This window comes from Hetaerina americana, unplaced genomic scaffold (assembly GCF_022747635.1).
Source record: "Hetaerina americana unplaced genomic scaffold, ioHetAmer1.1.p SCAF_16, whole genome shotgun sequence".
Lineage (NCBI taxonomy): Eukaryota > Metazoa > Arthropoda > Insecta > Odonata > Calopterygidae > Hetaerina > Hetaerina americana.
In genome coordinates, this window is record NW_027286719.1 from 3,153,145 (window position 1) to 3,225,233 (window position 72,089).

At 39.0% G+C, this 72,089-nt stretch overlaps 2 protein-coding genes across 2 annotated transcripts; one reads left to right on the top strand and one right to left on the bottom strand.

Moving 5' to 3' along the window:
- The first annotated feature begins 8,722 nt into the window (after positions 1-8,722).
- Positions 8,723-43,631, top strand: LOC139687059 (carboxypeptidase B-like). Its single transcript, XM_071584163.1, has 5 exons — positions 8,723-8,816; positions 33,936-34,127; positions 38,920-39,296; positions 43,116-43,299; positions 43,456-43,631. Exons 1-5 carry the CDS (start codon positions 8,723-8,725, stop codon positions 43,629-43,631), a joined length of 1,023 nt encoding a protein of 340 aa, XP_071440264.1.
- An 18,811-nt stretch (positions 43,632-62,442) lies between these two features.
- LOC139687060 (trichohyalin-like) lies at positions 62,443-69,364 on the bottom strand. Its single transcript, XM_071584164.1, has 3 exons — positions 63,317-69,364; positions 63,158-63,234; positions 62,443-62,868 (listed from the first exon to the last, which is right to left on the bottom strand). The coding sequence occupies exons 1-3, from the start codon at positions 69,362-69,364 to the stop codon at positions 62,790-62,792; spliced, it is 6,204 nt and encodes a 2,067-aa protein (XP_071440265.1). The 3' UTR covers positions 62,443-62,789.
- Positions 69,365-72,089: the final 2,725 nt, after the last annotated feature.

The following is a 72,089-nucleotide window of genomic DNA, read 5'->3' on the forward strand; positions in this document are numbered from 1 at the left end:
GCCATGAGCAGGCAAAGGGGGGGGGGTACTGTAGAGAAAAATTGGAATAAAGCCAAATAGGAATATTGACAGTTCCAAATAATATTGTAAAAACATGAAAGAGGAGAAAGTCATCAATTATTGATATAGATGATTAGAAAGATAGAAATGAGAAGTGAACGAAAAAATATAAAGCAGAGTTTACTAGGAGAAAGTATAAAGTATAGAATATTTAATTGAGTTTGGAAATAGGAATTATTTAGAAATTAAAGTCACTAATAAGGGCGACCCCTTTTATTTGCAGCTTTACAAGAGGTTACCAGATCACAGATGGCCATTGACGCTTGAATGGCTGCTTCTGGTTCCTCTGCCCTGGTACTCTTATCCACCCGGCCCTGCAATGAAAACAAGTGAAGACCGGTCCATACAGTCAAGACAAATAAACACCCTAGCTGCTACAGGAAAAAAAGACGAAAGACCTATGATGGATGAGAGTGAAAGGGAGTGGAAAGTTTTCAAAGGAAGGGTACATTTTTGCACTATGCAGGAAAGTTAAAACCTTGTTAGGAAGAAAGAAGGGAAAATCTATGCAAACAATCAAAGATATGTCAGGAAGTCAATTAATGGACTTGGGAATGATCAAGAGAAATGGAATATATACATTTGTGGTCTGTGCAATAAATGCGGAAACTGACACAATCTGGCAGCCATGCCAGATTGCCCTGCCCACTAACGATGCCAGTAGCCTGAGACCATACGAGCCATCTATGCTAGGGAGTAGGTCAAGCTGTCCGTTTGGTTCCAGTTATGTTAGTTTCTGCTATCCTTGTTTTATCGAAAATGGAAATTGAAGAAATCCCGGAGCAAGGAATCAACATAAAATTTTTTGGTAACGGTGGCGGTAAATGTCATCAAGAAATTAAAACATCAAGAGCTATTACGGTGATAATGCTCTGAAGAAAACATCGATTTTAATTAGATTAGGCGTTTTCAAGATGGCCGGCAAGACGTCAGGGATTTTGCTGGGCCTGGACGACCTTCAACCACCTTGGATGGAGATAACATTGTTCGTATGCAGTCCCTTTTCCTTATCCATCGACGAAAAACAATTGAATGATAGCTGATTAACTGATCCTAGGAAAATCAGCAATGCACACTGTTTCACATGATCGATGGGTCCTTCACCAGGGCAATCCACCTGCACATTTAGCATTGATTGCTCGCAAGTTTCTGGCAAAAATTGAAACACCATCCTTGATCATCATCCTAATTCTCATGATATCGGTCACTGTGACTTTTTCCCATTTTCAAGATGAAGAAATATGATGAAGAGATATAAATGGAAAAATCAGGACACAATAAAGCAAGAAACAACAAAAAAACTAAAAAGCCTAACTGCGGAGGACTTCCAAAGGTGCTTTAAATAGCAGAAAAGAAGATAGAATAAGTACATGGTAATGAATGGAGAGTAATTTAAAGGGGTCAAAATCAATGTAGACTAAATTTTGCAAAATAAAGTTTTAATGGCCTCAGTTCGTGTATTTATTGAACAAACCTTGTATGTAAATGTGTGTGTGTGTGTATATATATAACTCTTGAAATGGCATTCATTTACATCTGTATGGCCTATCAGCATCCGGGCCTCAATGTCGTTCACTGATGGGAGTGGCCTAAAATTGTTACTTTGTGGAAGCGATGCATATCGGAGGGTGGACACTGTGTTTTTTTACATGAGTTTTGGCGTACGTGGCCTTTGTTTCGACTTGCGAAGTCTTGATCAATACTTTGTAGTTGAAGCCTGGGTCTCGTATGCTGCAATAGTTGCGGTGAGCATGTTGTTCTATTTTCCGATTTTGTGTCAATTCCACCTCCTCCCTCTCCCTCCTTGCCTATCTCCGCTTCCCTCTAGCCTCTCCTCTCCCTTTCCTCTCCCCAACCATTCCTCTCACCCCTCCTCCACCTCCCGTTCTCCCCTTCCCCTGGCCCCCTTCCCTTTCTCTCGCACCCCTCACCTCTATAATTCCAGCAGTCATTACTTCTATATCTTCAGATGAAGACGGATTGTTTCCGTCGAAATATCAAGAAACGTGTGAGTGTTCTTCTTCTTTTGTGTTTCTATATTGTGTGTTACTGCGTATTGTACTTTTTATACATATATATACATATATATATATATATATATATATATATATATATATATATATATATATATATATATATATATATATATATATATATATATATATATATATATATTACACAATAATATACAATATATAAATATTTACCATACATATATTGTACCAGATCTTCCTGGGAAACCATAACTGGCACAGGTAAAGGAACTTGCCCCCCTACCCTGATGTGTAAATTTCACACGCCGTCGGGCTTAGTATTGGGTGAACTCTACCATCACCTACCAAACCAACCTTTGGGTTGATTACTTACAAGTATTTATAGTTATGGTTATATATCTATATATATATATTTTATGTATATGTATATACTACCTTGATCAAAAAGTTCCCGGAATAACCACCGTGTGGCGCTCCCATCGTTCCGATTTGAGTTCTGTTTTTTTTGTTAAATTGGTACATCTGTTGTTGATATTCCCTTTTAATCTTAGTGCCATAACTTGACATTTGCAAAAGTTACGTAGCCAAGAGTACATCTATCTCTGTGTGTGTTGGCGATTTTTTACAATTGCAGAAATGGATTTAAATTTGCAACAACGAACTTGTATTAAATTTTGCGTAAAAAACGGATTTAGTGGCGCACGGACGTTGGAAATGTTGGAAAAGTGTTTCGGCAACGATTCTCTAAAAAAAACGGTCGTTTACCAGTGGCACGAGCGGTTCAGAAGTGGTCGTGAGTCAATCGAAGATGATGAACGTAGTGGCAGACCATCGACATCGAAAGTCGGTGAAAAAATTGATAAAGTAAAAGAAATGTTGGTCAATAACCGCAAATTAACCATCAGAGAAATAGCGGAGGACTTGAACATTGCCTATGGATCCGCCCAAGACATTGTGGTTAATGATTTGGGTTTCCGTCGTGTAGCAGCAAAAAGACCTCAATTTCATGCAAAAAAGAGACCGTGTCGACGTCGCAAAAGACATGATTTGCGAGGCTGAATCCGATCCCACATTCATCAAAAGGATCATTACTGGAGACGAGACGTGGGTTTATGAGTACGACACGCAATCCAGACATCAGGCAAGTGAATGGCGTTCACCAAATGAGCCGAGACCAAAAAAACCACGTCGTTTTCAGTCAAAAAAGAAGGCAATGCTGACGGTTTTCATGGATTACAACGGTGTAGTGCATCATGAATTTTTGCCAGAAGGCCAGACAGTAAACAAAGAGTATTATTTGGGCGTTATGAGACGTTTGTGTGAAGCAATTCGCCGAAAGAGACCAGAAATGTGGGCAGAAAACACGTGGATTTTGCACCATGATAACGCACCGTCGCACAGTGCTATCATTATTCGTAATTTTTTGACGAAAAATGCAACAAATACCATCCAACAGCCACCGAATTCACCTGATTTGGCTCCCTGTGACTTCTTTCTGTTCAATCGAGTTAAAAAAACCATTACGGGGAACGCGTTTTAGCAGCCGAGAGGAGGTAATGGAAAAATCGCAGGAAGCACTGATGGACATACCGAAAACCGAATATAAAAAATGTTTCGAGGATTGGATCAAGCGCTGGCATAAGTGTGTTGCAGTCGATGGGGATTACTTTGAAGGGGACAATATAGATTTAGATGAATAAACTTGTATTTTTAATTTTCTGAATAAATTCCGGGAAATTTTTGATCAAGGTAGTATATATATATATATATTTTATGTATATATATATATATATATATATATTTTATGTATATGTATATATATATATATATATTTTATGTATATATATATATATATATATATATATTTTATGTATATGTATATATATATATATATATATATATATATATATATATATATATATATATATATATATACATATATATATATAGCTGCTCACCTAATTCCACTACTCAACACCATAATTTCATCTGTCCTATGTTCCATCCAACAAAAACATCAAACTCTCCTTAAAGCTGTCCAATTTGTATATTTCCTAATTCCAAGTAGGTCTCAAAATTTAACACTCCTACCCTTTCCCGCCACCTCCTCCTCAACCACCCCCACTCTTTCAATATAAGCCTGACCTCCACAGCATTGACAACCTTCCCCCTCCTCCCAAAGGCCCTCCGGTTTTTCCCAGATGCCAGCCACCACCGAACGATCCCAACACCCTCCCTCAGACAATGCCCATGACATTGTAAACCTTTCAAACACCAGCCTTTCTAGTAAAGCCCTATCCTTCTCCCTTACACCAAAAATAAACCACATAAACATACTCACTGATACCCTCAATTTCTGCTGAAAACTTAGATGGTGCCCCTTCTGGAAATCACAAAGTAAACCTTTCAGTAACTTAAACACCAATCCCGCACTTGACCAATTCCGCCCGGCTTCAACTCATGAGCCAAAACCCCTTCCTAGTAACCATCCCGTCAAAATTTTTATGTCTCCTTGTCGAAAAAGTTGCCAATCAATCCTTCAGAAAACATCTCAGGCCAAAAAATAACCTCTCCATGAACGAACGTCATGCCCTAAAAACCTTACAGTTCAATCCCAACATCGTTGTCACCTCTGCTGATAAGGGCTCCTCTGTTGTAATTCTAAACACCAATGATTATATTTTCAAAGCCCTCGCTCACTTGAACGATACATCCACCTATACCACTCTCATCAAAACCCCAACACAAACTTTCCAAACCAAAATTCGGTCTTTTCTCCTCAACTCAATTCCGGACCAGAGGAAGGCCTCGCCTCCCAAGACATATCCCTACATTCATCTTGAAATCCCAGAACACCCCAGTTTTATCTCCTCCCAAAAATACACCAACGCAACATCCCCTGTTGTCCTATAGTTTCCAGTTACAATTCTCCCACCGATAGTGTCTCCGCATTCCTTGACCACCACCTACAACCACTTGTACTCTCCTTGCCCTCCTTCATGAAAGACACATACCACTTCCTCAACCATCTAAATTCTGTCTCTATTCCCTCCACACCCAACCTACTTATGGCCACCATTGACGTTACCTCGCTTTATACCTCTATTCCCCATGCAGAAGGCTTATCCTCCCTCCGGCATGATCTTTCTTTATGCCCCCTACCCCAGGGCCCCTTGACTGGATTTCTCCTCAATCTTGCCACCTTTGTCCTGACTAAAAATGCATTCTCTTTCCAAAATTGTTACCTACAGACCAAAGGCACAGTGATGGGAACGAGGATGGCACCATCATATGCCAATCTCTTCATGGGCCATCTCGAAGAGACTTTCCTGTCACAGCATCCCTTCCAACATCTTTTCTAGGTATGCTACATAGATAACATTTTTATTCTCTGGACACATGGCTCTGAGTCTCTCAATAATTTCCTATCTGCCTTAAATTCATCTTTTACTGTTAAATTCACCTCTTCCATTTCAGACTCTACCATCACCTTTCTTGACACAGACATCTCACTTCAAAACAACAAATTCACCGCTTCAGTACACATCAAAGCCACTAACCATCAGCAATACCTACACCACACAAGCTGTCATCCTCAACACACCAAAAACTCGATTCCTAACTTTCTCATAATCTGTGGACATCGAATTTTCAACACCACAGCCATTCTCAACAAATACCTTGACAATCTTCATCTTGCACTCCTCAAACGCGGTTACCCAGAAAAGCTCCTACATAATAAAATCCACCGCTTCACCCGACCATACACACCACATAAAAACAAGCCCACATCTGACGCAGGACTCCACCTTTGCACCACCTATTTACCCGGATCACAGAGAGTGAAAACATTCCTCAAAGAACTGTTTCCAATTTTACATGACAATGACAAGACCTCACCCTTACTACCCCAATGCCCATCTATCGCATACAGACAACCCGCCAATCTCAAAAACCTTCTGAGATCCACCAACCCTTTGGCGCCCCCCCGCGACAAATATCCTAATATTTCTCCTACTTGCAACTGCCCCCAATGTAGAACTTGTCTACTTATTAGATCTACTCCCCTCTCCCTGCATCCCTTCATTGCCCCCTCACCTCATTCCCACACTAATTGCCTCTCAAAATACATTATTTATCTTTTGTCATGCAAACATTGCACTTCCTTTTACATAGGCAAATGCATTACCCCCTTATCCATTCGAATGAACAATCACTGGTACTCCTACAATTCTGCCTCACTCTCTTCTCTTCCTATCCCTTCACACGCCAATTCCCACAGCCTTTCATTCAACAAGTGTTTTGCTCTTAGCATCCCAGAATCCCCACCCGATTCAGCCACCAATATCGAGGTGAAAACTCGAGAATCCGCCTACATATTAGCTTACTGATCTTTCAAAATTCCCACCCTTAACCGCCATCTTTAATTTCCCTCCCAGCATTCCCTGCACCACCCCTCCCCTCCCCGACCATACCACTTTCCCCTATCCAGCATATTTTCAGTCTTCATTGAAGAAGGCCTCGGAGAGGGCTGAAAGCTGGAACAATTTATCGTATGAGTGTTCTTTTATATGTTGCTATTCTATTTGTGTTCTATTGTGCCGTCCCAGTATTATATATATATATATATATATATATATATATATATATACTTGATATGCCCCTTTGAACCCCTGTGGACACAACAAAGCAAGAAATGCTGAGAAAACTAAAAAGCCTAACTGCCAAGGACTTCCAAGGGTGCTTTATACAGTGGAAAAAAAGGTGGGGTAAATGCTTAGCAACAAATAGAGAGTACTTTCAAGGGGACAAAATCTATGTACACTAAAGTTTGCAAAATAATGTTTTGATGGCCTCAGTTCATGTTGTTATTGGACAGACCTCATATGTATGTGTATATGTATGTATATAACCTTGATTTAATATACATCAAGGTTACTTGATGGTGAGAGGAATGGGTATTAAGGCAATTGAAATAACCTAAGACCAAGGGTGTATACAATATTATTGCAGAAATATTTGAATGTTTAAAGAAATGTGGGAGGAAGACTTTTCATGGATGTACTCATAGGAATCATGAGGGACAAATTAGGCTGGAAGTCATCATCAGACCAGTATTATTCCAAAAAAAGGGAAGGGTGGGCAGGTATCAGGAAAAGATAAGAATAAATTTGATTTGCATGCAGCATTAGTGGGTCTCTGGGTTAACAATAAAAGATTGGACAGCAAGGCAAATAATTGCAAAGGAGGGGGATAGACGCAAGAGCAATATTCAGGCTGCTAATAGAGAGGAGGATAAAATACCCCCAGGACGTATTTGGCTTTTTAAGGATTTTGAAAAGGCAATTAATAGAGTAATGAGGGCAAAGTCATTGATGGGGTTGCAAAAAATAAGAAGAGAATAGAGTGATGGAAAATTTATCTACAGTGTTTACCTGCCACATTCTGGACAGGAGTGAGGGGTTGATGGAGAGACTTGATGGAATGTACTAGGAAGAGGAATTAGGCAGGAGTGTTTGTTACCACCTGTGCTGCTCAATGTACATGAAAAGAATTAGCATAGGAAGAACTGCATACTTTTTCACCACCTGCGCTGCTCAATGCACTCGTATTAGTCAAGGAAATTGCTTAGGAAGAACTGTAGATAGAAATAAAAGTCAGTGAGAAATATTCAAGTTAGGTTTTCAAATTATCAAACTTATTTTGACTGATAGCCAGGAGATTGTAAGCATTTCTGAGGGCATTGAAAAGTCAATGCAATAGTTGTGCTGTTAGAATAAATGTAAACAAATCAATTGGGTGAGTGATCAACCAATTCAAAGTTCAATTTTTGAATTTTCACCATGGAAACCATCAAAGTATATGCAGGCACATTATTCTGATGAAAATGCACTTTCAAATTCTCCAAATGTTGCTTTTTTTGCTATTTGTACCCTCAGGTTATCAAGAAATGGTGATAAATACTCTCCTCTTATGGCCATACCTTTTTGAAGATTGTCAATGAACAGAATCCCTTGAATATTGCCATCACCTTCCTGGTTGATGGAATCATCTTTATCTTTTTTGAGGCAGATTCATATTTTGTATCCCTCTGTTTTCACAGTTCTTTCATCTTAGGAGTGTGGTGGTGGATCCAAGTTATCAATCGACGTAAGAACTCTGGCTCAATCTGAATTGCCTTGCCTAAATTGCTCCAACAGGGTCTTCAAAATATTCTTTTGAATGCCTAATTGGTCCAAAGTGAGTAAATGCAGTACCCAACACACAGGTATCTTTCCTTGTCTCCCTTTACCAATAGATTTATAAAAACAATGATAATTATTTTGATAGTATTCATTGTCATCAACTCAATTAAAAATTTAATATCACAGGATGGAATCTTTTAATCATTATCTGTACTCAATCCACTTGTTTTCACATCTAGGAGATAATTTAGTTAATTTTAATCTTCCAAAATTAAATGAATCCTTTCAATCTAGCTAAAGCACAGATATATCTATTAACTGAAGTTTCATTCTTGAACAAGTTGACCTTTTATTGAGATGAAAAAGTTCAGGCTCTAATGCTAGGAAAGGTGACTCTGGGAATGAGAGATGTACAAATGTATGAGAATATTTCTCCTGCAGGGTCCTATACATATATACAAGAATGTTTCCTTCCCTTTAAGGATGTCCTGGTGCATCCAGAGTGAGCAGATGGAACATGATGTGTATGAAGACCTTCAGTTGTTCTACATTCTGGAAGTCACTGCCAAATGTCACAGTGACTGGAGTTGAAAGAAAAGAGATCGAGGATACCAGGCTAGTCAGTCACCATCATTCAACTTGGTTACACAAACTCATATATTATAACCACTGTGTTCTGTATCATTTTATGAATAAAACTTGTTTACATATAAAATGTTTGATTATTAGGCCCTAATCAACCCGTTGTCTTGCTAGAGTAGAAGGATAACCCTTCATTCTGGGTCCTAACATGATCATGTGCCAGAGAAAGTTTGAATTTTTATACGTGTGAATTGAGATTCACCACTGTTTAAAATGATACCTCTAGATAATGGGTCAAGGGGTTCAGTGCTAAATCTGAAAATGTTGCAAGGTCCACCGTTTTGCCCAGAAAAGCTCGCTTTGTGGTCCACTGCTTGAAGGAAGTTTGCAATGGCGGGAATAACAAATCATATCAACTTGTAAATTTTTTATTTTATGGTAAAATTCTATATTTACTTTTCTGATAATAATGAGGATTAAGTTATTTTTTGCAGAAATGGGTAATTGGGATTGGCATTGAAGGAGGCTTTTGAAATTCAATGCATTTATGTGAACTCCAATTAAATGAGTTATCTCCATTTTTCTGATGGGACTCTGAATATAGTTTGGAAATGCATTTTTAGTGGGAAGAGGCATTATTAAAGAGATATTTCAGTTCTAGTATGCATATGCAAGAGTTATACTATAGGCCCAAAAAGATATTTATTCTTGCATCGGTAGTTGTAAGAATTTGATAATAATAATAATACTTTATTTATTTTGAAAAATGGTACAACCATATTAAATGTCATCAATATAAATATTATTTAACATATAAACATAACTTCTTAAATGTGATGAAGATTGTAACAAAAGAGTTCATCAAATGAGTAAAGTGGATGAGCAAGTAACCAGGCGTATGCCATATTCTTGAGACTCTGGATACAGTCTGATTTCAACTGAGTAGGCAGATAGTTGTACAGACGTATGATCATATTAGGAAATGTGTTTTAAGTTAATGACAATCTACAATATGTAGTATTTAGATTTGATTTACCTCTTGGGGAGTAGTCATGGATGTTAGATCTTAATTGGTAAGTTTCTAGATTAACTGTCACATGAATCAGAGCCTCAAAGATATCTAAACTAAGTACAATCATGATTCCATACCTAATAAAAAAAGGTTTGCAGGAATCATGTGGTGGTATATTAGCAAGAGAGTGTATAGCTCTCTTTTGTAGAAGTAAAATTTGTTTAACATGTGGGGAATGACCCCATAACTCAAAACCATAATTCAAATGACATTGAATGAAGGCATGGTAAAGTGTTAAACGATACTCATTGGAAATGAGAAAGTTGTGCTTTCTTAACAGCTTTACTCAGTTTATTACAGGTCTGACTTATTCCTATTCTTAACCTTTCCTAATTCCTAATATTTTAACAGTGTCAACATCACTTATTTTTTATTTAAGACTGCACACAATGTGCTGAGTTTTGCTAGTATTTAAATGTAAATGACTAACATCAAACCATTCCTTAGCCTGTCTTTGCGTAGTGCTAGGTTGTACCTTTGCATCTTCAAGATGTTGACATTTTTGCACAAAAGTAATGTGATCAGCATATAAAACAGATGTAGGTTTCATATAACAGGGCAAATCATTAATCATGATGATGAAAACTATTGGGCCAAGCACAGAGCCCTGTGGTACACAGCATTTTAATTCAAGAGCTGTAGATCGACAACCATCAAGTTTAACCAATTAGTGGTGATCATCCAAATATGACTTCATTAGTTTCAGTGAAATTCCCTTAATACCATAATATTCTATCTTCGTTAGTAATATTGAATGATTAACACCGTCAAAAGCCTTACTAAGATCACATAGTGTCACAGAGACTGACTCCTTCTCTTCAAATGCATTAATGACATAGTTGGCAAAAACTGGGACAATGGAAGTGGGGCGATAGTTAGCTAAATCATCTTTATTACCTATCTTGTAGACAGGTACTGTTTTGGAATATTTTAGAGCTGTTGGAAAATCTCCTGTCTCAAAACATAATTTGACTAACATAGCTAATGGCTCTGCAATTAACACAATAATGTCCTTTATTAGGGAATTAGACAGACCATAAATATCCTTACAGTTGGATTTTTTAAATTTTTTAAGAGCTGATATAATACCAAATGGAGTAACAAAATTCCATAAAAAATTTAACTTATTCAAAGGAAGATTTTGCAGCAAATTGCCAATATTGGCAGAATCAAAGTTTTGAGAGAAAAAATTGTTTTTAACAGCTTTAAAAAAAAATTATTTACAGCATCTGGGATGAAAGGAAGATTTTCTTTTCCATTACCATGACAAACTTCTTCAATGATTGCTCTCCATGCTACCTTTTGTTTATTTTTTGCATTCAATATAAAATCCTTATGAGCTTTACTTTTCGCACACCTAACTGAATTATAATAATCTCTTTTTTGCTTCAAGTAAGTCTCTCTGTCATGCAGGTTTCCCTTGGTTTTGTAAGAGTGATAGTAACTAAGTAAATCATTTCAAAGAGCTAATAATTCCCCAGTATACCAGAGATTATTTTTATTTTTAGTGGGCATAGAGTTTAGTATTTTTTTCCGAAATCATTGTTCAAAAATGTCGAGGACATTACCAGAAAAACAAGTTTTCTCTACAGAGTGCAAATACCATTCCAAATCATTCAAGATAGAAGCAGTTGGAAACTCTCTAAACCTTCTCTTGTTATTGGCCTCATGATAATGGTTTTCCCTTTATTTGAGACAATTATTTGGGTTATTTGAGTATGTAACGTGAAGCTTATACCTTGATGGTCAGATAGGAGATAGTCAATGATACTTATACTGTACAGTTCAGGTACATAATTGGTAATTACATTATCTAGGCAGGCAGACAATCGAGTAGGCTGTTTGTTTGCCCAGTATAAGTTATAAGAAAGCAAAAGATTTTCAAGAACCTGACAATCGCAGGTTTCCAGTGTTATGCCAATGTTAAAATGTCCACAAATTATAATGTTGGCTTCCAGAGTCAAGAATAGGGATAGCACTAGTTCCAGCTGACTGCAGAAATGTTCAAATACACCATTAGGGGATCGATACACAGAAGCAATGATCAGATTCAGGTCCTTCAACATGATTGCAGATATTTTGAAGTGCAATTCCAGACAGAATTTGTCCAAGCCAATTACTTTGAAGGTCATACCTTTCAAGACATAAATACAGGTACCACCGTTTTTTGCCAAGGATCAGCAGTAGAATGATGCCAAGCTAAAATCACTAATGGTATACACATCAACTTCATTTGTTGTGATCCAATGTTTATTGAGACATAGCACATTGTAGCCACCATGCTCAACAACTGACTCCATCTCCGTCGTCTTACTTCGTAGACATCTCACATTTTGGCAAAATAAATTAATGCCACTACCTGGTCAGAAGGACTTAGGCTTTGATATTCCCGTTTGGAGGCCGGAAATACGCTTCTCTAACGAACACTTTTCTGTTGTGTTGTCGTTGTGGCCCCTTGTTGCTGAGGTGGATGCCGACGCATCACAAGTTTTCAAATCGGAGTTCCGATTTATCACGGCAGCTGAAACTTCTGGAATATTCTCTCTCTCTTCATGAGTGGGGGTCAGTTTCCGTGGTTTTGCGGGGTAAAATTTCCCCACTTTCACCTCAACTAGCCAAATATCTTCTTTAAGAAGATGATCTCTAAGGCTAATTTGCGCACTGAGTTTAAAAGAACTATATACTTCACCAACTCTTAAACTTTCACATTTGAATTCATTCCCAGGAAAAATTCCGGAAAGATGCTTCACAATGTCATTAGGCGTCGCATTGGACTGGACACGACCAACGTAGAAGAGTCTTGCGAGGAACTCCCACAAAGTTGCACGTAACAGCAGGCTGCTTACAACTTCCGAACACCGCATTTCGTTTACGTTTGTTTGAATGAGGTAAACGAGGAGTTTTGCGGGATATCCAATTTTTATACCGGTCATATCATGGTCAATCTAGGTAAATAGTTTATCGTATGCCATGGATAATTGACAATGAAATACATTTAATTGAAGCCTCTTTGTCAAGTGTTCGTTAGCTTAGCCTTATAAGTTCTCCAAGCATGATAATTTATACTCATGTTGCCAATACTACGTTGCCAATTTTGTTTCTTAGCAACTGGGCTATAAAACTGGCAACTTAAGGATAATTACTGATGAGTAGCCCATTCGTTAAAAGTTAGCATGCATCACAAAAAATTTTGAAAACATATTCACTTGATTGATGTTATTTTCGCTGTGGTGGTTAATTTCCACTTACTTAATGTCATATTTATTTTCATGTAGGGCATTGCTAATTCCTTGTTTTGAAAAATACATTATGATGCCAACTTTTAAATTTCCGTAAGGATCTTTTCGATTACAAACACTAAAAATCGATGTCCGTTTCAATCGTAATCTCGGAATGACGCCATAAAATGATGTCTTTACAACCATTCTTTCGTATTGAAGCGGCAGCTTTAGAGGAAGCTTTGACCATTTAGCAGCACATGAACGTAAATGTTTGACTCATATCTTCATTTACTAAATCTCCCTTCTTATCCCTCTACTCTCAAATCATCTTCTCAGTAGGGTGTGGACCAAAACGACTTTCAGCGGCCTAATTTCCGTGTTCTGAAGCGTGATTCACAAATTCAAGTTTCAACCCAAAACTATATATTAAAGCTCTCATAAGGCCTTATGATTAAAATGCCTGTAGAACTTAGTTGGGAATCACTTACAGAGCTACCATAAATATAGTTTGAAATTTCCTGTAAAACTCGAAGTAGGTCTCTTTAGCGATAACATAGAAAATTGTTAATAGCTTAATGGTACAATGGTTGTGGAACCCATGCCAACATAAGTGCACATGTTCAGTTTTAATCAGAGAGATCTGTGATTATTTTTTACGACAAACCACCTGAAATCAGAACTGTACCTGACCATGCTAGGGATAAAAGTTACTCTTGCTATTTATTGTGAAGCTTCTAGTTTGTTTTTTAATATCTGGAATTAATTGACCTTGTAGCAGCAGTTTTTCTTATTTGATTACTATAATTATTCCTATGCAGGAAGCTATATTTGCAAAATTTAGTCTCCATCCCTCTATGTGAGTAAAGAACTGTTTAATAATAGTTATATAGATAAAAACGTAATTACAATTTGATAATAATGCAGTACTTCAAGGATGGTTTGTAGATCAAATCTTATCCTATGAATCTGGCAATCAGTAGAGTTAGAGTTAAAGTAAAAAGAAACTGAAATATAATTATACTTCCTTTTAAATTTACTTTTTTATTCAATCAATATTGAATCAGTGACTTAGGTCACAAGTTTTAGCACCACATTTTCTTAACTTTCATTGCATAAGAATCTCATAGTACACCAACAGTTGGCATCATTGTCAAATGCATCAATCGAAAATAATATTATGGTCACGTGTGAACACAAACAATAGCAGTGTAATATCATTGGCCGTTCATAACACTCTTAGCCAATCAGCAGTCGCCGTACACGAATGGTGTTTTTAATTAATTAACGAATGCCACATCAAGGCTGTTACTACGCGAACATTTATCAGTCACACTACGTTGACCGCTAGTAGTTGGTTTGTAAACGTAAACAACTTGTCATGAGAAAACGAGTGATGGAACCGCCGGGAAGTTCAGTGCCCGTTGGCGCAGCAAATAGATCTAATTGTCTAGGTAAGTGAGATTTTAGTTCAAATAAAAGCTGATTGTGAAAACCTTTAAATGATCATCATTGAAGGGCTCATGTGAACTTTTGGCATCTGGTTCGAATCAAATTTTCAACACAATTTCCTTTAACCACCAGTATAAAAACTCGAAAGTAAATAATTTAATTTCACATTCTTTGATATCGAGGAAAGTTGTTTATTAAAGCATATTTGAGATGTAAACTTGAAAAATTAAGTATGCCAGTTGTATCAATTAAGCGACCTGTGCTGGCGGGAGTATTGAGAATTCCTCCGGGTAGGTTCACTCAAGCCAGATAGATCAAAGGTTAGGAGTCAGACGAAAGGAAGTCCACGCAGCGTCGGTTCCTCAGTGAGGCGGCTGCTGAGGCGTTTGACTCCAGTGTGGCGGCCATTGAACGATAGTGTCACGTTAAAAACACTATTTACGAAGCCAACGGGAAACCACCTCAGTTATTATTCCCAAGATTAAAATAAATGGACACTACAGAGAAAATGAGTCCTAGCAAATACAGGACTCAGTCTAATTGGCCGTGCGCAATGCCCTACTAATCTTCCACGTTCATTTCACGGAATCCTCGCAAAGAAATACCACCAGCAGCGCCACAGAAGACACAGCGGAAGATCTAATGAGTTGGAATAGGGAGCTGAAGTGTTAGGGTAATTTTGAATAAAGGAAAATGACAGGATAAAGAGCGAGAGATGGAATAAGGGACAATAGATATTTTAGGTCAATGCGAGGTGAGATGGAAGTATAATGGGAATAACTGGAGTGATATTATTATTATTAGGTAATCTACCGGTTAAGGTAGGTTTTTGGATGGACACAGCTCCTAAATAAATATTTTGTGACTCCTAACAAAACACAAAATCCATCATCCTACTTTATATCAGGTCCCTCTTCATCTCTGAGTACTTTCTTCCTCCCTTCATCCTGCCCAACATCCCTATCCGTTCCTTCCCTTGCCTCATTTGCTTAACATTCACCCCTCAATTACAGTCTTCAAAATCCCACTGCCGGTCAATACCCCCTTCATCCACTTTTCCTGCTTCCATAGGACTGGAGTGATAGTTAGAGAGTAATATAAAGTGGAGGGGACGAGAGCCACCGATGGGTTGCCATGATATTGAATAAAAAGGTAAAGAAAAGCACACCAAGCAAGAAAAAAAAGCCAACATAGATCAAGCAATTGGACAAAATATTACTAGCAGGGGTGAATGCAGTATTGATGAACTTGGTCAATGTTCAGGGAAACTTGCCACCTAGCAATCATAAGGTCGAAGAAGTCAATTTGGTATATGATCTGTCAGAGGACATAATCATTCCTACAGGGAAACATTTGTTATATAAGGGGAATTTGGAAGCAATTGCAGGCAAAAAAAAGAGACTGATGAGATGAAAGAATACAGTTTAGGTACTAGGAATGACCCCGGGGAGAGAGCTATTGCATTTTGCAGGGGAAAGAGACTAACCACTTGGTGTAGATCCCACAAAAGGCAAAGGTATTCTTTATGTAAAGGTATGGTTTGACACACTAAATTGAGATAAGGAAGAGCAAAAGAAGTATAGTGGAATATGCAGTGCAAGGATATGGAAAGTTTGCAGAAGAAGGGCAAAATTGGTGTGCTATTCAAGAAGGCTGAAACGCTATCAGGAAGTAAGAAGGCAAAACCTTTGTTAACATCTAGAGTTAAATTAAATAAAATAACAGCTGAAAAAGAATAGATCTAAAAGAGATGGAAAGAATGCATAAAAGAACTGTATGGGAAAGAACTTATCCCAGCAAGGTTAGACATGGAAAAGGAACATAACGTAGAGAATTCCAGGCATACTCGACGATGAGATAGAAAGGTCATAAAGGGAGATGATATCAAATAAAGCTGTGAGGGCAGACAACATTCCTGCAGAGCTACTGAAAGGTTTAGGAAAATGTAATAGGAAGAGCCTTTATGGACTGATCAGTATCATTTACAAGAAAGGAATCTGGCCAGAAGACTTTGTCAGACCAGGGTTAACTCCTATTCCAAAAATGGTAAAGGCTATATTATGTGAGGACCACAGAACAGCCACTTTGATTTTGCTTGCAGCTAAACTGGTTCTCAGGATCATCCATAAAAGGATGGAGAGCAGGGCAAATGATTACTAAGGGGATGATCAGTTTGGTTTCAGGAAGTGGAGAGTCACGAGTGATGCCATTGGTGAAGGGAGGAATAAAAGGTTAGGATGGCCAATGTTAGGAAGAGGAGTAAGGCAGGGTTGTCCATTAACAAATTTGTTGTTCAACATTTTATGAGAAGGAAATCAATAAAGAAGCATAGGAAGAACTGAAGATTGGGATGCAAGTCAGTGGGGAATCCATAAAATTGATAAAGTTTGCTGATGGCCAAGCATCAGTTTTCAAGTCAGCCAAGGGGTTGCCAGCATTACTGAAGGAATTGGAAATACAGGGAGATAGATATTGGATAGGTGTAATAAAACAAAAGAAGTTCACTTGTCCTGAAACAGAAAGTTTAAGGTGAACTTTGAAATAGAAAATTAAAAACCAGAGAGGTTGGAATAGTTTATATATCTGTGAAGTGTTTTTATCAGAATGGTAAAAGTAGTTGGGACACAAGGAGAGAAATTGTGATAGGCAAAGAGGCTTTCACAAAGAAGAGCAAATTGATGACAGGGACATTAAATGCAGATGTTAACAAAAGGCTCATCAAAACTTTAATATGGAGCATAGTTATGTACGAAGTGGAAATGTGGTCATTGAAACAGGATGATAGGCGTAGATCAGAGGCTTTTGAAAAGTGGCTATGGAGACGGATGGAGAAGGTAAATTGGAAAAAAAGAAAAAAATGAAGAGGTGCTCAGTATGGTGTGGAGGAGTAGGGATTTGCAAGGAAAAAATTGGAAGTATACAGAGATGAAGAGGGGCTTTTTGTAAAGTAGGTTGTTGGGTTGTGTTTTGTTAGGAGAGACAAGATTTAATTTGTTAATTTTGTCTATTCAAAACCTACCATTACAGGTAAATGACCTAGAGTAATCAGTATAAGAAATATTACAACATTTTTTTATTTTCATTAAATTGGCCTAGATAACTGTAAGTGGTAATTAATACTTAAGCCTTTCGTAAAAATGTTATCCAATCTATCCATGCTTGATTTATAATATTTGTATATATAATATTTTGTCAGTACAATTTATGAACAATTTTAAGCGTGCACTTTACCTGTGGTGAGATTTGAGGCTACATTTGAAATTCCAAAAATTCTTTGCTCAGAATAACCTTGCTCACTAAGAAAGTGCCCCAAAGCATGTAAATTTTCTTACATATTCACTTGAGATAGGTGAATTTATGAACTAGAAGAAATCACAATGAGATGTTTGCAGGATATTGTTTAGGTTAGAAAATTATAATGAAGGGATTCATCATTAGTGGTAAAAACACGAGGAAAAGATTTATGTTGAAGATATTATGCCACAACTTCAGAAATTGAAATGGAATGGAACATAAATGGAACTTTGTCCATGGATGTTATATAGCAAGTTATAAAAAGTACTCACCGAGATAAAGTCAATTATGGTGAATGGGATTTGTGATATGCCTAAAGAAATACTAAAGAATTTGAGAAAAATTGGAATGATAGGTGATTTGACATTGAAAACTGTGTTTTAGGAAGAAATATCACCTTTATCGCCAGTAATTTTCAGCACATATGCTGACATAATCTAGAGGGTAAAAGGGTGAGTTATAAATAAACATGGGAGGAAATTGAATTAAGTCATATATTCTCATTTTAACTACAGTTATACAAACAGACAAGGAATTGCATTTATAATTAAGAGAGTTGCATGAAAAATGAAAGAGATATTGTTTGGGATTAACCTTATAAAAAGTGAAGTAGCTAGATATTGAAGCAGAATGGATTAACCAGGAGCAGTCTAACTTGCTAGGCCATATTTAGAGAAAGGCAGATTGAAATATTGCTAGAGCAAGTGGAATTTGCAAGAAGAGGACACCTGCTGATGGATATAATGATTAAATATGTGAAAATTACTAAACACATTATTAGTGTCTTCTGGATGTAAGGCGGCTTTTGATTCATGGATGTGAGGAATAAAATTTAAAAAGGATGTTGAATGTTTGTGAATATGGGACAAGGTTGAGTAAATGGGTTAGGGAAAGGAAGAGGATGGTATGTTAAAACAGCAAGAAGGTAGTAAGATGTTATGAAGAAATAAAATAGGTCAATATGAGCAAAATATAATGGTTTTTTTATAATGGTATCTGGAAATAAATTGCTGTTAGGGAACATGTATGTGTACCTGTAATTTGCAGCATACCTAGATTATAGAAAATATAAATGCTGAATTTTTGTGAAATAAAAACATTTTAATTGAAATAAATTTTTTATGTTGATGTTAAGTACTGCCCTGATTACCTCAAGTTAATTTGAGTCAACAATTACTAATTTCATGCTATACTAATTAGCCCATAATGTCTCATGTTTATGTATGACTTTGTCAGTATTTAATACCTACCTACAAATGCTATCATTCTTGCAGAAATATAAATCAACTGATGTCCTTTAGGTCACCTATGTGAGGGAAATTAAACTTTCACATCACAATGGTAAAGATGAGCAGTTCTCAGCAGAACTCTCTGACTTGGATTACATAATATGTATGATGTTATATAACATAACTAGTTTTATGAAATAGCTTTTCCCTCTCCCACTGCCTTACTCTTTCCCTTTTTTCCTTCCCCCACATCAAACCCTCTCTTTTTTAACATCATTGGTTCTTTTAATTTCCTCCCCTTCTTCATCTTAGCATACATCTGGTACATATTGAATGCTTGTATATGTCCTGATTTGGCAATAACCTTCTATTGCAAGTGTCTTTTTCCTTCAGTTTTAATGCGGAGTGTCCACTTTTGGCATAAGCATTAACATCTGATGCACACCCTCATATTTCCCTTTTTGTTGCTTTTCCTTCATTTTACTCAATTTGAGTAATATTCTCCCAGTATTTAGGCCCTCTTTGAATGTGTGAGTCAGTGTTTGTGAGTGTGTCTACTCAGTATTTATCCCTGGCATGGAATTAAATCTGGTAAGTGGTCACAGAGAGTGTATATGTGGCCATAACCCAGGCATCCTTAGTGTGGTCTCTTCAACTCTGTGAAGGATCCCATTTTGGATTGAGTGTGTGTGTCAGTATTTGGTTTCTGATGAGGAGGTAACATTCATGCAAACCTTCATAGGAAGGCAATTCTCATTGACAGGTTGTGGTTGGTCACTGTTGTGGAATTCCTTCTCCCACAAACGACCACAGCAATTTATAATTTCTCTTTTGTATGAGTGGTGCTAATTTATAATGGTCGTTGGAGATTTTTGTCAAATTTGTTAGTTTATGAGCCTCTAGAGCTCAGGTTTCTTAAATAATTTTATAATGCTTAGCAAGCAAATGCAGCCACTGGTTCTGTATCTTTAGCATCTACCTGGAAATGGGTCCACATCAGCAAGACTTTACAGTATTAAAATATCCAGCATGTGCATATATTCTTTCTGAATGCTGCAATTTTGGCAATAAAGAAATTCTGAATAATGTAGTGTAAAGTGCTAAAAGTAGTCAAATATAGCTAAAAATAGTTATACAAGAGATCAATACCTTATTTATTCTATAAAAAGCTCTTTGCATGAAGCGTTGTCCACCTAAGGACTAACAGTAATCCACTTATATCTTTACTACTTAGGCAAGGCCTTCAAGACAACATAATAAAAAGAAAATACTGAAAAAACTGTACACTTTGGAAACGCAACTTATTCAAACAAACAATCGAATTGAAATATCACCTTAAGTTAAATTCTATTTTGGTTCTCTACTTTGCTACATTGATGACTTCAGTCCAAAAATATACTTTCATTTCCATTGAATTACCTATTCATTTCTACTTCCTTTTTTGAGTAGCCAAAAAATGCTGTACACTCATTGGAGAGCTTTGATATACAATCCCAAACTGTGATTAAAATGCCAATGAAAAATAATGTCTAGGATTCAAAACTGAGCACTTAGGATGGGAAGCCATTAAATTAGCTATTATATCAACTTGCTTCCTTTATCATATTAGGTCTCTATTTATACAGAAAATCTATTGATATTATTTCATTTGAACTGTTTTTTATGGCAGTTTTTTTTGGATTGCTGTATTTTTTCATCATTGAATTCATACAATCAATTTCAAATTAGAGTTTCAACATAGTTTTTGAAAAGGCCATTCCATTAAATAATTTTTTCTCATGAGAATTTAATAGCCCATGTTTTCTTCTTTAAACTTTGCATTCTTTAGGTTTCATCCAAATTATTGGAAATATTTGGGATTCTTCGATAAAAAATCAAAGAAAACCTGCTAAAGTTGTAATAAGCTAGTACCACTCAATCTGCAAATAAAACTAAATTTGTTGTGATGGTTCATGGGAAAAGATATTTCACAGCAATGAACGGTCACAACCTTTCAACCCAAATAATCTTCTACAGTGACTTTTGGGAATGTTACTTCCTCACCAGTGTCCGATAACAGATACATATACTCAAACCAAATGGGAATCTTCACAGGATTGAAGTGACTCCATTAAGGAGATCTGGGTTGGTGAACATTTACAAAAATATATATACACTATCCATAACTTTTTACTAAACTTTGAAAGCTAGACAGCTAAATTTGAACCCTCAATGAGATCTATAGACTTCCATTATATTTCGTTTTGCTGAAAAGAATGTTCAATAGCACCAATGAATAACTTTTTTGTTTCTAATGTTATCCATTCTCATTTGATGCATTCTTTACTAAATATGAAATTTATCAAATTCCAAAGAAACTGCGGGAGATGCCACAACAGTAACTGGCGCATCGCACACGACTGCGAATGCCTGTGACATTGTATGTATGGTATTTTGTCACAACAACTTGTTCCTTTAAAATCCTCAAAATTTTGGTAGCTTAAGTGGCTAAAGCACTCGACCTGATATTGAGGGATCTGGGTTCGAATCCCAGTCAAGGCGAATGATTTTTACACTCTGAAATCGTTGCAATGAAATTTATCTTTTTTAGTATCTGGTCCGAGGACAAATAATTTATTATTATTACTAGGGTAATGAAAAGTAATTACTCTTAATAGCGCTGACAAAGATTTCCAGTCATTATGATTTTTACCCTATGATACGCACTATATTCCTGGCACAGTCACATTTAATGTTAATAAGTGATCTAATGAATAAGGTTGACTTAAAATGGACACAACTGCCAAATAAATATTTTGTTTCTCCTAACAAAACACAAGCCAAATACCTACTCAACAAAAGTCCTCTTCATCCCTGTATACTTCCTTCCTTCATCCCATCCATCATCCCTATCCTATTCCTGCCCTTACTTTGTTTGCCTAACATTCTCCATTCTATCAGTCTTCAACATACCACTGCTGATCAATTCGCCCTTCATCCATCTTTTTCTGCCTCCCTATAATTTTCCTTTTAGTCCATTTCACCTCTCCACACCCACATTTCAAAACACTCCAATCTACTTCTATCATCCTGTTTCAGTGACTGTGTTTCTATGTCATACATTATTATGACCTGTATAAAAGTTTTAACGAGTCCTTTTATAACACCCTCACTCAATGTCCTTGTTATCAACTCCCTCCTCCATGTGAAGGCCTCTGTGCCTAGCATGACTCTCCCCCTTATGCCCCAGCTACTGTATTTGTAGTTGTCATAAATTTGTATAGATACTTTGGGCCCAGGGCTTCATAGTTATCTTGAACATGTATGTGTCATGAATATGTGTGTGTGTGTGTGTGTATATATATATATATATATATATATATATATATATATATATATATATATATATATATATATATATATATATATATATATATATAGTATATATAAACCATAAACACAGTAATCAACCCGAAGGTCAGTTGAGTAGGTGATGGTAGAGTTCACCCAGTACTAAGCCCGACATCGTGTGAAATTCACACATCTGGGTATGCGGACCAGTTCTTTTCTCTGTGCCGGTTATGATTTCCCAGGAAGATCTGGCACCCAAAAAATCACTTAGCTTGGGTTGAGCTGCAGGTGCCCAGAGTGCCTTGCCTGGAAATCGAACCTGGGCCCCTCCGGTCAGCAGTCCAACGCTCTACTCCCTGGACTACCGCGACCCACACATATATATATATATATTTATATATATATATATATATATATATATATATATATATATGTATATATATATATATATATATTTATATATATATATATATATATATATATATATATATATATATATGTATATATATATATATATATATATATTTATATATATATATATATATATATATATATATATATATATATATATATATATGGTGTATATATAATTTTATATATATACATATATACATACATACATATATATATTTATATATATATATATACACACGCTGGGAAGAACTAGAGATAGGAATGAAAGTGGCCAGGGAATTCTTAAAATCAGTTAGGTTTGCTGATGACCAAGCTTTACTTTGTCAGTCGGCCAAGGGGTTACAAGCATTGCTGAGTGAATTGGAAATTCAGCGCGACAGGTATGGGATGAGAATCAATATTAATAAAACAAAGGCTATGCGATTTTCTAGAAAGAAAAAGGCTATGGTGAACATTATAATAGGAGGGCAAAAACTAGAGCAGGTAGAACAGTTTACGTATCTCAGAAGTGTTTTCGACCAACACGATCAAAGTAGTAGGGACGTAAGGAGAAGAATTGCGCTAGGCAAAGAGGCTTTCACAAGGAGGAGGGAATGGTTGAGAGGGACGTTGAGTGAGGATATTGAGAAAAGACTCGTTAAAACTTTGATATGGAGCCTAGTTCTGTATGGTGCGGAAACGTGGTCATTGAAGCAGGAGGATAGATGTAGACTGGAAGCTTTTGAAATGTGGGTGTGGAGAAGAATGGAGAAGGTGAAATGGGCAGAGAAGAAAACAAATGAGGAAGTACTTGGAATGGTGGGTGAAGAGAGGGGTTTGTTGGGAGAAATCCAATGGAGGCAGGAAAAGTGGATGAAGGGGGTATTGACCGGCAGTGGGATTTTGAAGACTGTAATTGAGGGGTGAATGTTAAGCAAATGAGGCAAGGGAAGGAACGGATAGGGATGTTGGGCGGGATGAAGGGAGGAAGAAAGTACTCAGAGATGAAGAGGGACCTGATATAAAGTAGGATGATGGATTTTGTGTTTTGTTAGGAGTCACAAAATATTTATTTAGGAGCTGTGTCCATCCAAAAACCTACCTTAACCGGCAGATTACCTAATAATAATAATAATATATACACACATATATCATCATCATCTACAGCTCTACAACCTGGTGTGGACCTTGACTGCCTCTATGATATGCCTCCATATCATCCATTATTCTTGCTTTTTCCTTTCATCTTGTGACTCTTAATGCCTTCAAATCATCTTCCACATCCTGTATCTATCTCTTCCTTTGTCTACCTCTTCTTCTGACCCCTTCCATCTTGCTATTATATATCAGTTTGGGCATTCTGTCATTTTCCATCCTTTCTACATGGCCCAACAATGCCAGTGGCAGTGACTTGGCAAATCTAATTATGTCCTTCCCTTCTAGATGTTAATTTATCTCCATGTCCATTTTAATTCTCCATCCCTCTCCTTATCCAATTGGGCCATAATTTCTCCTTATGATTTTCTTTCAAATATTTTAATGGTGTCTTTGTTCTGACTCTTTAATGTCCATGTCTCAGCTCCATAAGTTACAACAACGGGTGTAGTAAGCAATCTATAGATCTTCAGTTTTTATTCCTTGATAGTAACCTTGTTTTGAGGAGTATTACATTTGCAAAATATGCCTTGTTAACTTCCATTGCCCTTTGGTTGATATCTGTGGAAATCGTATTTTCATTCATAAGTCTTACTCCTAGATCGGTAAATTCCTTGACACCCTCATAATTTCCAGTTATTATGTTTTGTAGGTCCTGCTTGTTCAGCGAAGCTAACATTTTCAAGTATTTGGTCTTCTCTTCATGAACATCAGCCCTAGTTCTTTATCAGTGTTTTCTAAAATGTTAAACATTTCTTTTAGGTCATTCACATTTCATGCAATTAGTGCTATTTCGTCTGCATATGCAAATCCTTGCTGGGATTTCTGCACAATGGTCCCTCTTAAATTCAATTCTTTCATTACATTATGTAGGGCCAGGTTGAATAACGTGGCTGAGAAAGCATCTTCTTCTCTTACCCTTGAGGACATATTTAATTCTCAACTTGCTCTACCCCCAATAAAGGCTTTACATTGTGATTCAAGCAATGTCAATAGAACCAGTCTAATCAGTTTCTCTTGAATATCATAACCTCTTAACATACGTAGCCTCTCTTTCCTGTTCATGCTGCCAAAAGCTTGTTTGAAGTCAATGAAGAGTATGTACAAGTCTACATTATATTTATAGATTTCTCCATTGTTTGTCTTACTGAGAATATCTGGTCCATGGTACTTCTACCAGCTCTAAAGCCCCACTGATATTCTTCCAGTATGTCTTCAGCATAGGTGCTTATGCGTTTTAGAAGAAGACTGGTGAAAATGTTATATGCTACATTCAACAATGTAATGACCCTATAGTTTTTGCAATCCTGTTTGTCACCTTTCTTAAATATTGGACAAATCAATCCTGTCTTCCAGTCTTCTGGGAACTCTTCCAACTTCCAAATACTACAATTAGCTGATGTAATGCTCTATTTAAATGTTGACCTCCATTGTCAATCAATTCAGCTGTTATTCCATCTTCCCCTGGTGCTGCATCATTCCTTTGTTTTCCGTTACTTTCAATTACCTCTTGTATTGTTGGAATGAGCCCTTCCTCAATTTCTGTGGGACTTTATTCATGCTCTTCTACCCCTGGAGTTAATTCCTTTTTAGACAGGTCTTTAAAATATTCAGCCCATCTTTCCTGTATCTCATTTTCCTCCCCAATGACTGGACCCTTTTTATTTTTACAAGAGTGCACTTTTGGTTGATAACCTTTAGTCATGTATGTTACTGCTTGATAGAATATTTTGCTTTCTTTAGCGTTATTGAGCTCTTCTACAGCCTTCATCTGATTTTTTAAGTACTCCTTTTTCTTTCATTTCAGTAATTTATCAGCTTCTTTCCTGCTCTGCCTATACTTCTCTCTTGTTAATCTAGTCTCCCTTTGTAACATATTGTACCTATTCTTATTCTTTTCCTCCATTGCAAGTTTACACTTATAATCAAACCAATCTGCATTCCATTTTACTTTCGCTTTAACTATTATGTCCTTTACAGTTGATAGAACAGATTGTTTAATTCTTGTCCATTGATATTCCACAGAATATCTCCGGATGTACATATATATATATATATATATATATATATATATATATATATATATATATATATATATATATATATATAGTGTAAAAATACGTCTATGTACGAAGATGGTAACAACCAATGAAAACATGAAATCATAATTACTTGTGGCTATATCTATCGTAAGTATACAGAAGATTAGAACCAGGCGATAGAAATTAATTCCAAACAACAGAAGGATAAAAAAATAAACAATATTTACAAGCCAATAAAATATGCTGCCTTATTGTTTTTTCGCTATGAATCGTACGTCGAAACGAAGCATAGGTCTGTGTGCCCTTTATATAGCTTTGTACGGGTATATACTTTATACGAGTATATTCTGTATGCGGTATAGTAACTTTCAGCAAATCAAGTATAAAAAAATAAGGGAATGAAAGAAATAGAATTTTCTTGTTTCGTTTGCTTTACTCCGCTTTGTTAGCAACGGCGCCTAGCTGTTCTAGACACCCTTCAAGTTCTATGATTTTTTCAAACCTGAATTGAGTTAAGCTTTTGTAATTTAAGATTTTCTCAAGAAAATTGCCCATGGAGAAAAAATCGTATGCAGCGATGTTTAAGCTAGAAATCATCCATTTCGCGAAAAAAAAAGAAATCGCGAGGCTGCCAGGATTTATCCATTAATAAATCTTTTAAATCAAATTTACGTTCTATTTGGAAAAAGCGGACGATGTCTGGAATGAAAGACTACACAGAATCGGGAAGGGTTAAAAGACTACCTAATGAAAAAATTAGCTGGTGGATCCTGGAAAGTTGGCAGGGTGTCTGAGTAACTTGTGTAAACAATGGATTTGAAAAAGCTTTCGGCAATATTTCAACGCTAGTGCTAGAAGATTAGGAAGGGTTAACTTCAAAACTTCAAAGAGTGAATTCGGTGATGTGCCTGAAGAGATAATTCATGCACTTGATAAATTTAACTGTGATTCAGGCGGCGAATTTCTTAGATTCGAGTGATCTACCTATCCTATCATATGTTTATGGGTACGTGTATATAATACGACTTACTCTACGTTTACGTGAAGTATTATTCATTAGAATAAATACGTACTATGTATTAGAATAAATTAAGTATACAAATTATATATTTCTTCTTGTTCTCGTGGATTTATGAGATGAAATAACTGTAACAATAGAGGGGGGGGGCAGTTCCTTTCCCTGATCCGCCAATGGTTTATCAGGAAGTTCTGGTACACACAACAGCACACAGCCTAGGTGCAGCTGAAGGTTCTCAGGGGAAGTCGGATCCTGGGCCTCTGCTCAGTAGCTCAGCACTCTATTCACTGGGCTAGCACGTTCCCTAAACTAAGGATCTTTAATTAATGCGACTGTTAGCTCGTAAACAACGATACTAACATATAAATATTCAGTAGACAGGAGTTTTGAATTTTTTTGGACTTATTCATTGATTAATTAATAATTCTAAGAGAGAATTGTTTTTCTTTAACTTTGGCTTAAATTGCCACCAAGACAATCACTTAAACCACCAAAATATTGGTAGGAACTGAACGAGGAGAGTTTGGCAGATGACCTGTAATCAGAACTATTTCTGTATTGAAAAAGATTAAAACGATACGTGAGAGCTGTCCGAATTTGAATTCAGCCTATTTCACAAGTGGATGAGGCTCAAATACGGAGGCTATACTCGTATCATAATGGTTATACCATAAAAGAAGCAAAGTCGCTGGTATAACGGAAGGGATCCTGTTCAAATAAATGCTCCGGGAGCAAGGCAAACCGGTAGCTCTCTGTGATGTTCTACAGCATTATTATCATCATTGTCAAGGTCTACTTCTCCTCACGAACGATTTATCTTGACAATAATTCTCCTCTAAAAAGCATAGTACTTTGACGGGCGATTTTTCATTGAAGACCTGAAAAGCAGCTATTCTGTCCGAATTCCTGTGCCGATTCTTGACACTTTTCCCCGATATCCGGGCATCATCAAGCCATTCAGCATCTCTCTTCGGGGTGGTTTAATTTTGAATTTGTTACTTCGATCCTCGACGTAAAGGAAACCAAGAAAAATATACATCTGGATGCATAGAAGACATCAGAAGTTGATATACATCCCACCATATTAAAAAATATCACAATGGAAACTAGAAAAGCTAGATTTATGTGAAAAAGACATTATTATTATTGGTACGTATACAAAGCGGAGGGATGACTTAATTTATTTAGGTAATATAATTCGCTTTAAATCAAATTCTTAAGGCGTTGAATGCATTATTTTTCACTGTTTTACATGAAGAAACGCTCTTATCAAATTCAAATGCGACCATTGCCAATCACTGGGAGCATTTGGATCATTTGGAGAGGAATTAAACAACAGATCGCCTGACTTCACAAGAGCTCAATACTATTATTATTAGGTAATCTACCGGTTAAGGTAGGTTTTTGGATGGACGTAATTACTAATTAAATTAACAATTTGTGGCCCATAGCAAAACACAACATCCTACTCTAATTCAGGTCCCGCTTCAGCTCTGAGTATTTTCTTCCTCCCTTCGTCCCGTCCAACATCCCTATCCTGTTCCTTCCCTTTCCTCGTTTGCCTAACATTCTCCCCTCAATTACAGTATTCAACATCCCGCTGCCGGTCAATATCCCCTTCAGCCACTTTTCCTGTCTCCATTGGATTGCTCCCAACAAACCCCTCTCTTCGCCCACCATACCAAGTACTTCTTCGTTTGTTTTCTTCTCAGTCCATTTCACCTTCTCCATTCTTCTCCATACCCACATTTCAAAAGCCTCCAGTCTACGTCTATCCTCCTGCTTCAATTACCACGTTTCCGCGCCGTACATAGCTACGCTCCATATCAAAGTTTTAACGAGTCTTTTCTTAACATCCTTACTCAACGTCCCCGTCATCAACTCCCTCCCCCTTGTAAAAGCCTCTTTTCCTAGCGCAATTCTTCTCTTTACGTCCTTACTACTTTGACCGTGTAGGTCCAAAACACTACCGAGATACGTAAACTGTTCTACCTACTCTAGTTTTTGCCCTCCTATTTTAATGTTAAGCTTAGCCTTTTTCTTTCTAGAAAATCTTATAACCTTTGTTTTATGAATATTGATTTTCATCCCATACATTTCGCACTGAATTTCCAATTCACTAAGCAATGCTTGCAGCCCCTTGGCTGACTGACAAACTAAAGCTTGGTCATCAGCAAACCTAACTGATTTTACGAATTCCCCGCCCACCTTTATTCCTATCTCCAATTCTTCCCATGCCTCTTTAATCATTTCCTCTGCATACAGGTTGAACAGAAACGGTGATAATCGGCAACCCTGCCTTACACCTCTTCCTAACACTGCCCATCCTGACTCCCCGTTCCCCACCCTCACCTGAGCAGTCTGAGACATGTACAGGTTGCGGATTAGCCTCCTTTCTCTCCAATCTATTCCTATTTTCTCCAAATACTCATTAGTTTTTCCCAGTTCACTCTATCAAAAGCTTTTTCGAAATCTACGAAACAGGCTAATACCTCCTGGTTGTGTTCTATATTCCTCTCGATTAATAATCTCATTACTGCAATGGCATCATGTGAACCTTTCCCCTTCCTTAACTCAAACTGATCATCCACTAAGTAAACATTTGCCCTATGCTCTATCCTTTTGTTTATGATCCTGAGAACAACTTTAGCTGCGTGGGATATCAAACTTATGTCCTGTAGTCCTCACATGATGTAGCCTTTTCCTTTTTCGGAATAGGAACTAAAACTGATCTCACAAAGTCTTCCGGCCAGATTCCTTCGTCATAGATACTACGAATCGTCCCATATAGCCTCTTACTCCCGCATTTTCCTAAACATTTCAATAGTTCCGCGGGGATGTTATCCATCCCCCACGGCCTTATTTAATTTCATCTCCATTAATGACCTTTCTATCTCATCGTCGAGTATGTCTGGACCTAAGCTATCTTCCTCTACGTCATGTTCCTTTTTATGTCTAACTTTGTTGGTCTAAGTTCTTTACTATACAGTTCTTCCATCTCTCTTGGATATTTCCTGCGTCAAATATTATAATGCCCGCCTTATCTCTAACTGTTAGCATAGATCTCCCTTTCTTACTTCCTGATAAAGATTTAACTTTGCTATACAGCGCACCAATTTCACCCTTCCTCTGCCGACTTTCCATATCCTCGCACTGTGTCTTTCGCCAAGCTTCTTTTCCTTTATTTGTTGCCCGCCTCAATTTATCGTTTAACTCTTTGTACTTCATTTTGCCTAACTCTGTGTGTACATTCTTCCATTTTGTCATCTCATCCATCTTTGTGATCATCTCATCAGTGATCCATGGTTTCCTAGTCCTTCTAGCGTTAGCGGTTCCAATAGTGCCTTTTGCGGCTTTCGATAACCCTTTCTTGATACTTTCCCATTTTTTCTTCGATAGTACTAGGCTCTTTACCATCCTCCATGATTTCCTCTACAGCCTGTTGGTACTCCTTTCTTTTCAAACCATTTAATGCTTCTATATTCCATTTTCTAACTCGCCTCCCCTGCCTTATCTTTTTGAAACGGACGATACATTTCATAACTAAATTGTGGTCAGAGTCCGCATCCGCTCCCGGGAATCTGTGCGAATTTATCACACTGTTCCTAAACCTTTGTCTAACCATGATATAATTTAGCTGATACCTTCCTGAGTCACCTGGCATTTTCCATGTATACATGCGTCTTTTGTGGTGTCTAAACCAAGTGTTGGTGATGACTAACCCCTTTCTCCTGCAGAACTCAACTGCTTTCTCTCCACGGTCATTCCTCGTGCCTAAACCGTAGTCCCCGACCTCATCACCATCTCTTCCTTCGCCTACCGTCGCATTCCAATCCCCCATCACTATCAAATGTTTCTCAGCAGGAACACATGCGATTATGTCCTCTAACTGATCGTATATCCTATCGACCTCTTCTTCCTTATGGTTGCTCGGCGGCATGTATACCTGAATAATAACCAAGTTCGTCGGTTCGGCTTTTATTTCTATTAGTAATAATCTATCCGTTACCTGCTCTATGTTGATTACTCTTCTTCCTACCTCTTCATTTAATACTATGGCAACCCCTCGTTGGTTCTCGTCCCCGCCGCTGTATATAATTCTATACTTATCACTCCAGTAATCCCCGCTATCCTTCCATCTCACCTCGCATAGACCTAAAATATCTATATTTCCCCTTTCCATCTCACGCTTAACATTTCCCAATTTCCCTGTCCTCATCATTGTCCTAACATTCCACGTTCCTATTCTAACCAAGTTGGTCTTCTTCCCCTGCGTCTTCTGTCCTGCTGCTGCTGGTTTTCCCTTGCAAGCGCTTCGTGGGATGACGACCGCGGAAGCCTTACCTCCCCCGCTGCCGGGCACGACACACGGCCGATTGGGCCGAGCCCCGTTGTTGCCAGGACTCAAAATCTCAGTTTTGTCCATCATGTAAATCTTGGGAATTATAATTGAGGTGGTTTCCCGTTGCCTTCCTCAATAGTGTTTTTTAACGTGACACCATCACTTACTGGCCGCCCCACCGGGGTCAGACGCCATTGCAGCCGCCTCACTGAGGAACAGACGCTGCGTGGACTACCTTTCGTCTGGCTCCTAACCTTCGACCTATCTGGCATGGGTGACCCTACCAGGAGCAATTTTTATTACTCCCGCCAGCACAGCTCTAGGGGTCATCGGAACGCACAAGCCCTTCCACCACGTCAAGGTTGTAGTCCGGGGAGGGGGAGCTCAATACTATCAATAGATATTAGTTCACGTTTTGATCTATGATATGTGTTACCATAAAATATTACATCTTTGATTTTGAGGGTGATACGACATACCTCCATAAAATTGGTCCAACAAGGTTAAGGGACTCTTAATATTTCACCAATTGATGCTTGGGAAGATAATCACCCATCAATTCTTCGAGTAGCTCAAATAAATCAAGCAAGTCGAAGTAACCATTTTGTAACGAGATTTGCATAGTTGTACTTCTATTAATTGACAGGTGGCCAACCAATTGGCTCATTAGGGAGAACATTTTAATGCGTGTAATATAACCGGAAGGTTTTTATTAAAAAGCGTGTTTAATTTGTAAAGACATTTAAAAATTGAAGTAATTATTTAATACGTAAATATTTTTAAAATTGTAGTAACTGAAAAAAATTTATTTTAATGCGGTCGCATTTCTAGAAGTCAATGTTGGTAGGAAGCTTTTACGTATTGTATGCAACTAATCTATGGCATCATCTGTGCAAAAAACATGAATATTTTTTCCAATATCAATATATATTTCTTACGTTAATAAAATATATATATACGAGGGTCATCCGGAAAGTAGTACCCGTTCGTGAAATAAAGACACAAAAGTAAATATTAACAAACATAAAAAATTTTATTTGAAAGAGGATACTTTAAACTACTTCTCAACATAATCTCCAAGCAAATTAAGGCATTTGTCATAACGTGTGACAAGTTTCTGTATTCCTGCTGCATAGTCTTTCGCCGCCAGCTCATTGAGATACGCGAGGGACCCATCTTGCACAAATTTTTGCATAATGCAGATGGTGTTTAACAATTTCATGAACAATTGTTCGAGAAACATTGGGAAAATGCTCACAGATGTCATCAATTGTGACGCGCCGATCGTTCCTCACGAATTCGTCAACTGAGCTCACCAGTTGGTCTGTAATGACAGACGGTCTCTCCGAACGCTCATCGTCGTGTGTGTTCCCCCTCCCCATGTTGAAGTTGCGACACCACCGCCGAACAGACGACTCGTCCATTACATTGTCTCCATACACCTCTTTAATTGGCGATGAATATCACATGGGCGAACGTTTCTTGCATTGAGGAATTTAATCACTGCCCTCACTTCACAACTGGCGGCGTTCTCAATTTTTTTAAACATTGTAAACAATCACAGAAACAACACAGGCAATGCTAGCGTCACTCAACTTGGCTCAGAGAAGGCAGACAACCCACTGAAGCTATCTGACCTCGTCCAGCGGCTACTCGCGTCGTCAGCACTTCATGCGGCACGAACGGGTACTACTTTCCGGATGACCCTCGTAATTGGTTATAAAGACCAAGACCATTATATATTTTGTTTCCTTTTTTTGTCAAGATAAACAAGTCGTTTTCATTATATTGCGATTTCAATATTTAGCTGGATATTATAATTTTTATTTATTTCCGTGAGCATGGTGTTAAGTATCTCATAGAATGAAATATCAGAGAAACAAGATTTGAGACCTGAAAGAGTTCCATTAATTATCTTTCTATTGCTATTTTGGTTTAAAAATGCATTGCCTTAAATATTTTTTCCTTGTGCAGGAACTGCAAAAACTTTTATTTTTATGCGGTCACATTTCCACAAGTAAATGTTGGTTGGAAGCTTTTACGTATTGTATGCACCCAATCTATGGCATCATCTGTACAAAAGGCATGAATGTTTTTTCCCAATTTGCGTTGGATATATAAATATGCATTTTTTATGTTAATAAAAAATATATATATATATATATATATATATATATATATATTATATATATATATATTATATATACATATAATATTATAAAGATTTAGACTATTGTAAATATTGTTTCCTTTTTTGTGAAGATAAATAAGACGTTTGCATTATATTGCGATTTCGAGAAATTTTTTTAAAGATATATAAAAAAACAACAAATTTTAATGATAAATTGTAGGCAATCTTTAGCTGGATACTGCAATTTTTATTTATTTCCGTAAGCATGGTCATAAGTATCTCATAGAATGAAATATCAGAGAAACAAGATTTGAGACCTGAAAGAGTTCCATTAATTATCTTTCTATTGCTATTTTGGTCTAAAAATGTATTGCCTTAAATATTTTTTCCTTGTGCAGAAATATTCTCATGAATCAAAATGTGTTTACTCTGTTTTAGGTCACCGAATGACCTGGCACAGCTACCACCGCGTGTCTGACATGCATGGATACATGGATTTCCTAGCTCAAACGTATCCAAGACTCTGCAGTGTGATGACAATTGGAAGCTCTGTCGAGGGTCGACCACTTAAAGTCCTTAAAATTTCACCTGCAGGTAGCACAGGGAAGAAAGCAATATGGATTGACGGAGGTATGTATATTATTACTCAATACACATGCGGGGTGTTGAAACAAAAATATCAATTGAATGTGGCGAATCTGAGTGTGTGAAAGTAGGCCCGTAAAATTCATATCTTGTCACCCATATGGTGTCAGTTCCTGAACTAAGAAACTGATCCTCTAACTCACATCAAATGCCTGTGGAGAGATTTTAGCTACCTTGGGCGCCTAGCCATGAGCCAAGTGTATTGTATTTAGTTCGCGATGTATTTAGCCTGACACCCTAGGACTAGGTCCATCTACTGTGTAGTTGAACCTAGTCCCTTTCAAATAATGGAGAAGTCAATGCTTATTAGCATGAGGAAGATGGGACAGATTAAAGAAAGGGGAGAGTACCTGTCCCACGACAAAGTAGGTGAGCTTGTTTACATCTGGTAATGTGCCTATGAAATGCACACCCTCAGTGGGCATCATTCGCCAGAACCGACGTCAGCGCATGACGCCTGATGCGCATATACCTATCCAAGCCTACCCCTTTTCCTGTTCCTCTTGCCCCTTCCGCGTATAGGCGAAACGTACTCTTACTACAACGGCCAGAATCATTCGTGTATTATGAGAGCCATATTATTTGGGAGCGCGATCAACTCTTTATGGAGTACAAATATTTAACTTTCACATAAATAAGTTTGGTTTAAAACTGAGTCGGAATGACCAAAGCCTACAGCATTCTTATTTATGATCACGATACAAATAATTAAATAGTATTTTAAGACCAAATAACTCTCTACTTTACTCTAATGATGCCATATTAAATTTACTACTCCATTTTTTCCCCAGGGGGATAATATTAGTTCGGCTGACAAAACTGACGTTTTTCGGCCAGCATCCATATTTTTCGATACCCAATTACATTGCTTACTCCATCATGTTCCACTTAAAAAGGAACCAAATAAAACCTTGGATTAGACATAGAACTAAAAAATCTATTTATATGCTTCTCACAAAATCAGAGAATGACATCGGAGTGGGGAAATATAACCTGATGTGGCTCCGTCTCCAATTGTCTTCGCGTACTGTTAACGAACTTTCTTTCAATACCATGCCATGGAAGATAGATTGGGGTAAACTAGGATGTCCACGATGCTGATGTGACTTCCGAGGGTGGATTATATTAAGCATGCTCTGAGTCATCGATTCCTTCGCGTTGTATAAGGCGTTTCTGATGCGAAAATGTGAATGCTTTTACTCTGTGATAGAAATTTTCCACATGTTCGTGGATATTCTAGACATATGTATAGCACAAGCAGTAGACTAAGACCATGCTAAATTATTTATCATACTCACATAGTGGCAAGTGATATTACTCCTTATGGCAGTCCAAAGGTCAGAAATAACTCAAATAAATTTTAGGAATAAAGTTATTACACCTACTGTAAATATGCCTAGGCGTGGATTATACATACGTGGTGGTAGATACGTAATTAAAAGTAGCATTGTGCGTTGCAAGATTTTACTGACGTTTGCATTTCATAATTATTTCCTGCTTTCAGTTATTACCGTCACATTCCTTTTTGTTGTTTCAATGCATCGGCTGTCATACGATTTCGGTGACATAATTTTCTTTTGCGTAAATAGGAGGAAGAAGTCCCGCAAATCGCTCGTTAAAAAAGTAATTTCTTGCACGGCCATTGCGTATGGTCTAATACAAAGTTACAACTTCATTTACCAAATAACAATATGTTTGAGGGAGCTTTGGTTCAGAAAATGCATCAAATTTCACGGTTCCGATACCAAATAAATATCCAAATTCACGGTAATATAAGCAAATACATATAATTCACCTTGTAGGCAAGTGGAAGTAGAAAGAATTCATTAACTACCTTTCCATTGAACCTCTGTCGCAATACGTGTAGTTAATTTCAACTTCCAGAGTATTCACAGTAATTATAAAAAAATTATATTTCTTTGATTTGAGTATGCACTAAATACGATTACGTAAATGAATATGTTCCCAAAACTGAAATCAAAATAAGCCTCGAACAATTTTTCAATATGTATGCAATGCTTTCGCTAAGAACTGTTTTTCGTGCTCTAAGGTGGTCAATCAGTAAATCGTGACATAGAATGATAATTATTCTGTAAGAGAGGGTCTAATAAAGTTATTAACGCAGTCAAAGTACCCCAAATTGGAAGAATTCTGCTAAAAAGCGTGAAATAATTTCCAGCTAATTGGCTTATGGAAAGAAAAGTGGGCCATGAAATACATGCGATATTAGTGAAAACATGATCAGAAACAGAATTATTCTGAAGACGACAGCCGAGCCTTCGAAATGTCAAACAACATATTGTGGGTGTCCTTTCTTTGTCTCTCTATGGTTTAAAAATCTATATCTTTGTTTTTATATATTTGTGCGTCGCCGTACTTTGAAGATTATTAAGTCGATGTAAGTACATCGTCAATAAAATTCTTGTAAAAAAATCAGTCCTACCATTTTTGGGTGCGACCCTGTATAATTGTAAGAGTTCAAACATAACACCTAAAAATGAGAAAGGTATACATTTACTACAGAAAATAAAACAGAGCTTACATCCAAATGTATATATATATATATATATATATATATATATATATATATATATATATATATATATAATATAAATATTAACATGTATACATTTAATGTAATATGTGTACACATATTTTTTATACATGTATATAATATATTTATTTACCTTGCGTTAGTCCGAAAACAGGTCTTCGACCTTTCCTTCAGACTTTGAACATCGATATAACAATTCGAATATTTCATACACCCAAGCCCCAGATGGAAGAAAAGCCATATAGGCGGGAATCGAAATATATATATATAGTATATATATATATATATATAGTATATATATATATATATATATATATATAGTATATATATATATATATATATATATATATATATATATATATATATATATATATATACATATATACATATATATACACACACATATATATATACATATTTATATACACACACATATATATATAATGAAGAAGCACTAACGAGAGCATTGGAACGGAATAAAAGAACAAAAAATGAAATACATATCGCGCAAGGTCACCCACATTTTAGACTGAATGAAATTTCGGCCTTCTCAGAAGCCTACTTCAGGTAAGAGTCTGACCTGAGGAAGGCCTCTGAGTTATATATGTATTTATGTATATATATATATATATATATATATATATATATATATATATATATATATATATATATATATATATATATATATATATACATTTGGCTGTAAGCTCTGTTTTATTTTCTGTAGTAAATGTATACCTTTCTCATTTTTAGGTGTTATGTTTGAACTCTTACAATTATACAGGGTCGCACCCAAAAATGGTAGGACTGATTTTTTTACAAGAATTTTATTGACGATGTACTTACATCGACTTAATAATCTTCAAAGTATGCTCCTTTATATGCTACACACTTAGTATAACGTTGCTCCCATTCCCCGTACGCCCGCTGGAAATTTTCTTTGGGGATGCCTTTGATGACCCTCGTCGAAGCCTCTTGAACGGCCTTTATCGAGTCAAAACGTCGTCCCTTGAGCTGTCTTTTCATCAGGGGGAAGAGGAAGAAGTCCGGTGGTACCAGATTGGGAGAAAAGGGCGGGTGCGGCAACGTGGCAACGCCGCATTTGGCCAGGAGCTGTCTGACGACGAGCGCGCCATGGCACGGCGCGTTGTCATGATGAAGCACCCAGCAGTTTGCGATGGCCGGTCGAACTCTTTTCAGGCCTCCTCGGAGGAGGGTGAGCACCTGCACGTTGAGCGTCGGTCTGTGTTCAGCAGTGTCCTCACTGTCCACATTCGTGTCGGTTCTTGCCGTCGACGGCCGTCCGGAGCGATGGTCGTCTTCAACGAGCTCCCTACCCTCTTTAAACAACTTGTGCCACTCGGTGTCATACTGTGGAACGGCTTAAGGCAGTGTCCCCATAAGCATGCTTGATCATATCGAGGGTCTCAGTTGCCGTCTTCCCGAGTTTCGCACAAAACTTCACGGAATAACGTTGCTCTAAATTCAGATTCATTTTGTTTTTCGACGCGAACAAAAAACTTGCTTCACTAAAAACGGTGTCCTCACTCAACGACAGCCCGCAGGCGACTGAGGTTGGTGTTGGTCTGTTGCTAAGAGCCCCCTCCACCTTACCCTACCATGCAGACCCCCCTCCACCGCTCCGTTCGCGCCAGAGAAAATCAGTCGTACCACTTTTGGGTGCGACCCTGTTTGCTTCGCATTATGGCAGTTATCATTTACTACTTTCACATTTTCCCAAATATTTCCACCTGATATGTTAAATAATCGTTAAAATCAGTTTCTTAGTCTCTTTCCACTTGTTACACGGGAAAGAGACTAAAGACTTGGTTAAGAGACTAAGTCCACTTGTTTGGTTATTTTAGTAAATGAAAGTATCCCGTATGAATTATTGGACATCTTGGACAGCCCTACCCTGAATAATTGTTTTTCTATATTATCCATCCTTCTATTGATGATTCTAGCATTATTTTTTATTAATACTGTATTTTAAACAATAAGCGTGCAATTGGGATAACATTTAAAAAGTACAAATTCCAAAGAAACTGCGGGAGATGCCGCAACAGTAACTTTTAACGGAGTCATCCGCTAATGTGCATTTAAAAAGAAATTTGGGTAATAGGATCAAAATGATCCTGTTGCCCAAATAATGTAATGAGACTATGCCATCATGTTAATTCATTTCGATATAATGAACCATAAATAATCTTTTCCAATATCCAGGTATTCATGCCAGGGAATGGATATCGCCGGCATCGGTGTTGTTTGCCTTGAAAGAGCTCGTTGAAAATCATGATATGCACTTCAACGGCAAAGAATCGACTCTTGGATCATTGGATTGGTATTTCTTACCAATGGCTAATCCAGACGGGTATGAGTATACCCACACCCATAACCGATTATGGCGGAAAAACCGCCGTGACGCCCATCATGGTCCCTACGCCGGGACGGATCTTAACCGCAATTTTGGCTACCGATGGGGAGGTGCTGACGCGAGTCGTGACCCTTGCCGCGAAAACTATGCCGGCAGGAATGCATTCTCAGAGCCTGAGACGGCGGCGATTTCAAATTTCGTGAAGTCTAAAGGACAGAGTGTGAAGGTAGCTATCCATCATAATTTTTGTTTATAATTAAGTCCCTCCCATGCATTACAACCTTGACGTGGTAGTAGGGCTTGTGCATTCGGATAACCCCCGGAGCTGCGTTTGCAGGAGTAATGATACTTGCTCCTGGTAGGGTCACCCATGCCAGATAGGTCGAAGGTTAGGAGCCTGACGAAAGGTAGTCCACGCAGCGTCTGTTCCTCAGTGTGGCAGCTGCAAAGGAGTTTGACCCCAGCCATTGGGTGATGGTGTCACAATAAAAACACCATTGACGAAGCCAACGGGAAACCGGCTCAGTGATTATTCCCAAGATTAAAACGATGGACACTACAGAGAAAATGAGTCCTGGAAAATACAGGACTAAGTCTTATTGGCCCTGCGGAATGCCCTACTAGGCTCCCACGTTCATTTCACGGAGTCCTCGCAAAGCAATACCGCCAGCAGCGCCACAGAAGACACAGCGGAATATCTAATGAGTTGGAATAGGAAGCTGAAGTGTTAGGGCAATTTTGAATAAAGAAAAATTACAGGATATAAAGCGAGAGATGGAATAAGGAACAATAGATATTTTAGGTCAATGTGAGGTGAGATGGAAGCATAACACTTTCGAGGAAGGCAATGGGAAACCACCATATCCCGCTGCCTATTATTCCCAAGAATATAATTACGGGCAAAGTGTAAGTCCTGGCAACTACGAGACTCTGCTCAATCGGCCGTGTGTTGTGCACGGCAGCGGGAGAAGCAAATTTTCCGCAGTCGTCGTCTCACGAAACCTTTGCAAAGGGAAAACGACAGCAGTAGGACAGAAGACGCAGAATGAGAAGACGAAATTAGTGAGAATAGGAACTTGGAATGCTAGAACAATGTTGAGGGTATGAAAATTAAAGAACATAAAGCAAGATATGGAAAGATGAATTAAATGTAGATGTTTTAGGTTATTGCGAGGTGAGATGGAAGGATAGTGGGGATTAATGGTGTGATAGTAAATAATAATATACAGCGGCGGGGACGAGAACCAACGAAGGGTTGCCATAATAGTTAATGAAGAGGTAGGCAGAAGCATAGTATATATAGAACAACCAAAGGATGGAATATTACTAGTGGAGATAAAAGCAGAACCGACGAACCCGGTCACTGTCTAGACACACATGCCGCCGATCAACCAGAAAGAAGAAGAGGTCTATAGGATATACGATCAGTTAGAGGATATAATCGCATGTGTTCTTGCAGGGAAACATTTGATAGTGATGGGGGATTGGAATACGACGATAGGCGAAGGGAGAGATGGATGATGAAGTGGGAGACTACGGTTTAGGTACAAGGAATGACCGCGTGGAGACAGTAATTTATTTCTGCTGGAGACATGGGTTAGGCATCACCAACACTTGGTTTAGACACCACAAAACTCATAGATCCACATGAAAAATGCCAGGTGACTCAGAAAGATATCATTTAAATTATATTCCGGTTAGGCACAGGTTTAGGAACAGTGCGATCCATTCGCACAGCTTCCCGGGTACTATACAGAAAGGCTAACTCAGTATCGGGAAGAGGGAAGATCTGTGCTAACAGTTAAAGATGATTCGGGTAAGATAAAAGTTTACGAGGAAAAATCCATGATCTATGGTATGAATATATAGAAGAGCAGTATGGTAAAGAAATCAGGCCAACAAGGTTGGACAGAAAAGGAACATGATGTAGAGGAAGACTGCTTAGATCCAGGCATACTCGACAATGAGATAGGAAGGGCACTAAGGAAGATGAAACCAAAGAAGGGCGTGGAAGTAGGCAACATTCCTGCGGAACTACGGAAATGTTTAGGAAACTGTGGGAATAAGAGGATATATGGACTGCTTCGTAGTATCTTTGAGGAAGGAATATGGCCGGAGGAGTTCATGAGATCAGTGTTAGTACCTATTCCGAAAAAGCTAAAGGCTACATCATGTGGGGACTACGGCAAATTAAGTTTGATTTCCCACGCAGCTTAAGTTGTTTTCAGGATCATCAACAATAGGATAGAGAGTTGGGCAAATGATTACTCATGGAATAATAAGTTTGGGTTTAGGAAGGGGAATTACACGCAATGCCATTGCAGTAATGAGACCACTGCTCGAGAGGAATATAAAATACAATCAGGACGTATTTCTCTGTATCGTAGATTTTTAAAAGGCAATTAATTGAGTGAATTGGAAAAACTAATGAGTACTTTGCAGAAAATAGGGATAGATTGGAGAGACAGGAGGCTAATCTGTAAACATTACATGTCTCAGACTGCTCAGGTGTGAGTTGGGGAAGGGAAGTCTTGATGGTCATTTTTAGGAAGAGGTTTAAGGCAGGGTTGTCCATTGACACCTAGCTGTTTAATGTACTTGGGCAGAAAAAGACTAAGGAGGTATGGGAAGAACTGGAAGTAGGATTGAAAGTCAGAAGGGAATTCATAAAATCAGTTGGGTATGCTGATGGCCAAGCTCTAGTTTGTCAGTCAGCCAATGTGTTGCAAGTATTGCTCAATGATTTGGAAATTAAGTGCGATAGATACTGGGCAAATATCAATATTAATAAAACAAAGGTGATGCGATTTTCCAGAAAGACAAAGGTAATTTAAAAATATTAATAATTTAAAGGTAAATTAAAATAGGAGGGCAAAAAATGGAACAGGTAGAGCAGTTCACGTATCTGGGAAGTGTTTTGCACCAGCATGGTCAAAGTAGTAGGGACATTAAGAGAAGAATTGCGCTAGGCAAAGAGACTTTAACAAGGAGGAGGGAGTTGATGACAGGGACTTTGAGTAAGGATGTTAAGAAAAGATTTGTTAAACATTTTGATATGGGGCGTAGTTGTGTACGGCGCGGAAACGTGGTCATTGAAGCAGCATGATAGAAGTATATTGGAGTCTTTTGAAATGAGGCTGTGGATAAGTATTGAGAAGGTGGAATAGACCGGAAGGAAAACAAATGAGGAAGTACTAGGTATGGTGAGCGAGGAGAGGAGTTCGTTGGGAGAAATCCTAAGGTGGCAGGAAAAAAGAATGAAGGGCATATTGATTGGCAGTGGGATGGGATGCTGAAGACTGTAATAGAGGGGAGAATGTTAGGTAAAGGAGGAAAGAGCAGGAAAAGGATAGGGATGTTGGACGGGATGAAGGATGGAAGGAAGTACTCGGAGATGAAGATGGACTTGATGTAGAGTAGGTTGCTGAATTGTGTTTTGTTGGGGATCAAAAAATATTTATTTGGTAGTTTTGTCCATCCAAAACCTACCTTAACCGGTAAACTACCTTTCAATTTATAATATTAATTCATTAAGTAGACCATAAATTTTAAAAATTTATTTAGCTGCTATATTGATTATTTTTATAAACTGTAATATACCCTTTTCTTAAATTCCTTGAGAAAAATTTGGGCTTTACATTATTAAATTTTCCAAGCGTTTCTCTCTATTTAACAATTTAATTCTCTAACTTGAATTCCTACGGATTTTGTAAGATTAAATGAAAAAAACATCGATTTTAGTTTATTATTTTACAAGCTGTTTTATATTTATGCAAATAACATTTTGTTTCCTCTCGAGTAGCAGTGGTAATGGCCATGAAACTGGTTTCGGGAATCGTTGAATGGTCTTGCAGATAAGCCAATTTTTAACAAACCCTAACAATCATTTTTATTGCTAAGTCAAATTTTACACATAATCGCAAACTTTGACGCAAATGATTAGCAATTCAATATTCGTTAAAGCAAGTGAGTGCCAATCATAAAGGCGGATTCAGAATAAAATATTAATATAGTCTATACACTTCATTATTTTTGTATATTTCAGGCATTTCTCTCCTTTCATAGTTACGGCCAATATATTTTATACCCTTGGGGGTATGATCGCAAAGTGCCACCTGACTACCATGACTTAAACAGGGTTGGGAAAAATATGGCTGAGGCAATTAAATCGATCAGAGGGGCAAAATACACCGTCGGTTCATCAGCTACAACTCTGTACCCAGCATCAGGTAAGTTTATTTTCGTTATTATAGAGTTGTTTATTTCCAATACAGTATTTTTTACAACTAACTTGATCAAAGCATGCGCCTTAGTTGAAAATGTCAAAAAATTATGCTTTAAAATGCCTCTTGTCATTTCAAATTGCACCTCTTATTTCCTTGCAGGTGGCTCTGATGATTGGGCGAAGGGTTCCGCAGGAATTAAGTATACCTACACGATTGAGCTGGGTGATACGGGAAGATATGGGTTCTTATTTCCTGCTGAATACATCATACCCAGTGGGAACGAAGCTTTAGCAGCACTTAAAGTTTTAGGAGAGGCAGCGTCTCAAGAGCCATAGATATAATGGAATTGAATATTGAATGGTTTTCTTGCGCTTTCATTATAGCTGCTTCTTCATTTCCTTTGGCGTATTTCGATACATCTTTCTGCCATTTGTTCTATCTGCAGCCGCCTTCCTGTTTTCCCTTGTAAATTTTTCTGCTTCCTCCAGGTGCTCCTTTTCGTCCGGGTTAATGCCTCTAAATTCCAATTCCATATTCCCAATTCCTCATACGGCCTTCAATTTATACCCTCTTGAACCTGATTTTCACCTTAACTAGGAAAATATTATTACATGAATCTGCTCTCCGGAATCTACAACATTCGATTCCATTTTTCCTATTATCTATGACTTGTCATAATACGAATCTAGTAAAAAAGGTCCCGAGAAAATTGTGGGAAATAAGCACAATTTTCACTTATTGCTACAATGCCTCTTGTTGCAATTGCGTACTCTGCCGTGTAAATCACTGGCAGGGTTATCTCTCCGCCTCATTTGACTGGTGACTATGTAATAGCTTGGGACGTAGCATCTGAATCACCGCTTGTGACTTACTATGGACTTCTAGTGAGTATTCGAATAACCGATAGCGATACGATGTGGACTGGATGAACCCACATTGATGATTGGTGAATGAGTCGTGGCGTGTGTCCAAAGATCCAAATAACACCTGGAGCTCAGCTTCAAAATAACTGCCCGTAATTCGATGTGGAATATGGACCCAGAACGGTGAACCCACAATTTTTATTAATGACTGAGTCGTGTCGTGCATTCAAACATCCAAATCACCCCTGGAGCTAAGCATCCAAATCACCGCCCGTCTCTCGATGTAGAATATGGACCAAGAGCAATAATTGGTGACTATGTAGTGGCGTAAGACTGAGCATCCGATCACCGCTGGTGACTTGCAGTGGACTACAAGATGAGCATTCGAAACACCGCTGGTAATTCGATGTTGACTATGAACCCAAAATGATAATTGGTGACTGAGTCGTGGCGTGGGTACAAAGTTTTAAATCACCCCTGGAAGTAAGCATCCAAATCACCGCCGGTAACTCGATGTGGAATATGGACCAAGAGTGACAATTGGTGACTATATAATGGGGTCGGAATGAGCATCCGAATCACCGCTGGTGACCTCCTGTGGACTACAAGCAGAGCCTTCGAATGACCGCTGGGGACTCACTGTAGACTATGAACTCACATTGATAATTGGTGACCAAGTCATGGCATGGGTCCAAAGATCCAAATCACCCCTGGAGCTAAGCATCCAAATTACCGCAAGGAACTTGAAGTGGAATATAGATCAGGAGTGATAATTGGTGACTATGTAATGGGGTGGGAATGAGCATCCATATCACCGCTGGTGACATGTTGTGGACCTTGTACCCACATTGTGAATTGGTGACAGAGTCGAGGGGTGGGTCCAAACATCAAAATCCCCCCTGGACCTAAGCATCCGAATCACCGTCGGGAATTCTAGGTGGAATTTTGACCAAGAACTATGTACCCACATTGATAATTATTGACTGAATCGTGGCATGGGTAAAAACATCCAAAACACCCTTGGAGCTGACTTGCTGTTGGCTACAGGCTTGCATTCCAATAACCGCTGGTGACTCGATGTGAACTATGAACCCACATTGATAATTAGTGACTCAGTCGTGGCGTGGGTCCAAACATCAAAATCATCCCTGGACCTACTCATCTGAATCACTGCTGGTAAGTCGATGTGGAATATGGAAAGAGAGTGAGAAACTGTGACTATGTAATAGCGAGGAAGTGAGCAGCCGAAACACCGCTGGTGACTTTCTGTTGACCACAAGCTGACATTCGCATAACTGCTGGTGACTCGATGTTAACCTTGAACCAACATTGATAAAATGTGACTGAGTCGCAGCGTGGGTCCCAACATCCAAATCACCCCTGGAGCCAAGCATCCGAATCACCACCAGGAACTTGATGTGGAACATGGACCAAGAATGATAATTGTTGACTATGTAATGGTGTGGAACTAACCATCCTAATCACCACTGGCGACTTTCTGTGAACTACTAGCAGAGTATTTGAAACACATCTGGTGGCTCAATGTGGACTATGAACTGAAATTGATAATTAGTGACTGAGTGGTGGCGTGTATCCCAACATCCAAATCACCCCTGGAGCCAAGCATCCCAATCACCACCAGGAACTTGATGTGGAACATGGACCAAGAATGATAATTGTTGACTATGTAATGGTGTGGAACTAACCATCCTAATCACCACTGGTGACTTTCTGTGAACAACTAGCAGAGTATTTGAAACACATCTTTTGACTCAATGTGGACTATGAACTGAAATTGATAATTAGTGACTGAATGGTGGCGTCGGTCCCAACATTCAAATCACCACTGGAGCTTAGCATCTGAATCACCGCCGGTGACTCGATATTGAATATGGAACAAGAGTGATGTTCGTGGACTATGTAAAGGCGTGGGACTGACCATCTGAATCACCACTGGTGCCTTAATGATGACTACAACCTTGCATTCCAATAACAGCTGGTGACTCGATGTGGACTATGAACTTAAATTTATAATTGGTGACTGAGCCGCGGCTTGTGTGCTAACATCTACATCACCCATGCAGCTAAGCATCTGAATCACGGCCAGTAACTTGATGTGGAATATGGTCCAAGAGTGATATTTCGTGACTATGTAATGGCATGGGACTTAGCATCCAATTCCCCGCTGGTGACTTGCAGTGGACAATAAACCCACGGAATTGTTGTGGACTGAGTAAAGGCGTGGGTCAAAACATCCAAATCACTTTACCAGCTAATTATGAGAATCACCCCTGTAACTCCATGTGGAATATGGAGCAAGGGTGAAAATTGGTGACTATGTAATTGCTTGGGGCTGAGCATCCGAATCACCACCGGTGACTGGCTGTTGACTACAAGCTGAAATTTGAATTACCACTGGTGACTCGATGTGGACTATGAACCCACATTGATAATTGGTGACTGAGTCGTGGCTTGGGTCCAAACATCCAAATCACACCTTGAGCTCAGAATCAGAATCACCGCCGCTAACTCGATGTGGAATACAGACCAAGAGTGATAATTGGTGACTATGTAATGGCGTGGGACTGAGCATCCATATCACCGCTGGCGACTTGATGTGGATTATGAACCCACATTGATAATTGGTGGCTGAGTCGTGGCGTGGGTACAAAGTTTTAAATCACCCCTGGACCTGATCATCCTAATCAACACTGGTAACTTGATGTGGAATGGGGTCCAAGAGTGGTAATTGCTGAGTATGTAATGGTATGGGACAGAGAATCCGAATCACCTCTGGTGACTTACTAACAACTACTAGCAGAGCATTCTAATCACCACTGGTAACTCCTTTTGGACTATGAACCCACATTGATAATTGTTGATGCAGTCATGGCGTGGGTTCAAGCATGCATATCATCCCTGAGGCTAAGAATCCGTATCACAGCCTGTAATTTGATAAGGAATATGGAACAAGAACTACTAACCCACATTGATAATTGGTGACTGAGTCGTGGCGTGGGTCCAATCATCCAAATCACTCCTGGAGCCAAGTATCCGAATCATCTCCAGCAACTTGATGTGGGATATGGACCAAGAGTCATAATTGGTGACAATGTAATGGCCTGGGACTGAGCATCCGAATCACCGCTAGTTACTTGCTTTGAACCATAAGCAGAGCTTTTAAATCACAGCTGGTGACTCGATGTGGACTATGAAGCCACTTTTATACTTATAGACTGAGTTTTTCATGAGTTTGAACTTCCAAAACACCCCTGGAGCTAAGCATCATAATTGCCGCCGGTAATTTGATGTGGAATATGGACCAAGAGTGATAAATTTGACTATGTAATGGCATGGGACTGAGCATCCGAATGACCGCTTGTTACTTGCTTGTGGATTACAAGCTGAGCATTCGAATCACTGCTGGTGATTTGATGTGGACTATGAACTCACGTTAATAATTGGTGTTTGTGTCATGGCATGGGTCTGAACATCCAAATCACTCCTGGAGCTCAGCATCCCAGTCGCCTCCGCGAACTCGATTTTGGATATGGACCATGAGTGATAATTGGTGACTATGTAAAGGCGTGGGACTGAGCATCTGAATCACCGCTAATGACTTGCTGTCGACTACTTTTGACTCAATGTGGAGTATGAACTCACGCTTATAATTGGTGTTTGAGTCCTGGCTCGGGTCCAAACATCCAAATCACTCCTGGCGCTAAGCATCCAAATCACCGTTTGTAACTCAATATGGAATATGGAACGAGAAGTATGAAGCCACATTGATAATTAGTGACTAAGACGTTGAGTGGGTCCAAATATCCAAATCACCCCTCGAGCTAAGCATCCAAATCACCACTGGTAACTTGATGTGGAATATGGAGCAAGAGTGATAATATGTGACTATGAAACGGTGTGGGACTGGGCAACCGTATTACCGCTGTTGACTTGCTGTTGACTTCAAGCTGAGAATTCAAATCACTGTTGGTGACTTCATGTGGACTATGAACCCACGTTGATACTTGGTGCCTGAGTCGATGCGTGGGTCCTCACATCCAAATCACCCCTTGAGGTAAACATCCGAATCACCGCCAAAAACTCGATGGGGAATATGGTCCAAGAGTGATATTTCGTGACTATGTAATGGCGCGGGATTGAGCAACCAAATCACCGCTGGTGACTCGATGTGGACAATAAACCCACGGAATAATTGTGGACTGAGTTAAGGCGTGGGTCAAAACATCCAAAACACTTTACCAGCTAAGCATCCGAATCACCTCCAGTAACTTGATTTGGAATATGGATCAAGAGTGATAATTGGTGACCATAAAATGGGCTGGGTCTGAACATTCAAATCACCACTGATAACTGGATGTAGAATATGGACCAATGGTGATAAGTTGTGACTAAGAGTTTGCATGTTTCTGAGTATCCAATTCACCATTGGTGACTCGATGTTGATGATGGACCAAAATTATAATTTGCCACGCTAAGTAATTGCGTAGGTGTGATCATCCAACTCACAGCTGGTGACTTAATGTGGACTATGGACCACAGTGATAATTAGTGATTATTTAGTGGCGCATGTCTCAGCATGCGAATCATGGATGGTGACTCGATATGGACCATTAACAAACGGTGATAACTGGTGAATATATATTGATGTAGGTGCGAGTATCTGCATTACCGCTGGTGGCACGAGGGGGACAATGGACCAACAGTGATAATGGGTTACTAAGAAAACGTGTTGGTCCAAACATCCGAATCAATTCTTTTGACTTGATGTGGACAATGGACCAACAGTGATAACTTGTGGCCAAGTGATGGCCTGTTTCTGAGCGTCCGAATCATCGCTGGTGAGTCGATTTGGACTCTGGACCATCAATGATAACAGGTGACTAATAATGGTGTGCTGTGGAGCATTGGAATCACGGCTGGTTACTCGCTTAGGATTAGAGACCAGTGGGAGATGCCGAAATCCCCGCCCTTTTACCTGGAGAGGGATGGTGATGTCGAAGACGGGTGACTGATGGGGTCCCCAAGAAGTCTCCCTGGGACTCGCGATCTGAGAGGAAGGTTTGGCTGGGCACCTTTAGTTGGAAGCGCCAAGCGGTGCCAAGGGGTATAGTATACATTATTTAAATTCTTTTCTTACTTTACTATATTAAATTTGGATTAAATCGGGGCCGTCGTTTTACTTTCTTCTGTTCCATTTTTCCTCGTATTTCTATGGGCGAACTCCTCTCCAAGTCATCACCCACCAAACTCAAAGCCCCCGTTCACCCCCGAGGCAGCCAGTCAACTCGTGGGGTACTTTCCCGTGTTGCCAATATTCCCTCGAAGACGCGGGGATTCGAAATTAAAATCTGGTGTAAGGTTTGGGGTTTGTGTATGGCTCTTTTATTCATTGGGTTAAAAGTGGCTTGATGGGTCATTCTTGATAAATTTGGTGCGAAAGTATAGGAATAATATGTTTCTAGAAACGAGTGGGGACCGTGGGGACCACCAACGAGGAAAACAGGGACGGACGGCTGACGAAGGGAACGCCGACGCACCGCTGGCGAGGGAAAGTCGCTGACGGATCATGCATCGGAGGAGGCGAGCCGAAGAAGGAAGATCGATTTCTCTACTGCAGTGTGCTGTGGACGCGAGGGAATTGCTAACCTTGTAAGTAAACCACACTTACTCCCTATACCTTCTCCTCAAAATATTGGGCAAACTTGAAGTGTTAGTCTGGTGAAAATGGCCAGAATCGGGGTACCGACCGAAAGTCGTGATTACTGTCTAACGTCGGAAGCGATGAAGATAATCAGTGAACCTTTTAACGGGAATAAAGGTAAGCTTCGTGAACTCATACAGAATGTCGACGTAGTTTATGATCTTGTTGGCCCTGCTGAGCATTATAGGTCGTTGAAATTCGTGAAGGCGAGGATTACATGATGCGCGTTCAAATATTTCAGCTAGGTTTACACGCACACGTGGCCTGTGGTTAGAGCTATACTGGAAGAAAATTTTGCAACGCGGCGTACTTTCGACTTGTACAATGTTCATTTCTAAGCAAGGTCCCAGAGAGAGCATTGCTAGTTGGTGGAGCCGAATGGATTCCATGGAATCTGATCTCCGCGAGGAGGCTAAGAAGGGTGTCAGCACCCGAGGAAATCGGTGAGGCCGTAAATTTAGTTGACCACTTGGCTAAGGCATATTTCATCCCAGGGTTGGAAAACGAGCGCATCCAGACTATTGTGAGGAGCAAGGGTGATTTGATTATGTTTCCCTCTGCCGTGGAAATAGCACTGGAAGAGGAGAGCGTCATCTTTGTCGCTGAAGGAAGGGGGAAGGTACCCTTTGAAGTGTGAAAATTGTTGGAAATTCGGTCACATCTCGTCACAGTGTTTTCTAAAGGGGCCTAAGTCAGATCAAGCCAAGGGAATACATGTTGTGGGAGGCGCAAATGATCCTGATCATGAGAGAAATAGAACGCGAGTGACACCATCAAATCACTTAGAAGGAAAAGGATGCTACAGGGGTGTTTCCGGTTTGGAAAATATGGACATTTCGCCAGGGGAGTGTACCATTAAGGCGGAGTGGGCCCAACGTTCGAAACCACCACTGAGAGGAGATAACAACGAAACAGATGATAAAAGGGGTTTTAAACCAGCAGCCGCCAGGCAGGTAAATAAGGCCAGGTTTAATGAGAATGATATTGGATTTTTCTTTACCTTCGAATGCAATGAGAATGAGAAGGGCGATTTGTGCTCACTGTGGGACACGGGGGCCGACGTAAGTCTAATTAAGGGGAATATATTTAGGAAAGGCACCAACTATTTTCCCGAGGAGAGAATAGCTCTTAAAGGAATAACAGATAGTCTCATGCACACCGAAGGGAGAGTGAATTTAACGTTAAAGTGCAAGGGTAAGGAATTCACCTGAGAGTTTCACATAATAGATTACTCCTGTTTGTCTCTTAGCTTAGATGGAATCATGAAACGAGATATGCTGGGGGAATTAGGCGCTGTGGTGAATGTGGGGCAAAAAAGGGTATACATGAGGGGACTGATGATGGAGATGGATAAGAGACCGGGAGCAGATAAGGAAATCAGAAGGTAGCTGACGATTCCCGCCCGCTGCTAACGTTTGATGAAGATCCCAACCCCATCCACAGGGGAAGGATCATTGAAAAGAGAAAAATTACGGGAAGTGGTTTATCAGGCTGAGGCCTTGACGGTTGGAATCTCCGGGGAAATTATAACACTACCGAGTAGCACTATCGAGGCGGGAGTAGGCTGCAAAATACCCCCAAAATTATTGGAGGCAGAGGAAGCTGGGCGAAAGAAATTGCACTTGAAGAAGGTGCAAAGATAAAGAAATTGGAAGAAGATTTAGTCTTAAGTGATGGCACAAACCGAAAACTCGTCAAAGAGAAGAAAGTCCTTGAGGAACAAACTTCAGACATCTTCCAAGCTCCTGCCGAGGAGGAAGAAAAGGTCAAGCATTAATCCAAATCAAAAGCAAAGCATGAGGCCACAATAGGGGAACTAGAGGTGAAAATACTGATAGAATCAATTCAAAAAATAAAACACGATATAGCCTGAACGAACTCCCATAGGCGAATGAGTTGTATTTACGAGAGTGTATCAGAAATTATTACTAAAAATAATCGACACTAATATCCTTAATTTAGTATCCTTAAGACTTCTATAGATAGTCACCATCTAGTTATGCATTTCTTCCAGCGTTTCTGGCCTTTTCGAAGCCCATCATATTGGGACTAAGTGCATTACGTCGATAACTATTGTTTCATCTCTTAAATGAGGTCATTTTCGTTGTCTAATATCTGATCCCGCAGTGGGTGTTTGAGATCTCGGAATAAGAGAGGGTCACTTGAGGCAAGATCGGGAGAAAGACGAGGATGGTCGTGATTCAATTGCCGGTCGCAATTGCAGGTCTCGCCGTGTTTGCTTCTGGAAATGAGTCAGTAGTCAGTGGATCCCAGCATGCTAAAACCTTTGACATGTGCAATTCTTCAAGAGTGATTTTCCACACACTTCCGTAGATAAGAGCAGTCTCATTCATGGTCATTTGAACGGTTGCTCTTCGGTTTAATTTGATATATTTCCTTCACTTTCTTCACTGCACTATAATCGTGAGCGGTGGCATTAGCAGATATTCCCGTAAATTGAGCAATATGAATGGCATGAGGTTTATGATTCTTAATTTTAATCATACTTGGCCAGGAACACTTCTTTGACCTTGATATGAGTGTTCGAAATATCCATTTAGAAGAAGGCAAATCACGTAATTCCGTTATTTACAATAGCAGTAGATATCTTGCCGCTCTCTTTGCCGTGTAATCTCATCGAATAATTATTAATCGGCGGTGATAGTATCATTTTCTTGGGAGGATTTGTCTATGAAGAAGAGTAAAGTATTTTTCTTCATGACTGATTTTCAAAAAGTAGTTTTACATTGAAATGTAAAATTGGCGAAATATTTTTCCGTTTTGAATTTATTTCGAGATCATCATTCATTAGTCCCAGTAATCTGAATAGATGATCGGTAACTAATGTCATTTCCGACCTCCATCTAATCAATTATAACTCTGCTGTAGGAGAAATCTACCGAGAGAAGTAATTTCTCTTCTGCCGTAAGGATAGGAGTCGAGGAACCAATGGTATGAGAAATATACTCAAGTGGTTTTCTATGCAACATTTATTTACAATATATATTCACGTATTTAATCATAAAAATAAATAGAAGATATTGAAGTTTGAAATAGTTCTATTCATGCTGCTGAACCCTTCAAGTAATCTCCTGTCTAACGCTAATGCAGTCAATAACTAATGTATTAAATACAAAAATAGGTGCCGTAAACAGTTGATACTGCATTCAATAAAATAATACTGTTTACATCACTGTGATAGCTACCCATTCAAGATAATTTGAATTGTGAAAGTTCTAGTTAACTAGATAAGCATTCTAGAGGAAACCAATCGTGTTGTCCATGCGTCAGTATTCCATGAATATGTAGCGGATTCCGGTCACAGCCTTATTTGGTTGACACAGAGATCGCGAGAGCAGCGACGCATCCTCCTATTGCCCATCCTCCTACTGTGATATAAAAGTTATTAACTCATTTGTGGCAACATATTGGTTAATGCTTGGTGTATGAACAATTAGTTAGATAGTCACAAAAACTGAGTCACCGAGGATTCACCAGTTGTGTGAATAGATAAGTTCTACTTTCTTGATCAACCAATGATTGCTGCTATAGCGCAAGCATCAAAGAAAAAGGAGCATTATCTAAAGGAATATGGTGTGACTAGAGCAAGGCAAAAATATCTATAGAGTGCGCTAACAAAGTTAGCAAAGTAGATAGAGTAAAAATAGTACTGAATTAAAGAAAAAGGTTAAAAGATATTTCTCAGATAATGATAATAAAGCAGCATTATGCATGGAATATTTTAAGGAACATCGCAATTAGTGTACTTATTCTATTGTTACTAAATCATAAATGAAAAACTTCAATCTCCTCTTTTATTAATGTCTCTCCATTAAAAAACAAATTATATACTAATTCTGAGTGAATATTACTTTTTTCATTTTGTGTATGTATATCTGGTTTAATAAAAATGATAATTCATACAATAAGAAACAAAATTAAATACAATTAATAATCTGGGAGGGACCCTTCAATTTGCATTACCATCCAATGGCTGCTCTCAAATTTCTTATAGTGATCTGAGGACAGTATGGCACTTGGTTGGGGCACACCGCCAGGGAAGCAGAAACTGATATGACCACCCCTATGGTCCATGCCACGGTGAATGCGTTAAACATTGGGAAGTTTATTGAGGAAATGGATTTGTGGCTGTTTCGGTTGGTCATGAAATAAACTGATGGATATGTATGGAAACTCTCAAATTTTATTCTTTGTGATTATTAATTTAAGTTTTTTGAAAAATGGTGAGCCCATATTTTCCATTTTTTTAGCCAATTTATGACGGAAAAAATGTGAATTTAGAAGAACATAGAACTATCATTAAGTAACTTTTTTTAGGAAGCATAAACAATCTTATAGCCGGGAAAAAAACAATTGACCAGAAAAAGACAATTAAAAAAAAAGATTTTTTTCATCAAGAATTCATATTTTTCATGTGATATTGATCTAAATAATGGTTTTTAGATAGTTAATGACATATTTTTCCTGTTTTCCTTTCCTCAAAAATGCCTTTTTTTCTTTCCTTATAGGAGAATATGGAATTCCCAGGGATGATGAATGCAAAGGAAACAATAATGGGAAAGTACAAGAACTCAAAAATGTTTAATTGAAAACAATAACTATGATTGATAACTTTTGACATTAGGAAGTTAGAAACTTTTTAACAAACCAAGGTATTTCAAACATGTATTTTTTCCAAAGTTTTTTTTAAGTTTCAAAGCATTTAATAATTTTTGCAATTACAATTTTATTAAAATTTTGAGGTGCTTGGAAGAGAGAAGAGCTCAGATTGTCTACAACATCGATAATCAGCAAAATGGATAATCTCTTTATGCATGATCAAGAGTTAACGGCATTTTTATTTTCAAAGATATGTATGATTGATTACCGACCTAATTTTAGAAGAGAATTGCCATCATATGTTTTTCAAATAAGTTTATTTGATAATTAAATGGGATCATCTGACATGCATCATGTGGAGTTATTATATGGCACTGTCTATCTATAGTGCACCAGTCCAGAGAGAGAAAATGCTCCACGGGGTTATGTCCATCTAAGCCCAGGTAATCTTGTGTTTGCCTAATCCATACAACCCCCAGACCCATATGGCACAGATTAGTTAAGTTTGACTATATTTGTACTTCCATTTACACAATCAGGGTTTTCGAAAAATTGCCAATATTTCTTATTTTAGGAAACCAGCTCCCAGTGCTATTGAATGGAACATTGGCCAGTTTTTGGATTTCCTTGCCACTTCACAGATGTTGGGAATATTGAGACTCAGCAAAGATCAACACTTCTAGGGAAATCATGGAATGCTCAAGTTGTAGTCATCATATTTCATGAATTGAGGCATTTTTTCAATACAGAGCCTGGCGTGGCTCTTTATGGATAAGTTATCTTCTCTTATACTATGTTCGATGTTTTTCTTTATATGATACTATGAAACTCTCAAATTTTCTACTTTTTTGATTTAAATCTTTAGCATCATACATTAGGAAACATAAGTTTTCCTAATAACCTAAATATGAGTTTCAAGCTCAACATGAGTTTAATTTCTGATATACTACTATACTATTACTTTTATGTAACAGATATTCATGGAGATCCAGGGGTAGAGCGTTAGACTACTGACCAGAAGGCCCAGATTCAACTCAGGCAAGCCTCTCTGGGCACCCCCAGCTATACCCAAGATATGTGATTTTTTGGGCACTACGGGAAACCACACCCGGCACAGGGGAAGGAACTGACCTCAGCGCCTTGATGTGTGAATTTCAAGCACCGTTGGGATTGATACTGATTGAACATACCATCACATACCTAACCAACATTTGGGTTGATTACTGTGGTTATATTCAATGCCTTGATGGTATTCTCTCTTGCATCATTTCATGTAATACATTGCAAACTGAATTAAGGAATGAAGTTTTATGTTATTACTTATGTTTATTGTTAAATAAATATTATTTACAAAGTCTGGGAAATAAATTCTGTTTGAAATAAAATTACTGTTTTTGGTCATGAAATTGAAATATTATTTAAACATATAATTATCACGATTCTCCACACGGACCTTAATTTGATGGAAGGGATAGTGCATTCACTAGAACTGTGCTGGTGGGAGCAATACTGATTGCTCCTTGTAGTGCCACCAAAGCCAGATAGTCTTAAGGGTAGGAGCAAAATGAATAAGAGTCCACACAACATCTGCTCCTCAGTGAGGTGGCTGCAAAGACATCTGAATTTAGTGGGCTGGCCATTTGAGTAATGGTGTACTGTTAAAAAAAATGTTGAGGAAGGTAATGGGAATTCACCTCAATTAATTATTCCATAAAACAATGGTGGGCGATGCGGCTTTGACTCTTGCCATATCCACTATATTCCCACAATTAAGCCCTAAGCAACTTTCCTTACTCCAAGAACACAAAAAACCGTTGCAGGGTCAAAGAATTGACAATGCAAATGGAATCATTCTAGAGATAGAACAATGATTTTTAATGGAATTAGGTGAGCTTCACAAAGGCTGCCTTTCAAAGATCAAGAAAAACTGGGAAAAATATTTAACTATGGATGGTGACTATGCCTTAAGAATAAAAAATAAAAATTAAGTTTTATTTCCATTAGGATTTAATTATAATTAAAGGTTTATGATATCGCCTCATAATTGTGGGTGTTCCTAGAGGGAAACATTTGATGATAATGAGAGATTGGGATGTGACCATATGTCATGTAAGAGATGATATATTGGAGATTGTATTTGAGGAATAAGAAATTAGTGCAGGGTGAATGCAATGGAATTCTGTAGAAGAAAATGATAAATCATTACAACATATGGTTTAGATACCCCTAAAGGTATAGGCACATATGGGAAATAGGCCCAGGGATTCAAGAAGATATCAGGTGGACTATATTATCTTTATGCAAAGATTAAGGAAGAGCATGGGCAATATGCAGCTTCCTGGGAGTGGATGTAAATTTATAAAATAATAATCATGAAAAGTAGTATCCAATAGAAAAAAATGAAGCAGGGAAAACTGCTCAATAAATGGAATTAAGAAGAATTACTGTATTTCTAAGAAATTTAAGATGCACCTTTTTTAGTAATTCTTCCCCTCAAAAATTAGAGTGCATCTTAGATATGTAGTTTAATATCAGATTTAATAAAGGGCAAAAGATGATATATGCATCCCAAATAGTTGCACTTTATTATACCAAAATGCGGTAGCGCCGGGCAAATATTCCTTCTTGCCTGAACTCTTTCTTCTCGAGAAAAGGTTAACTTGTTCAAGAATGAAAATTTAGTTTAATAAATATGTGTGTGCTTTAGCTAGATTGAAAGGTTTCATTTAAATTGGGAGGATTAAAATTAACTTAATTATTTCCTAGATGTAAAAAGTATCTCAGATTGTGTCTCAGGAAACTAGCACCGCTATTTGGCCGGGCTATAGTCCATGTCATGGCTGCCAGATTGCACTAGTTCCCGCATCCATGGCACAGGCCACAAATGTATATATTCCATTTCTCTTGATCATTCCCAAGTCCATTAATTGACTTCCTGACATTTCTTTGATTGTTTGCATAGATTTTCCCTTCTTTCTTCCTAACAAGGTTTTAACTTTCCTGCATAGTGCACAAATGTACCCTTCCTTTGAAAACTTTCCACTCCCTTTCACTCTCATCCATCATAGGTCTTTCGTTGTTTTTGCCCTGTAGCAGCTAGGGTGTTTATTTGTCTTGACTGTGTGGACCGGTCTTCACTTGTTTTCATTGCAGGTCCGGGTGGATAAGAGTAGCAGGGCAGAGGAACCAGAAGCAACCATTCAAGCGTCAATGGCCATCTGTGATCTGGTAACCTCTTGTAAAGCTGCAAATAAAAGGGGTCGCCCTTATTAGTGACTTTAATTTCCAAATAATTCCTATTTCCAAACTCAATTAAATATTCTATACTTTATACTTTCTCCTAGTAAACTCTGCTTTATATTTTTTCATTCACTTCTCATTTCTATCTTTCTAATCATCTATATCAATAATTGATGACTTTCTCTTCTTTCATGTTCTTACAATATTATTTGGAACTGTCAATATCCCTATTTGGCTTTATTCCAATTTTTCTCTACAGTACTCCCCCCCCCCTTTTGCCTGCTCATGGCTTTCTCTAGTGGCTCCCAATACTTTTTTCTTGTCATTCCAGTGACTGTACTTCTTCAGATCTAAGATGCCCACAGATTTGAGATACATCCAATTTTTAACACCTTGAAACCAAAAAAATTAATGGGCGATTCTAAGACGCAGCATATTTTGGTTTCAAAGGGGCATATTTGTTGCCCAAACAGGCATTGGCTCTCAGGCTTGGTTAGTGTTAAGAGGTGCCCCTTATTTCAGGGGATTAATAGAGATTAGTGAGTGGCCGTTTCTTGGACATGGGGTGGGGCATTTGAGCATGGGCAAAACAAGTACAAAGGAAGGGAAAAGGTGGGAATATTTGTACCGTAATACTTCCCAAGTGGTTGACGCCACAATTTTTGGATGATCAGGGAAATATTGGCCTCTGGGTTATTTTTTAGATAGCTTCCTAAGAGCAGGGATTTCGAGCATGGGTAAAGAACCAAGGCCTGGCATTTGTTGGAAAGAGACGTACGCCCTGAAATTAAAATAATCATCTTGTTTGTTGAAGAAAATGGGAGCAGCTGCAAGATTTGGTATAAACAAGTGTAGTGTAAGACGACGGGGTCAGAGAAAGTCCGCGATTTTTGCATGCTAGTCTTTTGTTTTTTTGTCTTTACATGTTTGAACGCAACAGTCATAATTATATGTTATGCAAAATTATAGCGTTTAGCACTCTTATGATCTCAATATGAATGCTTTTAAATGCCAGCTTAAGACCACTGGTGTAAATGAACTGTTGCTATATTTATGATAGATCCAGCGGAGTTTCAAAGGCACCGTGGCTGGCCGTGGTATAACTCCGACCCCTTTGTGTGCTATGACACCGCCCGAAACTCGTTCGTAATTACTCGCTCGTACATTTGGCGGTGACTCATTTACGGCGTTGCGACACGAAACCCGACGGAGGCTTCTCCTCTGGCAGTGAGCTGTTCCTAACAGACCCCCAAACACTGCCGCTGAAGATTCTCTTTCACAACGAGCCCTCTTCCGCAGTTTAACCAAAATGCCATCATACTTTTGTCCGTACATTGATTAAGCATCAGTCGTCATGCGTGAAAAGCATCAACCATGCTATAACTATATATGATCGGTTAATTAATAAAATGCATAAATACTTTCCATGATGTGCTGATATATCGCAGGGCGTAGAAAAATCTGGACGGGAATTGAGAAGTTTTAACAAACTTTTGGCCACTGGTTTCGATTATGTATATTGGCACTATTTATAAATTAAGGTGGTAATGTTCTACCGAGTCGGCCAGGTTATGCACTCTGAGCGTGAGTTTTGGCCAGAAAAATTGAATCCTTTCCAATCTCCCCAACCCCAGACTCGGCCCCAACCATTTCCTTCCCCTTCGTGTGGCCCCTCATCGCTTCCTTCCAATTGAGTCCTCGTTTACCGTATCCAGGTTCGTTGAAAGCGTGGGAAGCGATGGAGTTCTCTTCTGCGCTCGGGAAAGGCAATTTGAACTTACTTCAGGATTTTGCTGAGGATGGTGGGGGTTAGGGAGTTGATGCAGCTACCGCTACAGAGTAGAGGAGATACAGGCATCGGTGAGCGAAAAGATGCGACTAAAACGTCGAGGGATTCAACCCCTAGTTCTAACCCGGCTGCATCCTTCCCTAGGATAATGGAATTTTCCCGAGTACAGAGTCGACTATTTTTATTTTTTTAAATAGTTACGCTTCAACCAATATTGACGTTTATTCGAAACAAGTTTATCCCCAAGGAAAAAAAAACCCCAATGGAAGTTTAATTATTTGATTTCTCGGATTCCAAGCGGTTGTTCTTTCATCTGCAGTTTCAAATAAATTGCCCACGAGTGGCTGTGAGTGATGTTATCTATCGACGGTTAAAAATGATATAGCAGGCTTATAATTGATAGGCTAAGAATGGGGACCTTAATTATAGCCTTTATTAGAAACTTATTGTAAGAGAACATGGGATTTGGCATTTTTGTAGAATTCAGTGGTTTTAGGAGCCTATTCTTCAACCAGCTCTTCATAAAAAGAGGTAATAAGCGTAGTGTTAACAGTGTGAAAATTTATTAAATGAAGAATGCAATGTATCTTTCCACTGTCCTTTTATGCGTTGAAACTAGTTTTACTAGTTGTTGGACAGTGGAAATATATATTATATTCTTCATTTAATAAACAGGAACTTCCACAAGGTTGAGCCGGGAACAATTGAATAGTATGCAAATTTGTATTTTTTAAATAAAGAGATTGCCCTATGATTCCAACGAGTAGTTGATGCTGCATTTTTGGAAAACAGTTCTTGAAACATTTTCTCTAAGGGGGGCATCGCCGTACGTGTATTCACCAGTGCTGCCGCCGACACCCAGACAATTACTCATTCTGGATATTAGGACTGAGTTAACCATAATTCGGACCGAGGGCCATCGCGTTCTAAGGTAAGCGTTCTTCTACCTCACTCTCATGTCTCTTTAAAACGTTCATGCCTTGAAACTTCCATTTGTTTAGCGTGCGAACAGAATAAAAATAAAAGAACTAGAATTAAATTTTTTACCGTCGTCGTTAGAATAGTTTCGAAATGTTTGGCTTTGAATACATTAAGATGAGATTGGTTAGATTTCTTAGGTTTATTTCGCATTTTCAACATTCATTGAACGTTGCAAATCACATTTTCCTCTTGGCTGTCAATTATATTTCACAACATGTAGTTCCACCTTTATTAAATGTCCTATGATTCCTGTTGTAATTCACCTTCGCAGATTAAGTGATTCTCATTCGCAGGGGGAGTAAATTCTAAAGGGAAGGTAGTTTCTAAAGTAAAATAAACTCTAATGTGTGCGTAGAACTAAACAGGTTGCGGCAAAAACTATTGCTCTACCTCTTGAATGAAGTCATTTATATTGTCGAATCTCCGACCTTGCAATGGTTTTATAAGTTCTGGGAATAGAAGAAAGTCGTTTCGGGCGACATGGGGAGAATAGTGCAGCTGTGACGACATTTAAAAGGCTTTGACTGCCGGTCACGATTGCATGCAATAATAGCATGGCCGCATTAATAAATCTTACGAGTCCGTTTCCCAAACTCTTAATTATTGCAAAAATTATCGAGTTAGAAACTAGTTTTATTTGTTTTGACATTTCTTTGGAATGTGTCTAAATTGGAATATGAGTACAGGAACGTATGACTTAATATTTCTGTTCTGGGACTAAGATTCTCTGATGCCACTCATATGTATTTCTTTGGAAGATACTCTTGATGTATACGAGTCTTGGAATATTTACCACTACTTATCTAATGTATGTATCTAATAAGTTGTATTTCCGAGGAATATCATGCACTTTTAATTATTACTATTATCATTACTATTAAAAATAATCGATATTAAAATCCTCAAGTTAGTATCCTTAAGACTTCTATAGATAGTCACCATCTAGAGTTATGCATTTCTTCCAGCGTTTCTTGCCCTTTCGAAGGCCATCATATTGGGACTAAGTGCATTACGTCGATAACTATTGTTTCATCTCTTAAATGAGGTCATTTGCATTGTCTAATATCTAATCCCGCAGTGGGTTTTTGAGATCTTGCAAAAAGAGAGGGTCACTTGAGGCAAGATCGGGAGAATGACAAGGGCGGTCGTGCTTCAATTGCCGGTCGCAATTGCAGGTCTCGCCGTGTTTGCTTCTGGAAATGAGTCAGTAGTCAGTGGATCCCAGCATGCTAACACCTTTGACATGTGCAATTCTTCAAGAGTGATTTTCCACACACTTCCGTAGATAAGAGCAGTCTCATTCATGGTCATTTGAACGGTTGCTCTTCGGTTTAATTTGATATATTTCCTTCACTTTCTTCACTGCACTATAATCGTGAGCGGTGGCATTAGCAGATATTCCCGTAAATTGAGCAATATGAATGGCATGAGGTTTATGATTCTTAATTTTAATCATACTTGGCCAGGAACACTTCTTTGACCTTGATATGAGTGTTCGAAATATCCATTTAGAAGAAGGCAAATCACGTAATTCCGTTATTTACAATAGCAGTAGATATCTTGCCGCTCTCTTTGCCGTGTAATCTCATCGAATAATTATTAATCGGCGGTGATAGTATCATTTTCTTGGGAGGATTTGTCTATGAAGAAGAGTAAAGTATTTTTCTTCATGACTGATTTTCAAAAAGTAGTTTTACATTGAAATGTAAAATTGGCGAAATATTTTTCCGTTTTGAATTTATTTCGAGATCATCATTCATTAGTCCCAGTAATCTGAATAGATGATCGGTAACTAATGTCATTTCCGACCTCCATCTAATCAATTATAACTCTGCTGTAGGAGAAATCTACCGAGAGAAGTAATTTCTCTTCTGCCGTAAGGATAGGAGTCGAGGAACCAATGGTATGAGAAATATACTCAAGTGGTTTTCTATGCAACATTTATTTACAATATATATTCACGTATTTAATCATAAAAATAAATAGAAGATATTGAAGTTTGAAATAGTTCTATTCATGCTGCTGAACCCTTCAAGTAATCTCCTGTCTAACGCTAATGCAGTCAATAACTAATGTATTAAATACAAAAATAGGTGCCGTAAACAGTTGATACTGCATTCAATAAAATAATACTGTTTACATCACTGTGATAGCTACCCATTCAAGATAATTTGAATTGTGAAAGTTCTAGTTAACTAGATAAGCATTCTAGAGGAAACCAATCGTGTTGTCCATGCGTCAGTATTCCATGAATATGTAGCGGATTCCGGTCACAGCCTTATTTGGTTGACACAGAGATCGCGAGAGCAGCGACGCATCCTCCTATTGCCATGGAGAAGAATTTATTCTTGTTGACCCTAAGTAGGAAGAAACAAGTCGAATGTAAGAAAAGACATATTGCGTTTTGGAATTATATTAGCTTCTATTTTAAAGAGCAGTTTATTGTACTCAACACTACTCCACTTAATTTGATCGTCATTGAATGTGACTTGAGCAACTCCTTGAAAACTATCCGCATAATAAGTTTAAAATATTTTCTTCGTCGACAAAAGATTAAAGTCATTAAATTCAGCTGATCAAACTTGGTTATGGATACATATTTCGGATATTAAAATGATCTAATAAAATTAAATGCCAGTAACTCACAGTTTGGGGTGGAGCATTTCGATTAGAATTTCATCGCTGGCTCCCTTCGGCAAACCTCCATAAGCGTATTCATTGTGCTGAAAGAATTAAGAGAAATGGAGTCAGGCAACATGTCTATTAGTGGCGACAGTTTTTATTTGACGCCAAAATGCTACTAACCTTCCCAGTGATCCCTTGGTGATCCATGTAAGCTACTGCATTTGGAGTGGCAACGCCTACAATAACTTCCTGCTCGTTTGAATACACATCAGGTGTAAAAGAAGCCCAAGGAACAAAAGCTGCCTTCGCTGAGGATTCCGTTGCCAAGGTTCTCATTAAAAATGAGTCAAACTTATTCTCTGGTAAGGTAAAACCTTTTGAAAATATTATTGCAATGGTTTTCCAATCCGGTAAAGCATTTGTATTCAATGTATCGTCAGGTGCCAACCGTATTTCGGAGATATGTGATGTCATATTCTTCGCTACGGCAGGGAAACCCTTCCCTTTCCCGATGGTGAATTCATTACTGTTTCGCAGACTGCCTGGCGAAACGAGCGTCGGGCATTGAGAATCAGCGAAGGATGCCGTCGCTTCCTGTAAGTCCGTGGAATTTTTGGCGGTTAAAGTGTTCTCTTGGTTTACCTTATGCCCACTAGTAATGTAACTCGTCTGGATCTCAAGTTCCCAAAGTTCAGGCACAGCAGTTTCGACTCGGAATATAGACTGACGTGGCATACTAATATGATGTAAATTGCTACAAAACAGTCGTTCTGGTCCTGGTGAAAAAGCTATGGAGACAGACTTATCCAGTAAATCGAGATTACACCGATCAGATTCTTCTGCCCTCAAGGACTTTGAACCGGAAAGAAGTGAACCGAAAGTGTTCCGCTCTGAGAATGGATTTAATTCACGAAGACCAAAGCCGGCAACAGCAGGGGATATTGTTCTTCTCTCCGTAGTCAGAACAGCTCGTCTTTCTCGGATCTCCTCCCTTGTTTCACGTCGCCTTATTTCATTACTTCGCGAGGAACTTGGGGCATTCCTTCCAGATGTTGACCGCTCCAAACGCCTGGAAATGTCTCGATGAATAGAAACTCTTTCACGCCCAGATACATTTACTTTCCTACTGGTAGCACCCGGTAATTCCCATGAATTTCGCCCGGAGTGGCGTGCTTGTCTTACGGAAAATGAAGGGCTCATGGGTAGGCTCCAACGTCGGTTTGCAGATAGCTCCGATTCATCGCTCTCTTTTTGAGTTCCCACGGATCCTACTCTCGAAACTGAGGCAACATTCCTTGAATACCGTTGGACAGGTTTAAAATTATATATATTATTGCGATTCATCTTCCCATTATTGCGAGAATCAACCAGGTCCCGTCGGGAGCGTACAGAAATATAATGGCTTATGGATCGTCCCTCAGAAAGTGCCCTCATATTCCTCGCGCCTCGTTCAGTAAAAACATGATCTTTCTCTATACGCATTTGTTGTCCATTTGTTCTATCCAGGCGTGTCACACTTCTCAAGTTCCTGCGACTTGTTGACGTACGCGATAGCCTGGAATTTCCACGGTCGTTGGAGTGAATTTGTGAACGTATTTCGTCAGATCGCGAAGTACTTCCAATTGCCCATTTAGTAGCCAAACGTTCCAGCACCCTTAATGATCCTAATTCATTTGAGTAACTTTCTACGACCATTCTAAGTTCGTTAATATTCCTAAGCTCAGTATGTTTTCTAGATTCCTGGTATGAGTCTCGCGTCCGTCTTGATAACTTATGAGTTTGGGAACGGGCACTCATTCGACGGTTTTCTATTCCTTTTCTTTCCAAACCACTTGCTGACGCTTGTCTATCTATATTACTGGATGGTGAGACCATAAGTCTTGAAACCCGCAATTCTCGTCTGTAGTTGGTACTATCAGATTGTTCCATTCGATCCATCATTTGTGAGTTAGGAAGGTACCGCTTAGTTCGCCGTGATAAATCGAGACTATTCGACCTGATTGCTGAAAGGGACCTAGTCCTCCTGGTCATTGTTTCACCGTCAGTGTATCTAGCTCTCCTTTCTCCTAGTTGCCTATCGGACATTTCACTTAGTCGTGGAGTACTTTGGGCTCTCCTGTCAGCCAGGCGTACTTCAGAGCGTCTGAAATCATCCCTGATTTCAGTGAGTCTTCGCATTCCAATCCTATCGTCTCCTGATCTGGTGTAGTCGACGTTTCTTCTTGTATCACGGCTGGTGTCTAGCAGACGTCGTGACAACAGATGGGATTGTGAGCTAATTCTGGATCGTTGGTTTTCTGGGAAGTCCCTTTCGGAAATCCTTAATGAAGCTAACCTTTCTGCAGTCCTTGATACTGAGACCCTAATTCTCGACTCCCGGTTATCTCGTCGGTAACTTGGACTAACTGACCGTTCCAGTCGCTCCATCCGGCGGGACTCAGTCAAATACAAGCCAGACCTTCTAGATGCATCACGAATATCGGATCTAATACTTTGAGGAGAGGTCGATCTCCGTGTTCTTTGAGCATTGTCTAAGTAGTTCTCTCCCAATCGGCGTCCAACCCGTTCATCAAGTCGTGAAGCGCTGCGGAATTTTGTTTCCGTTGTTAAGCGATCCGTCATCCTGGAGGAGTCTCGTTGATCTGAATATCTGTCAGACACTGCCCTCATTTCTGTACTCCTGCTTAGGCCAGTATGCCTTCTAGACTCTAGGTTTGAGTCTCGCGTTCGTCGTGATAACGAGTTAGGGTGAGAGCGGGCACTTAGTCGTCGGTGTTCCACTAAATTTCTCTCGGACAGTTGCGATGAAATGGCCTTATCCATGTTCCTGGATGCGGCGTTATTGGTTCTTGAATTCCTTACGCCTCGTCCGTGGCCGGGACTAACGGATGGTTCCAATCCCTCCATCATTCTTTCGTCGATCGAATATCGCTCATTACGCCGTGATGGTTCACCATTATATAACCTAAATTCAAAAAGGGACCTGGTCCTCCTCTTCAGTGTTTCGACATTTGTGTACGCTGTGCTCCTTGCTGCTAATCGCATTTCAGACATTTCGCTTTGTCGTGATGTACTCTGTGTTCTCCTTTCTGACATAAGAACTTCTGATCGTCTGGATCTTTCCATTCCCGCCCTAACATCTCTTGAACTCGAGTGATCGGTATTCCTTTTTGCGTCACGGCTGGCGTCTGGAATGCGTCGTGATAGCCGATGTCGTTCCAAATTTATATTTAATCGTCGGTTTTCCGGGAAGTCCCTTTCGGAAATCCTTAATGAAGCTAACCTTTCCGCAGTCCTTGATACTGAGACCCTAATTCTCGACTCCCGGTTATCTCGTCGGTAACTTGGACTAACTGACCGTTCCAGTCGCTCCATCCGGCGGGACTCAGTCAAATACAAGCCAGACCTTCTAGATGCATCACGAATATCGGATCTAATACCTTGAGGAGAGGTCGATCTCCGTGTTCTTTGAGCATTGTCTAAGTAGTTCTCTCCCAATCGGCGTCCAACCCGTTCATCAAGTCGTGAAGCGCGGCGGAATTTTGTTTCCGTTGTTAAGCGATCCGTCATCCTGGAGGAGTCTCGTTGATCTGAATATCTGTCAGGCACTGCCCTAATTTCTGTACTCCTGCTTAGGTCAGTATGCCTTCTAGACTCCAAGTTTGAGTCTCGTGTTCGTCGTGATAATAGATAAGCTTGTGTAGGAATGCTCCATCGTTGCGTATATAATAGGTCCCTCTCTGACATACGTCCTGGCGCTAGTCTATCTACTGCCCAAGCCACAGACACCCGAAATCTGGAATCTCGTTCGTTTTGCCTGTAAACGGGAATTTCGTAGCGTTCCATTTGCTTAATTCTGCGTGGGGCGGTTGGATAATGTTCATACTGTCGAGACATGTCGCTATTAATGGAACTTCCTTGAACTTGTGACCTTGTACTTCTCGGCATTCTTTCGGTAGCTGTATTTTTAGGGCTCCCATTCCTATGACGCCTCTCGGGCATATCCTCGAGTCGTGACGTACTTTGAACCATCCTTTCAGTAACAACCTCATCAGAAAATCTGATATTATCTCGGTTAGTAGAATATCTTTGAAAGTCAGTTCTGCTGTCTTGTGTCCTGGAGTTCTTGATATTCCTTCTTGAGTCGAGGCTGATATCTCGTACACGCCTAGACAACAGCTGAGGTGAAGAACGGGTACTCAATCGAACGTTTCCAGGTAAGTCCCTTTCTGATATTCTGAGTGTACCTATTCGGGCACCCTTTCTGGATGCCGAAGCGGTAATCGTCGACTCCCGTTCATTTGACCTGTAAACTGGACTAATAGAACGTGCCATCCGCCCAATCCTGCGCGAGATGGTCGAATACCGTTCCGAGCTTAATGAAGTGTCGCCATTATTCGACCTGATTGCTGAAAGGGACCTAGTCCTCCTGGTCATTGTTTCACCGTCAGTGTATCTAGCTCTCCTTTCTCCTAGTTGCCTATCGGACATTTCACTTAGTCGTGGAGTACTTTGGGCTCTCCTGTCAGCCAGGCGTACTTCAGAGCGTCTGAAATCATCCCTGATTTCAGTGAGTCTTCGCATTCCAATCCTATCGTCTCCTGATCTGGTGTAGTCGACGTTTCTTCTTGTATCACGGCTGGTATCTAGCAGACGTCGTGACAACAGATGGGATTGTGAGCTAATTCTGGATCGTTGGTTTTCTGGGAAGTCCCTTTCGGAAATCCTTAATGAAGCTAACCTTTCTGCAGTCCTTGATACTGAGACCCTAATTCTCGACTCCCGGTTATCTCGTCGGTAACTTGGACTAACTGACCGTTCCAGTCGCTCCATCCGGCGGGACTCAGTCAAATACAAGCCAGACCTTCTAGATGCATCACGAATATCGGATCTAATACTTTGAGGAGAGGTCGATCTCCGTGTTCTTTGAGCATTGTCTAAGTAGTTCTCTCCCAATCGGCGTCCAACCCGTTCATCAAGTCGTGAAGCGCTGCGGAATTTTGTTTCCGTTGTTAAGCGATCCGTCATCCTGGAGGAGTCTCGTTGATCTGAATATCTGTCAGACACTGCCCTCATTTCTGTACTCCTGCTTAGGCCAGTATGCCTTCTAGACTCTAGGTTTGAGTCTCGTGTTCGTCGTGATAACTGTTGAGACTGGGAAGGGGTAGTCAAGCGGCGCATTTGTGGCAGGCCCCTCTCCGAAATCCGTGCTGAAGCTATCCTGTCCACAGTCATTGATTCTGAGTTCCTAAATGCTGATTCCCGTTCTCCGCGAATGTAATCTGGACTAGAAGAACGTTTAACTCGCTGGAGCCTGTGCGATCTATTTAAACCCCAGGCAGATCTTCTTGAGGCGTCGTTATTAACGGAACTGGTTCCAAAAATAGATCTTGATTTTGTTCCTGTTATTTCATAACCTGGTTCCATTCCTCTTGAATGTTGAACCCTTCTTTCATTATAACGTTCAGCACTTTGGAGCCTATATTCTCGCTCTAACGCTTCTGACGTTCTTGAAATGTCTCGTTTATCGGTGTTCCTTTGTTTCAGATCCCTGATACCTCTGCTGCTTCTTAGTTCTGGTTTCCTCCTTGATGACTGGCTTGTTTCTATTGCTCGCCTTGATGATAGCTGACTTTGGATTTGGGAATTTGATTGTCGATTTGCTCGGATTTCTCTTTCTATTATTTTCTGGGAACCTACCGTAGATGCAGTTCTTGTGAATGAGTCCCTCATTCTTGAAATCCGTTCGTTTCTCCTGTAACTAGAGGTAGCATAACTGTCAACTGTATCGATCCTGCGTGATGCTTCAGGGGTTGACCTGGAAGCACTGGAACGCTCAGACTTGTGAGAAGCATAACGAACATTGGAACTGGCATCTTCATTTGACCTTCTTGAAATTTGGTCGGCAGCCCTAAATTCACGCCTGAAACCCTTTGTTAGAAGGTTGGTCGTTTTTAACATTCTTGCGTTACTTCCGGCATTTCCTTTATCAACTGACTCCATTGACTGTCTGGATGTCCGTTCAAGTCTAGAATATCTTCCCTGTATCAGTGCCCGCCCGGTCGTTTCACAGAGTCCCGTCTCTATAACCTTCTCTTCGCTTCTTGTTGTCCCAGAGGATGGTTCTTTCCCTGGATTGACTTGCGGATACTGATTTGGATCCTTTGTCGGCAGAGCAGCTCGAGTGGACTCTCGTGGTTGAAGAGTGGTAGTAGGACCTGGATCCATGTCTCCAATCTTACAAACATGTAGTCCATCCGGCGGGGCGCTCTTTATCCTAAGAGTGAAAACGAAGCAGTGTTATTTCTTTTCGGTTACATCATATTATATATTTAAACTTGTATGTGTAAGTGACATAATTACTTTATGTGCGTTATTATGAATGCAAAATCAGGAAGAATCAGGATTTGCTATTTACTTGCCATAAGTTATACTTATTTTTTCATTATCATGTGTTTTTTCTTATAGAAATGTATAAATGTTCTTCGTAGCAACATAATTCTTTAGGAAGAAACTAATTGATTTAAAAAGGAAATCAAAATGTCGACATTTGAAGGCATTAATTTGATCTTTGCATAAATTTCGACTTGGAACAGTTTAAATGCAACATCTTCAGTCTTCTATAATAATACATTATATAATATTAATTAATTTTAATTGGTGCAGAGAAAAAAGAATGAAATGTTTTGTATTAGAAGGAATTACTCGTTTGCAGTGTTCCCTCTACAAGAAATTATCATCAAAGATACAAAATACCTCAGCTGGTTCAAAATTAAGCTCGCGATAACCTCGTCATTTAATCCCTCCATGTGAAGGTAAGTAAAATGAAGATCATTTTTTCGTTACGCGGCTACGATGAACGACGTGAAATATGATTAAGCTTCAGCTGCTAGCAGCGTTAGCAATAGGCACCCTTTTAAATTGATAAGTGCTGACATTATTCCTTTCTAAATGTTAATGGAGACGGCCCGTAGTCGTAATGCTGAAGTAATTGTAACCTTAGAAATTATGGCCTTCCGGCAAAGTTACAGCTGACTTCTCCACATTAATGCTAATATCCATTCATTTGTTTCGGCTCTTTACCAAATCGTTCCCATTCCCCAGCTGAGTCTGTTAAAGGAAAACCTTCGCTTGCTATCTTTAGTCGTTGTACTACTTAGTTGTATAAGCCAAGAGTTTTCCTTTATATCTCAATGTAGTGATATCGCGGAAAACTTGGCAGAAGAGTATTACGTCACCCTGAGACAATGTCTCAAGTATTTTATCATTCATACAGTGTTAGTAAAATAAGCTCTTAACTGTTTAAAGCACGCAGCAATAAGTTTTAAACATGGATATGTAACGCAAAGTCTAATCCCTAGAACTAGGAGAAGATGTCTCCTAGTTTTCACGCTGACCCAGCTAATAACCATTTAAAGAAATTTAGTTCGTCGCACAATCACGATCGGTGTGAATGGTCGCATGGTGGCGCCAACTTGTAATCGGGGAAGGAATGATCTGATTATGAGTTTTTCTGTGGGACTGCGAGTTAGCGCTCCTAAAACCGCGGGGCTTGTTTTGAATTCGGAGTCAACGTTTCCAAAAAGCTCGCATCGGCGCGGAACTTGTTTTAAAAGAGAATTAGGGAAGTTATCACATTCCACAGTCTTAATTTGAGACGCTCAGTTCCTCAATTTGGAGTTTGATTTTAATTTACATCGAATGAATAGGTGAAAAGTATTAATGCCAAATCAATTGATTATTATTTGCTTTGTTACTCCTTCCCACTCATAACTTCCTCATAAAAATCAGCAGAGGAGCCGTCTTCCACATCGGACTCTGCTACGAAAGATTACAAGAGCTATCAATTCCCCATGCTAAATGCATGAACTGACGTTAGATTTGAAATAATATCAGCTGAAAGGGAGGTATCCTTTCCTTAATCATTCTCTGAACTGTCATTTAACCCTATTTATATCCAAAAACGCTACGGGTGACCGCTTCATCTAATGTTAGCGATACACTATAATGGTCCAACCTCGTGTAAGCATATCATAGTGGCCATGACGCCCCAATTTCCGATATAATAATCCGCCTCGACAACCGAAGTCGTTCCATGATTTGATTACACACGATGAAAATACATCACGGCATATAATTGAGGAAGTGCATGGAGCTTATTTTCGTGAGCCTTAAAAACTAGATTAATGGAGAACATGAAATCTTAATCAAGGCCTTACAGGAACAATAAGTTCGCCTCATTGATCGAACGCATCTCTAGGTTTATCGCATTTATGAATGTGCTATAGAAAAAAACAAATTCAACCAGGAATTAATCTGATATTCTCAAATGGAAAAATGAACTCGACATCAATCAAAGCACTCGGATGAATATTCCGTTTCCAAACTTACCTTGCATGCGCGTGGGCTGCCAAAGGCTCCGACTCACTCATGTCCGCGGGCCGCACGCTGACCTCCGCTGTCGTTGGGCACGCCAGGAGGAGCAGTGTGAACCCTAGTGTGGTCACACATCTCGACGGCAGGATTTTTAGCCGTGTCCGCCGCATTGCTGGAGCAGGCGCTGCTCGTTGGTCGGTGGTACTGTAAGGGGAGAGCGGAGAGGGTCGTGACGGATCGCCTCAGCATATGGCGATGTGCTATGCTGAACGAATGCATACACACGGAACCAGCCACCAAAAGGATGGAGTCTTGTGAAATTGGAGCATTTCTATAATCGAATAGTTAGGTGTAATCTTAGGCTCGCCAATATTAGGGAAGAAAATAGGCAACCATTTGATTTATGCAAAACGCGGCACCGTAAATAGGAGTCGTTCGTCTACATAAGTCCCAGGGCAGTGGTAAAACTGAGAATTTGCAAAGAATATCTCCCAAACCTCATGAATTAGGGAAAAATTATAGCTCTTTTGGAGTTAATGATCAAATCATTAATACCGCAGACTACCCTTGAAATGAT

Excerpts from the sequence above, each read along its gene's own strand:
- LOC139687059 (XM_071584163.1), top strand. The coding sequence starts at position 8,723 with ATGTCCTGGTGCATCCAGAGTGAGCAGATGGAACATGATGTGTATGAA. Across the intron at positions 34,128-38,919 it reads AGCAATATGGATTGACGGAG|GTATTCATGCCAGGGAATGG; the intron begins GTATGTATATTA and ends TCCAATATCCAG. Across the intron at positions 39,297-43,115 it reads CTAAAGGACAGAGTGTGAAG|GCATTTCTCTCCTTTCATAG; the intron begins GTAGCTATCCAT and ends TGTATATTTCAG.
- LOC139687060 (XM_071584164.1), bottom strand. The coding sequence starts at position 69,364 with ATGGATCCAGGTCCTACTACCACTCTTCAACCACGAGAGTCCACTCGA. Across the intron at positions 63,235-63,316 it reads ACCAAGGGATCACTGGGAAG|CACAATGAATACGCTTATGG; the intron begins GTTAGTAGCATT and ends TAATTCTTTCAG. Across the intron at positions 62,869-63,157 it reads GAAATGCTCCACCCCAAACT|GGTCAACAAGAATAAATTCT; the intron begins GTGAGTTACTGG and ends CTTCCTACTTAG.